General features: G+C 37.8%; 4 protein-coding genes and 1 long non-coding RNA gene across 9 annotated transcripts; all 5 read right to left on the bottom strand.

Annotated features, from left to right (window-relative positions):
- Nucleotides 1-18,097: 18,097 nt before the first annotated feature.
- LOC141617507 (uncharacterized) lies at nucleotides 18,098-19,590 on the bottom strand. The gene is made up of 2 exons (XR_012531130.1): nucleotides 18,509-19,590; nucleotides 18,098-18,430 (listed from the first exon to the last, which is right to left on the bottom strand). It is a non-coding gene; the product is annotated as an uncharacterized LOC141617507 (long non-coding RNA).
- A 2,232-nt stretch (nucleotides 19,591-21,822) lies between these two features.
- On the bottom strand, nucleotides 21,823-26,085 carry LOC141614028 (fructan 6-exohydrolase-like). Of its 4 annotated transcripts, XM_074432786.1 has the most exons (7): nucleotides 25,737-26,084; nucleotides 25,480-25,638; nucleotides 23,628-24,490; nucleotides 23,387-23,545; nucleotides 23,062-23,300; nucleotides 22,272-22,362; nucleotides 21,823-22,187 (listed from the first exon to the last, which is right to left on the bottom strand). In XM_074432786.1, the coding sequence occupies exons 3-7, from the start codon at nucleotides 24,483-24,485 to the stop codon at nucleotides 21,951-21,953; spliced, it is 1,584 nt and encodes a 527-aa protein (XP_074288887.1). In that variant the 5' UTR covers nucleotides 24,486-24,490; nucleotides 25,480-25,638; nucleotides 25,737-26,084; the 3' UTR covers nucleotides 21,823-21,950. The 4 variants fall into 4 exon arrangements, with proteins under 4 accessions (XP_074288887.1, XP_074288883.1, XP_074288891.1 ...); XM_074432782.1 differs by lacking the exon at nucleotides 25,480-25,638 and having other exon boundaries at nucleotides 25,837-26,085; XM_074432790.1 differs by lacking the exon at nucleotides 25,480-25,638 and having other exon boundaries at nucleotides 25,833-26,084.
- A 4,599-nt stretch (nucleotides 26,086-30,684) lies between these two features.
- On the bottom strand, nucleotides 30,685-34,022 carry LOC141614044 (fructan 6-exohydrolase-like). The gene is made up of 7 exons (XM_074432801.1): nucleotides 33,780-34,022; nucleotides 33,606-33,614; nucleotides 32,627-33,495; nucleotides 32,216-32,374; nucleotides 31,576-31,814; nucleotides 31,178-31,268; nucleotides 30,685-31,026 (listed from the first exon to the last, which is right to left on the bottom strand). Exons 1-7 carry the CDS (start codon nucleotides 33,964-33,966, stop codon nucleotides 30,847-30,849), a joined length of 1,734 nt encoding a protein of 577 aa, XP_074288902.1. The 5' UTR covers nucleotides 33,967-34,022; the 3' UTR covers nucleotides 30,685-30,846.
- Nucleotides 34,023-46,959: 12,937 nt separating this feature from the next.
- LOC141614051 (beta-fructofuranosidase, cell wall isozyme-like) lies at nucleotides 46,960-51,935 on the bottom strand. 2 transcript variants are annotated; one of them, XM_074432810.1, is made up of 7 exons: nucleotides 51,588-51,853; nucleotides 51,283-51,291; nucleotides 48,990-49,864; nucleotides 48,647-48,805; nucleotides 48,253-48,491; nucleotides 47,470-47,560; nucleotides 46,960-47,348 (listed from the first exon to the last, which is right to left on the bottom strand). In XM_074432810.1, the coding sequence occupies exons 1-7, from the start codon at nucleotides 51,766-51,768 to the stop codon at nucleotides 47,169-47,171; spliced, it is 1,734 nt and encodes a 577-aa protein (XP_074288911.1). In that variant the 5' UTR covers nucleotides 51,769-51,853; the 3' UTR covers nucleotides 46,960-47,168. The 2 variants fall into 2 exon arrangements, with proteins under 2 accessions (XP_074288911.1, XP_074288909.1); XM_074432808.1 differs by lacking the exon at nucleotides 51,283-51,291 and having other exon boundaries at nucleotides 51,584-51,935.
- Nucleotides 51,936-58,826: 6,891 nt separating this feature from the next.
- Nucleotides 58,827-59,619, bottom strand: LOC141589863 (uncharacterized). The gene is made up of 2 exons (XM_074410487.1): nucleotides 59,388-59,619; nucleotides 58,827-59,344 (listed from the first exon to the last, which is right to left on the bottom strand). Exons 1-2 carry the CDS (start codon nucleotides 59,617-59,619, stop codon nucleotides 58,827-58,829), a joined length of 750 nt encoding a protein of 249 aa, XP_074266588.1.
- Between the last annotated feature and the right edge of the window lie 2,448 nt (nucleotides 59,620-62,067).

Raw genomic sequence — 62,067 nt, forward strand, 5'->3', positions numbered from 1 at the left:
TGCCTTGTATTGTGGATGTATTGGGATACTTTTTCATATTAATGAGAATTACTTACATTTTTCCAAAAAAAAAAAAATATTAGAGTTTATTGTTATTGGGTTGGTATAATATACTCCCTCCTATTCTCAATAACTCTCCTTATTTTCTTTTTCGTCCATTCACAATACTCTCCTCATTTCCTTATTTGGCAAACTTTTATACTTATTTTAATCATCTCACCCAATAACAATACCTCACAATACCCATACTTTATCTTATTTTAATTACTTTACCCCACAACAATACTTATTTTAATCATCTTACCCCACAATAATACCTATTTTAATCACACAATACCTTCCCTCTCTCCAATCTCCTACCCCTACTACAATAATTTACCATATAATACTCCCTCCTTTAATTCTCACGCCCTCCATAAATAGAGAGAGTTATTGAGAATAGGAGGGAGTATAACACAAAACAATGTGTTATTGATTCAAAACTTGACAAAATGCACATTCCCGATAAGGGGAAATCTGGAATTGAATAATCCAAATGTAAAATTCAAATTGACTTGATCCATATTCCAAAATGACCAGAAACAATAAGTTTTAAATGAACAAGTAATTTTGTCGAACATATAGGTAATTATACAAATACTTTTTTCTAGCCAAGTTTACTAATAAAATACATCCTAATTACTATCCTAAAAATCAACCAAATCTAAGTGATTTATTTTCAAAATGATGCAATTCAATAGCACGCGCATCCAAAATGATTAAATAATAACACACCTGAAATCCAAAATTACTCGAGCCAAATCAAAATGTTCAAATAACGCACCTTAAACTCAAAATGACCCAATTAAGCTTAAAATTGTAACACCCTCATATATCCAGGAGGCTTTAGCTAGACCTTCCTAGATAAATAAGAGCGTTACCATCTCGGTTGCCCGAGGTAGTGAATAACAAAAGTAAACAATACAAAGGTACTTTACAAATAAATTGAACTAAACTTAAAACTACTTTAAAACTATTGAGTATTTACATAAGTTACTGCGTAAGTCATAAAACTATTTAAGTAAATGAACTTATATCTATGTGACGTCTAGACTCAGTCAGCTACTCAGTCTGCACTCTTGTATGCCACGCCCCAAGTTCCGCAATGCAACAACATCAAACTCAAACTTTAAACCTGTTATTCAAACTGCTCCCCATTCGATCGAAAATATCAAATGGTTCATAACAGGTCAGGCCACCTCGGAAATAAGTGACGATTTAACACGCACATACATACACAAGTCAACCAACGGTTGAGTAGGGATAAACAGTACAGATGAAATAAACACAACATTAATATTATAAACAATATCACGGACCGACTAACAACATTAGTATCACAGACAGATTCCACGGCACGGCATTAGTATACGGACCACATTGAAGGCATTCTATCACAGACCGATTCCACGGCATTTATCATTCCTAGTCCCAAATATGCACATCCCTCAAAGGGTGGGTCCCTAAGAGGAGAACTATGAAGCAACCTCCATGATCAACTGGAGCCAGGATCGACCTCCCCAGGTGATCCCAAAATAATCACAGAGCCTAAAGGCCAGTTTCAAAAATCAACATTACATTACTACGGAGCCTGAAGGCGATCATTATATCAACCTAACTCCACAGCAAAACCATACAAATCATATCATTCATTATTTAACATTCACAAGGACTAGTACAGAAATGGCTTTTGGCTACGGTTAAAAATGACCTTTGGCTACGGTTCCTCAACCGTAGTAAATCGGGGCGTTGCCTTAGATGAAGTACTTATGGCTACGGTCAGGAACCGTAGCCTAAAGTGACTTATGGCTACGGTTATTAAGATTAAACTGTAGCCATAAGCTGATAAAAGGCTACGGTTATTTTCTACGACCGTAGCCTTTTCTACTTGCCTAATGTCATTTTTCTACTAGTGAAGAATACGATATAATCATAAAACAATGTGCAATATCAAACTCAACAACAACAACAGTTCGTGACTTAAAGCCAGGCTGTCGATAGACCAGTATACAGCAAGTCGATCGACATTGGTACATGCTGTCGATAGACAATCTCGTTAGACAGTCAACAAATCTCATCATACGATCATCCAATTACGATATTCATCCATCTCAAATTACGATATGAATTCTATATAAAAATAAGGCTGAGTAGGTTATCCCTACCTTTTAGCAATTTCCTCCGCGCACACAATCTATACAACAATATAGGATTATCCCTCTACGAATTGATCATCTAAATAACATGTAATAATATACAATTAACCACAAATCAATTACAATAGTCATGATAAAATCCCCAAATCCCGTCCTAGGTCCTTGGTCACGGCCAGTCAACAAGTAGTCACGGTGGTCAAGGTTAGTCTAGGAAAGCGAGAGAGCGTGAATAACTACTTATAGTCATAGATCGATATGTACTGTTTTAGCAGGATTTTCCCTGAAATGATCCGGCTTTATTATTGAGTAATTAGGGTATCTAGTTCAATAAGTTTAGAATAATAATATGAGTAGATAACGAGGAAGAACTAAGTATAAAGAATATCGTTTGTATTATTTTGATAAGTTGAGTACAAACTCGTGTATGTAACTGAGTATTCAGGAAAGAGTGAAAGATAAATTGTAATTAACTGATGAATAATGAATCTCTTTACAATTTTTAGATTATGCTATTTATAGTTCTACAGATGCTAACGTTACATTCAACCTCAACGTTCCCCTTGATTGTTGGAGTTGTTAGCTGGAAAATAGGGCACATTCCCTATTAACACGGTTGACTTATTCTTCTTTAACAAACCGTCCTTCTTTTCCTCTTGCACGTTCAGATTTTCTAAGATTATAAGCTCCTTGTAGTTGGACTTGGTCTTCCATGAGAGTAGGACGTGGTTATTTGTTCATATAACTGTATTTCTTGTTTATCTACTTAATCCAGCCTGCTTGAGTGTCCTGCCAGGCTATTCCGCACTTACCATCAGGCTTTTCTTCTAGGATTTAGTAGCTTGCTTATCTTGTGGTACTCTTCATCTGCCAAATAGTAGTTAGATTTGTCCGGTCCCGGTTGCCTCAATCAGCCTAGTAAGATCAGGCCAAGTTAGAGTCAGACCAGGCTAAATTGGGCCTAACAATTGCCCCTTGACATTTTACCCGTGCTGGATCAGGCCAGGGGTGAGATGTCAATTTTACCGGGTTAAACAATAAAAGAATTATATTTACTCAATGACTCTTAGACTCCTAGTGACCGTTAATCACTGCAACGGCTAACTACATGATGTCATGCTGACAGTTTTGTGTTTTCTAGGGTTTTTGCACCGTTACTCTTCTTCTATAAATACGGTAATTGTGATGAGTTTATTTTTCACCAAAATTCTTCCACTTTCCTTGCTAAATCTTCTCTAAAATTCTTCCCTATTTCCCAGGATTTTCAGTTTGCTAACTATAATTTCTCATTAAGTAAAATTTACCACGATAAATAAAACAATAAAGGATATGGGAGCCAAGAAGCGTCCTGCTTCCCAGAAAGCTGCAGCTGAACCTGAGCCTACAGTCGTCCATGAGGAGGAGGTGGTTGAAATTGATCCTCCTGCTCGTGCTATAGCGTTTAAATATCAAGATTCCATTTTTTCTGCTCTTCAATCTCTGGATCCTTATTTCCCTGAAGAAAACTTATTGAAAACGAACTATGATAGGGTTTTAAGGGAGAAAAAATTAATTCTGATTCAACCGAGGTTTGGATTCCGAGTCTTGTCCATCGAGCTAATTGGGTGTCACCCGGTTGGTTCTGTATTTATGAATGGGCGTTCAAAGCAGGTTGTAAGTTACCTTTTACTCCTTTAATGATTGATACTATTCGTGCTATGGAAGTATCACCTTTCCAAATCATGCCAATGGTTTGGAAACTTGTCCACTCTATTGAGAATTTATGTGCTAAACATAAACTTGTAATTACTATTAATGATATCAAGGCAGTATATCATATGAAAAATCCTTCTACCGGTCGTTTCAATTTGAGAATTAAGTCGAAAATGTCTCCATTAATTACTAACCTGGACTCTGGAGATGATAAAAGCTGGGCAAAGACTTTCCTGTTTGTCCGGACTGAAAGTCTGGGGTCAGGCTTTGATTATTTGAGATATCCTCCTTTGGAGAGTGGTAGGTTTCCTGTACTCTTAATTTGCAATTTATATTATACGAAATTAGGATATTTAAGTTTTACCTGTGCATTTTTGGTGATATTTGTAGCTCCTGATTGGAACTTCTACCCTCTTGACGAGGAGGCTGTTTCAAGGATAGAGGCTTTTCTTTCTATTCCTGAGGAAGAGAGGGCTTGGCCTGCTAGTCTGGGCAGGGATTTATTGCCCCGGTATATGAAGACTAAGCTGAGTGTGGTTAAAGTACCCAAAGGCAAGTGTGGCTCCACTGCTCTTTCCTATATGTCTTCTATATATCTCTGTGTTGATTGTTGTCTTCTTATCGCTTCTCTTCTGATGTTTATGTGTATTTTTTATACATTCAGTATTCAGGTCTTCTGCTAGGTTGGCCAGCTTTACTGCAAAAGACTTAAAAGCTGGGGTTGCCAGGATTGCTGAACAGTCCAAGAGCCAAGAGGCTAGTGGGAGTGACAAGACGCTTGACGTTTTGGTTTCTGATGTCCAGCCTCCTCAGGAACCGCCCAGGCTAGTATCGCCAGAGGTCGTTCAGGCTCCCAAAAGGAGGAGGGAAGCTGTTATTCCTGAAGAAGAAGGGAGAGAGAAAGAGCCTATTCAGGCTCAGCCAATCAGAAGTGTGTCTGCTCGGATTGACGATATGGATGCTGCCCGGGCGCAGATAAATGATTTCTCTGCTAGTATGAGCGGCCAGCTTTTATCTGACAATACCTTTGAGTCTTCTACTAAAGTGGTTTCTATCTTGTCTTCTCTTGTGACAAAGGCTGCTGCCCTTACTTCCCAAGCTAAGGAGGTTAGTTGCAAAGGGACTTTTCAATTATTATGTGTTCTTCGTGTTGCTTTGTGTTTGGCTGATTGACTTTCTTTTGTTTTTCTGTAGGGATTGGATGCTGGGTTGGTTACTGCTTGTCAGCTCAGGGATGCCCAGGCTAGGATTTCTGGCTTGGAAGAGAAATTAGATCATGTTAATCGTGAACTGCACACATCCAGGGGTAATGAGGTAGTACTTCAATCTCAGCTGGGGTCAGCTAGAGAGGTATCCAGGGCTGCTTTGGTTTGTGAGGTGGCTGCAAAAAACGCTGAGAAAGTTGTCAGGCAAGAGTTGGAGGCTGCAAGGGAAGAGCTGAAGACTGTCAAGGAAGAGTTGGCTGCCGAGAAGCAGGCAATGCAGGATCAGTTGAGGAAAAATGAAGAGCTTGGTGCTGAAAAGGAGCTAGTGGAGGCGCGGCTTCCGTCTTTGCTCAGTACTTCTTTGGGAAAGGCCGGGTTGATGCTATGAGGGATCCGGAATCTGACCGGGCTAATTGGGATCCGGATCGGGATGAGACAACTCTGGACACCCAGTATCCTGATTTGGCCAATATGGGTCAAGAAGAAGAAGTGTATTCTCCTCCCTCCAAGGATAAATCTGGTGATCAGGAAATGGTGGATGGTTGTGAGTCGGTTACTGGTTCGAAGCCTGTTTAGATTTATGTTTTTCCTTTTCGTTTTGGCCCATCCAGGGGGGATGTTCCTGGAATGAATATTTATTAGGTACGTGGTAAGGCTAGCTTTTTTGGATGAATATTTTGTTTCGGTTTTGAATAAATATTTTGTCTTTGTTGGTTTCTTTTTGTGTTTTGATAAGGTACATTTGTAGTGTTGGATGTGTCTTGGATCGGCGATTATTCGACCGCTCGGGCATTTTTTTGCGCTGGATCTCGCCGTTCTTTGTGTTATGGGTGGGGTTATGCACATGCCTGGAGGGCTTATGTCCCCTGCCTGTCTGGAGGGCTTATGACCCATCTATGTTATGCAAGCCAGGAAAAGGTTTTCCAGGTTTGTATATTAAATTGAGCTCAATATTTTAAGGCCTGTTTTTGCAACTGAAAGTTGGATATCAGTTGGGTATCAGTGGAGTGGCCCCCAATCTTTAAAATTTGTTTTAAGTAAAGTACAGTATGTAAAACAAATATTGAAGATTCTACTCGGTAAAGGGAAATGCGAGAATATTGACAAGTACTTGGGCACATAATGGAAGAAATTATATAAGGCATTTATTCATATAATGGCAAATATCATACATTTAGTTTCATATCGGTCGGGCAGAAATGGTAAGATGAAGATTATACCTGGATGGGAGATATATTTTATATGTGAAATAGTTTTAAGTGTGCAATATTCCAAGCTCTTGGGATCATTTCGCCGTCCAGGGTTTGTAGTCTATAAGCTCCCTGGCCGACTATTGAGTCAATCGGTAGGGACCTTCCAGGTTGGGGCCAATTTGCCAAAGCATTCTTCTCTTTTGTGTTTTGAAAAACTTTTCGAGAACAAGGTCTCCTACCCTGAATACTCTAGCTTTGTGAGTCTTGTTGTAGCTTTTTGCAACTCTTTTTGATATATTTGCCATTCTAATCTTTGGCTGCATCTCTTAGCTCTTCCGTCAAGTCCAGGTTGTCCTCCATTAGAGGTATATTGCTCGTTATTGTATTCAGGCTGCATCTGGCTGATGGAATGTCGACCTCAGCTGGGATTACTGCTTCACATCCATAGACCAAGGAGTAGGGGGTTTGGCCTGTGGATGTTTTAGGCGTGGTTCTGTCAGCCCAGAGGACCAAGGGGAGCTCTTCAGCCCATCTACCTTTCCTTCTTTCTAGCTTCTTCTTTATGCAACTGATTATTACTTTGTTACTAGATTCTGCCTGGCCGTTAGCTTTTGGATATCCTGGCGTGGAGGTTACCAGGTTGATGTTCCATTGAGCACAGAAGGCTGCTGTTCTTTTTCCCACGAATTGCGTGCCATTGTCGCATACTATTTCAGAGGGGATGCCATATCTACATATGATGTTGTGTTTGATGAATGCTATGACATCCTTTTCTTTGACTTGCCTGTATGAATCAGCTTCTATCCACTTGGAGAAGTAGTCAGTCATTGCTAGCATAAAAACTTTTTGCCCGGGTGCTTGAGGTAGTTTCCCTACTATATCCATGCCCCACTTCATAAATGGCCAAGGTGCGGATATGGAATGTAGTTCTTCAGATGGCTGGTGGATATATGGTCCATGAATCTGGCAAGCTTCGCATTTAGAGCCGAATTCCAGGCAATCGGCCCTCAAAGTGGGCCAATAATAACCTGTTCTGAGTACCTTGCTTGCCAGGCTCCTTCCGCCTTTATGATTTCCACAGTATCCTCCATGGATTTCTGATAGTATCTGTTCAGCTTCTTGTGGTTCCAGGCATCTGAGGTATGGTCCTGACTGCGATTTCTTAAAAAGCACGTTGTTAATAATAGTATATGAAGCAGCTTTGATTTTGAGTGCTCTAGCATCTTGCTTATTCAGGGGGAGGATTCCTTGTTGTAGCCAATCATAGTAAGGTTTCGTCCATGAATTGGCAATATATATTGGGAAACTTTCATCTTGTTTGTTTATTGCAGGTTCTAATAAATGTACGATGGGTATTTTATCAAAGTCAAGGGGACTGAAGTTGGATCCTAGGCCGGCTAGGGCATCGGCCTGGGCATTCAAGTCCCTAGGAATTTGATCAATATTAAAATTGCGGAATTTTGATTTTAAATTTTGGACAACTTCCAAATAAAGCATCATTTTTGAGTCTTTTGCAGTATATACTCCATTTACTTGGTTTGAAATAAGAAGGGAATCAGTACGTACCTTTAGGTTTTGTACACCAAGGTCAATACATACCTTTAATCCAGCTATTAGGGCTTCATATTCTGCCTCATTGTTGGTAGCTTCGAATGCACAGCTTATAGCTTGTACTATCTTATCCCCCTGTGGCGATTTTAGTACTACCCCTAGGCCTGTGCCCCTCATGTTGGCTGCACCATCGACAAATAGAGTCCATTCTAGGTCTGTTTGGTCGTTGGTCAGTCTATTTACTTCTTTTATTAGGTCGGGTTCTAGGGCTGGACTAAAATCAGCCACAAAGTCTGCTAGTGCTTGTGACTTAATTGTTGTCCTTGGTTCAAATGTTATGTTGTATGTGCTTAGCTGGACTGACCATTTGCACATTCGTCCGGACAATTCTGGTTTCCTAAGTACAGACTTGATAGGGAGATTGGTTCTGACTATTATAGGGTGGCTTTCAAAGTATGGTCTTAATTTTGTGCAACTCATAATTAAAGCTAAAACGTATTTTTCAAGTAGGTCATACCGATCTCGCATCGATGACTGTTACTTACGTAATAGACAGGGTGTTGTTGTCCGTCCGCTTCTTTGACCAGGACTGCACTGACAGCAGTTTCCGTGACTGACAGGTATACTGTCAGGGGTTCGTCTTTGACTGGTTTTGCCAACAAGGGAGGAGAGGATAGATATGTTTTCAGATCTTCAAAGGCAGCCTGATGATCAGGGGTCCATTGAAAGTTTTTGTTTTTCCTTAGCAGATTATAGAATGATTTGCACCTCTCTGACGATCTTGAAATGAACTGTTGTTTGCTATTCTTCTGTCGGCTTTTGTATGTCTTTGACTGTCTTTGGTGGTTCTAGCTCCAGGATGGCTTTGATCTGTTCAGGGCTGGCTTCTATTCCTCTTTTTGTCACCATATAGCCCAAGAATTTGCCTGCTGAGACTCCAAAATGGCATTTCTGTGGATTGAGCTTCATATTGAATTTCTCCAGTATTTGGAAGGCTACTTCCAGGTCTTTGACGTGGTCTTCTGCCTTTTTTTACTTGACTACCATATCGTCTATGTAGACTTCCATGGTATCTCCTATTTGATCTTTGAACATCATGTTGACTAACCTTTGATAGGTTGCACTGCATTTTTAATCCAAAGGGCATAGCAAAGATAACAAGATATATTCCTCTTTCAGTGATGAAGGCTGTACTTTCCTGATCTGCGGGGTGCATCTTTATTTGGTTGAATCCACAGGAGGCATCCATGAATGTTAACATCTCGTGGCCTGCAGTGGCATCCACCATTGCATCGATGTGTGGCAGGGGAAATGGATCTTTGGTGCAGGCCTTGTTTAGGTCGGTGTAGTCTACCCAGACTCTCCATTTGCCGTTTTTCTTTTGGACGACTACTACATTTGCAAGCCAGTCGGGGTACATTACTTCCCTGATCATTCCCATGTCCAATAGCTTGTCAACTTCTTGGTTGATGATTTCATGCCTTTCAGCAGCAAATTTTCTTCTTTTTTGCTGTACAGGCTTAAAGGATTTGTCAATATTTAACTCATGAGTTATAATATCAGCATCTATACCAGTCATATCAAAATGTGACCAAGCAAAACAAGACATTTTAGTTTTGAGAAAGCTGACCAGATTGGGTCTGACTGAGTCAGGTGCATCTGGCCCTGCAAGTACCTTCCTGTCAGAGAATTCTGGGTCTAGAATGACCTCTCCTGTTTCCATCTGTGACTGCGCAATATATTCTTTCCTGACAGGTGACTTTAATTGCTATGCGAGGGACTTACCTGACTTTGAAGGTTTCAAAGCCTGGGTGTAGCATTCCTGAGTTGTCCTTTGTTCTCCTCTGATGGTGGTTATCCCCCATTCGGTTGGTATTTTCACACATTGATGGTATGTTGAAGGGATTGCTTTGACGTTGTGGATCCATGGTCTGCCCAGGATTACGTTATACGAGGATAGGCAGTCCATTACCCCGAATCTTTCATAGAAAGCCACACCTTCCACATAGGTTTGCTGGCTAATTTCTCCCAGGGTGTTCTTTGTTTCTCCGCTGAATCCAACCAGGACACTGGATTTTTTGATGATTTTCTCTTCATCTATCCTCACAGCTTTGAGGACGTCAAGCATCACCAAGTTGATTGAACTGCCCCCATTGATGCGGTCGTTTCTACACCAAAAATAAATACCTAGATTACTGCTAACAGAAGTCAGCGGCAAGTAGGGTCGATCTCCACAGGGAGGCTAAGTTGCTAAATATCTGTCTAATTCGGTCTGTCAGGTGTCACAGTGTGGGGGTTTGAATTGATATTCTAAACTAAGACTAGAGCGAGGGAATAAATAAGAGAAATTAACAATAGGAGAAGGGTAGTATGCTAGGAATCGGTCCACCGTGGCAGCTATAAGATCTTATACTATCATGAATACTAAGGCGATTAAACTATTGATAAGAAGAGCTATGGTCGTCACCTTTCGGTCCTTAAACCGCCCTAGAGCGTAAACAGCTTAACTTTCGCCCTCACTGCAATACCCTATTGTAACTAAGCAAGCCTTCCCTTCCAATCTTTCGATCCAGGTCGGGGTTAACTAGAATTATGGGTCTCCTGCATGCATACATTCGACCAGATAACAATTAAATTGCCTAATACAATTCTTATCGCAGGGCTAATCTATTTAGTACAATTAAAACATTGCTACCACGGCTTCCCTAATCCTAACATACTACGGGGAATTAGCTATGCATAATTAAATGAGAACAAGAAATAAATAAAGAACGAATAATAAACATTAAGTAATTAAAGAGAAGAAGGGAAAGAAATTACTGTAAATAAATGATTCGGGAATTAAGAGCAAAGTAACAGTGTATCATTCCAAGAGAAAAGAGAGAGTCAGAGTGTCTCCGGATAAAAGGAGATGATCACAAATGACGTCCCTAACTCCTATTTATAAGAAATTAGAAGTAGGGTTAAACCTAATTAACGAATTAAAGCTTAAAAGCCCAACCCGTCATCAAAATCCACTCGATCGAGTAGAGAAATCACTCGATCGAGCAAATTCAGCTAGGAAGCAGATCGATCGAGGAAGTACACTGTTCGATCGAGCAAGACTATAAAAGAAACTGGTCGATCGACTAGAATAGAGCTCGATCGACTGATTATTGACTCCTAAACCACTCGATCGACTAGAATAGCACTTGATCGAGTGGATCTTTGACTTCATGACTTAAAATTTGATTAGTTTGCCTTGACTCGTCCTTTTAGCTCCCGAAACACCTTCACGCATCCCAAGACAGCAATATCTCCCGCTCCAAATCTACTCTTCCTCCAAATGCATGCTAAACGGACGGTAAATAGCTTGATTCCACTACTTTCTGGTCTATACCTGCAAATAAGACATAATAACCCAAAGTAGCATATTCGGGGCATTTCGTAGCATAAAACCACGATGAAAGCATAGAAATACGTGCATAAAATAGGCTAAAAAGACTATATAAAATGCACGTATCAAATCTCCCCAAACCAAACCTTTACTCGTCCTCGAGTAAACTGAAAACTATACGCTAATGGAACGGAAAAAGATAACTCAGAGCCAGCTACAAATGCCCAGTTAAGCCAATTTAATGCAAGAAAACTAACACTTATAGCTAAACAGTCAAATGCAAACGAGTTATAAGATGTTTATAAATACAGCTGAACCGTCGACCTTGCAAGACCTTTAATAATGGACTCTCACGGGCCACTCTTTCTCTCATGAAGCAAGGGGTGAACATATATATGTAAGAGAGAAAGAAAAATAGTCGTTCACCTAAACTACGACCCACATAAACATGCATGCAACTAATATGATAGACAATTCTAGCTACCGTACATACATTCCAACCAAACAAGGTCCTGTCACAGCCGAGGGCTTACAAAGATATGGTAAAGTGAGGCAATGGGTAAGAAAAGGCAAAACATTTATGGGAATGTGGAGGTATAGGTGATCAAGCTAGTACCTAAACAGAACCATATATCAACATCCGATTCCAACTCAATTATGAATAAACACAATGCCCTTCTCTTGGCATAAAACTCACCAAACCAAACCAAACATACTCCTCAAATAATATAAATAAAGCATAGGAGTAGAAACCGTCAACTAACAACATCTTTTTTTCTTTTCGATTTTTTTTTTTTTTCTATTTTTTTTCTTTACTCACGGTTTCTTGTTTTCTTCTTTTTCGAATTCTTTTTTTTTTCTTTTTCACGTCATTTTTTTCCATCATCCTCCTTTTCTTCATAAAATACCGACTCCGATTCAATAGAATATGCGCCAATATTTGATACAATGAAATATATACCGCAAACAACAATCTAAACTAGCTTGACAAGGTAGGCTAAATTTGGATGTAGCTAAAGGGTCAACTGGCAAATTTGGCTAATGTGGAGTTAAATGGGTAAAAATGAAAGGAAGGGGAATTTGTAAGCACCTCCCTGCATGTGACACCAACCACTAACCCGAATGTATGACGGCAAAAAGCAATTGAATTTCATATACGTGCAAATTGATGATACATGTTATGCAAGGAGTAACTACTCACAATCCTACATGAAACTGGTCATAAATGACACCAGTTTATAAGGCTCTAATCCTTAGAAATTATAAGTAGGTTGCCAAAATTTCAGGTCAAGTCTATATGTTCAGCTAAATTAAACATTAACTCGTAGATTATGCAAAAGACAAAGCTAAAAGAATAACAGTTTATTGCAAGGCTTAAGCAGAAAGACAAATGTAGTGCAATATCATCATGGAAATCTACCGTTCCGACTCAACCTATATGCTAAATTAAACGTGAAATTTTTTGAATTTTTAACAATTTTTCAATTTTTTATGGAATTTTTGAATTTTAACAAAAATAAACAACAATGCAAACATAAAATTAAACGTGATTACTGAAATGCAATGAAAACAAAATGCAGACACAGATATGGATGCATAACCTCCCCAAACCAAACCGTACAATGCCCCCATTGTACCAAAACATGGAAAGGAAATGCAAACTGAGGGAGAAAGAAAGTAAGAGCGGAAAAACTCACAAAATGCGCGAATAAAGGGACCTCCCCAAACCGACCATGAAATGGGAGGTTGCTAAGGGCCCGGAAAACCGTCTCAGGAAGCTAATCCAAGTCAAATACACTCGATGTCCGTCCAACAGTGGTCGATCGAGTAGCATGGCCATCTAAACTGCTCGATCGACTGGAATATGGGTCGATCGAGTGGTTTCTCATTCTGCAGGGGGTCGATCGAGAGGAAGGTCTACTCGATCGAGTGAATACATCAGCTACAGTTCTCGATCGAGTAGAAAAACTACTCGATCGAGTGATCCTCAATGTAATTCCTGCAAGACGTAATGTAAACAGCCGCAAACTAACAAAAACAAGCTTACTGAGATAGCCTATGGTATAAAAACCATTTATTACAACTGAAAGTGAAATAAAAACAAAATAAAATCTCCGGGTTGCCTCCCGGGTAGCGCTAGCTTCAGTCAGGTCCCAGCTCGACCTTCTTTTCTTCGAGCCACTATAATTAATCATGATCAAAACAGCTCAAAGCGCGCAGCAACCTGTCAAATAGCTGCGCATGTGCTACACAAAACAGTAAGTAGCACCAGAGTGGAATAACAAAGTAGGAAATAAAAATGTTTAACTTTTTAAGCCGAACAAATTTCCTATGGGCGCTCCTAAATTTATCCACAAAATAAAGGAGCGCGGGAGCAATCGTCAATACGTTATGGTTTAAATTCAAATTAGCAATTTTGAGATGACATGTATGGTGAAAATCAGTTAAATTATATGTCCACATGGGAGGGGGTAAAGCATTAAAAGGACATGCATGAATCAGACGAGGTAATATACAAACAATAATCAAATTACCATTTACTACCTCAGGTTGGTTGCTCTCAACTACGGAATCATAAGTAAAAGAGTTTATTACCTCTTCCGTGCTAGGAGCAATTACCGTCTCAACTGCTTCTTCATCAACCTCCTCAGTGGAGTCCGCCCGTAGATCGCACTTCAAGTGTATCCGACTTACTGTGAATAAGGGAGGTTCACTGTAATCATCGTCAGAGTCGTCATCCATATCAAACCAAAATGACGAACCAAAGCTCCCAATGGCCATTTCAGTCGATCGAGCAGAGTAATCACTCGATCGACCACTTTCCTCCCGCATCTCACTCGATCGAGTGACAAAACCATTCGATCGAACATCATCCTCCTGCAATTCACTCGATCGAGTAAGAAGACTACTCGATCGAGGACTGTCTTCTGGAAAACCACTCGATCGACCATTGTAAGTCACTCGATCGAGTGATTCTTCCTGTACATTTGGTATCCTTGCATGCATTCGGAAATACGATAGAAAGTCTTCATCTGAAATAGGGAAATCATTTTCAGCATCTGGCAACGCGGGTTCTTCATGGGAAGAACTGCTCTTGGTCAAGCACACCTCTTTTGGTTGTCGAGCAACCGACCCAGCTGTTAACTGAGCAATTTGAGATTGCAACTCAGCAATCTCAGTGACTTGAGCACTCATATGTCTACCAAATTCCAGAACGAAGGATCTCAGCTCCGCGATTTCTTTTTTCTCTACATCACGAGGATCCTGTTGCGGTGGCCATTGATGAGGTGGATGTGGCGGCACAACTACGGCTGCATTGTGCTCAGCAGGACCACATCCCCAAGACTTCTTCCTTTCCCAACTAGCAGGTGACTCGGCTTGGGCTTCAAAGGCGAGCGATTAGTCGGGAGACGGATGTCATCTTGGCAAGAGGGATCGAAGGTACTCAAGCCTTCCCTTCGATAATCTCCCTCGTGCTTTGTCTAATAAACCTGTAAGCCTATCAAAACAAAGCACTAAAAGAGAAAGATAAGAACAGCCTCAAGGTACTTAGTCTTCCCTTGAGGCGAAAAGACAAACAAAATTAAAACAGATAAAAAGCGTCGCCTCCCCGGCAACGGCGCCAAAATTTGATGCGGTCGTTTCTACACCAAAAATAAATACCTAGATTATCGCTAATGAAGTCAGCGGCAAGTAGGGTCGATCTCCACAGGGAGGCTAAGTTGCTAAATATCTGTCTAATTCGGTCTGTCAGGTGTCACAGTGTGGGGGTTTGAATTGATATTCTAAACTAAGACTAGAGCGAGGGAATAAATAAGAGAAATTAACAATAGGAGAAGGGTAGTATGCTAGGAATCGGTCCACCGTGGCAGCTATAAGATCTTATACTATCATGAATACTAAGGCGATTAAACTATTGATAAGAAGAGCTATGGTCGTCACCTTTCGGTCCTTAAACCGCCCTAGAGCGTAAACAGCTTAACTTTCGCCCTCACTGCAATACCCTATTGTAACTAAGCAAGCCTTCCCTTCCAATCTTTCGATCCAGGTCGGGGTTAACTAGAATTATGGGTCTCCTGCATGCATACATTCGACCAGATAACAATTAAATTGCCTAATACAATTCTTATCGCAGGGCTAATCTATTTAGTACAATTAAAACATTGCTACCACGGCTTCCCTAATCCTAACATACTACGGGGAATTAGCTATGCATAATTAAATGAGAACAAGAAATAAATAAAGAACGAATAATAAACATTAAGTAATTAAAGAGAAGAAGGGAAAGAAATTACTGTAAATAAATGATTCGGAAATTAAGAGCAAAGTAACAGTGTATCATTCCAAGAGAAAAGAGAGAGTCAGAGTGTCTCCGGATAAAAGGAGATGATCACAAATGACGTCCCTAACTCCTATTTATAAGAAATTAGAAGTAGGGTTAAACCTAATTAACGAATTAAAGCTTAAAAGCCCAACCCGTCATCAAAATCCACTCGATCGAGTAGAGAAATCACTCGATCGAGCAAATTCAGCTAGGAAGCAGATCGATCGAGGAAGTACACTGTTCGATCGAGCAAGACTATAAAAGAAACTGGTCGATCGACTAGAATAGAGCTCGATCGATCGATTATTGACTCCTAAACCACTCGATCGACTAGAATAGCACTTGATCGAGTGGATCTTTGACTTCAATGACTTAAAATTTGATTAGTTTGCCTTGACTCGTCCTTTTAGCTCCCGAAACACCTTCACGCATCCCAAGACAACAATATCTCCCGCTCCAAATCTACTCTTCCTCCAAATGCATGCTAAACGGACGGTAAATAGCTTGATTCCACTACTTTACGGTCTATACCGCAAATAAGACATAATAACCCAAAGTAGCATATTCGGGGCATTTCGTAGCATAAAACCACGATGAAAGCATAGAAATACGTGCATAAAATAGGCTAAAAAGACTATATAAAATGCACGTATCACCCATCTATCAGGATTCTTGATACCTTAGCTGTGCCAATTTGCATGGTTATTACCAAGCTGTCATGGTGTAGATCTGATATTCCCTGCAAGTCTGAGTCATCAAAAGTAATAGCGGGTAATGATTTAGATCTAAGAGGGGGTTGAAGTTTAGACTCCCTGGATATTCTTTTTGGCGTGAAATTTGGTTAAGCCATAAATTTCTGATCCTCCATTTATGAACTTGACTTCATAGATGGGGGGAGGAGGAGGAGGATCTCTGCTGTTCCCTGAATCTCTCTTGCTTTGTCCTTCATCTTTGTTCTTTGGCTTCTGGATTAAGTCTTTCAGATAGCCTTTCTTTAGGAGGTATGCCACTTGTTTCCTGAGTTGGATGGATTCTTGTGTGGTGTGCCCGATGTCCTGGTGGAAGTCATACCATCTCGTTGGATCTTTCCTGGGGTTGTCGGATTTTTTGGGCCATCTGGCCGTGTCTCCCAAGCTTTCCAGGCGTTTGATTAACCCTGCAGTATTTATAGAGAAATTATATTCAGGAATAGTTGGTAGGTTAGAAAGGTTACTTTTGTGTTCTTGTGCCATGTTGACTTGGATCGTTCGGTCCGGAATAGGGTCTTGATCCGGGATTGCCTCCTTTCGGTATGAGCTTTTCTGTTAGTGTGTCCATAGCCTTGCTTTCCTCCGGACGAGTTTGTTCTGAAGTTGAGATCTTCTTCCAATCTGACATGTTCTAAGGCGATGGATTGAACAGTGGCAAAGGTTGGGCGAGGCTTTTTGGTTAAGTCCGCATAGATGTCACTATCAAGCGGGACTCCTTGCTCGAAGGCTTCTACCGTTGTCTCTTCGTCGCACCTAGGAATGGCTACCTTCTCTTTGACAAATCTTGCCAGGAATTCTTTGAGAGGTTCTTCAGGGAGTTGCTTTACCGAACTGAGCAGTTCGGGTCTCTTGGCCATGTCTCTGCGCTTGCGAATTGTTGATTGAAGGCATTGACCGATTCGCAAAATTCTTGATACTTCCATTTGGGAGATTGATGAACCATTGCAATCTTTGCTCGATCGGGGGGGTTGTACCAAAGCCTTTACACATGCGGACTGCTGAGTTTTATCGGGTATTGAGGCGACCAACATCTTTTGTTTGAATATGGCAACGTGATTTTGTGAATCGGAGGTTCCATCATAAGTTCTCATGGATGGGACGGTGAATTTCTTGGGAGGTCAATCTTTGCAATTTCATCTGCAAAGGGTGAATCGAAGTCATCAACTTCTACTTGACCCACGGTCCGGCACTCCGGTATATTTTCTATTTTGTTGTAGAGTTTTTGAATTTCTGAAGCATGACCATCATTATTCACGCTTGATTTTGTTTGTTTCATCGTTGGGAATGATTTGGGTGCGGATGGGGTATCCTTCTCCGGAGTTCCAAAATTGGAAAAGTCAATGTTTTTGATAATGGATGAGAATGGGGTTCTGGTTCGAATCGGTCTTGGAGCCTGAAGCCTTTGATTTTCCAATTTTTTCCTCGAGTTAGACTCGATTCCTTTAGTCTCGATTTGAAACTCGCTTGGGTGCCTTTTCTTGAATTGTCTCCAATTTTTTGATCTTAGCCAAGGTAGCCGCCAATTGTTGTTCTGGGGTGAGTTCCACCATTTTTGTATGTGAATATTATGTAGGGATATTTATAACACAATCATCGCTTTCACAGAGCGGTTCTTCAGGTTGTCATCAATCTGTAAACCAGGTGGATATGGCTAAGCAAGAAAGCAGGCAAGACTCTAATCATCAATCAGATTTTGAGGTCTCTAATATTTTTAGAAGCAAGAGTGGAAAAGTTAAGCCCTTTATGTATTCTCCCATCGCACCGGAATCTGCAGACACTCGGGCCTCGGTTATTTTATTATACAAACCACGGATGGTTTAGTGAGTTATTTTGCTTTATTCCATCAATCCATCGTAGACCAAAAGCTAAGAATAGTGAGTCCTCGGCCCCATCGAAATTTAAAAAATGCATGCACAACTTGAGGAAACAAGACATGCATACAACTACAAAGATAAAAATATTACCATCTGGTAAATCACAACTAAAGGTCATTGTTTCAGTGAGTGACAAAACAGTTCCGCTAGGCTTAGCTGTTGATGCGAATGCTTCCGCACGAGGAAACTTGACAGTTTGCGGTCTAAATCCAGCCATACAAAATGTCACGGATAAATCATGATAAGAATCAACATGGAAAAAGGAAACCTCTTCCTGCGAGAAGAAGCATACATTAAGTTAGGACTCATAAGAGACTAACAGATGGAAAATCAATATGGAACTCTTAGTAACCTCAGTGAGGAATGCATTGTGAGTTACTCCGCCACCTTCTATAGCCACAGACACTGCTTCTGGAAGATAGTTTTTCACGGTAAATGGTGTAGTCAGTGCGACGCGATGAATGAACCTGGTTTTCAACTTGTTATTACATAGCTGACGACCAGCTTCAACTGTTTGTGTTAACGCATCATTTATATGGGACCATCTCCGTTTCAGTCTACCAGATAAAGGCAAGATTGTATCCTGAACTGACAAACAACAGCGAAAGACATAACTGTCCTTTGGATTTGACGGATAACAAACAAGTGATCTTAAAAACCCACTCCGGCTTTCAGATGAGAGGATCTTCGAAAGGTTATGTACTTCACTCCATAAATAATTGTTACCAAGAGGACGCCATCTCACGTGACCTGCTTCAGCCAGATGTAGAGGCAGAGGAAACTCCTTGCCGGGTAAAATTGGATCTTCAATCTAATTTTTAACAAAGATTTATGATCGATCATCTATAGTTTTCAATCATTAAATTTTCGATCATCTCTAGTATTCAATTGTTACGGTGTCTTTTTTTTGGTATTCATTAGTTAGGGTTTTTGTTGAGTTTTTTTCCTTTCAATTTGTTTGTCTATTTGCTATTTCAATTGATTGTTGTTGTTAATACTTGTTGAATGTTTTTATTTTAGGTTAAACTTTTTGAAGATTGAAGACTGTTATTTGTCATATTTGACTGACTGTGTTTCGAAATTAAAATTGTTGAAATCTTATTTGCGGTCTACAATGTCACAAGAAAGGCTCAATGGTTTGGCGTTGATAGCAATCGAGAATGAGATTTTGGAGCAAATTGAATACAAAGATATGATTAATGAGTTTGCTTCTCAAAATGCAAGACGGTCAAATATATTCAAGAAAGATAAATAATATCGTTGGAGAATATTTAACTGTCTGTTTTTGTAGTTTATGAACAAAAAAATTATTTTCTATATTGTATTTTTTATAAGACAACAATTTTAGATTGGTTTTGCGTGAAATTGAAATTTATTTATTCATTGAGGCCACATTTTTCGATATTGAACAGGGCCACGGAAACTCATTGGCCGCCCCTGATAAACAATACAAAACAATTGTAATCAATTGATAAGATATAAGCATCAAAGATCAAAGATAAGGACTAAAAAACTCACTAGGGAGAATCCCGTGCTTCGCACTGTAAGTTTGTCAATGTTATTTGTAAACCCAACTTCATTTTTTAATTTCTCTAATTAACTAAAGATAAAACAGATATGGATACTATATAATAGTTGAAACATTTAGTTCAACTTATTCTCAAATACTTAAAATACTTTTTTGTTTTTAACACACTCACATTTTCCTAATATTTAATAAGATATTGTTTTAGCAGATCAAAATTTGAGTGATTGAAAAAATAGAGGTAGTCGATGAATTGATTTGTTTTAATGTGGAAGAGAAAAGAGTAAAATGTGGTTGTGTTTCCTGTGTTTGTCGTAGAAAAGTAGGGAGTTTTTTTTTTTTTTTTTTTTTTTTAAATTAGAAAATCAGGTAGGTTTGGGCCCTTTATTCAGTTGGGCCCCGGTGCAATGAGCTGAATTGCTCTATAGTTGGGCCGCCCATGTTGTTTATGCATAAGTATATATATAATAGACTTCTATGGGCTTTGACTTGCTTTTTAAAGACGAAGATGGCCGTGACTTTAGGAAAAACAAGTCTAACAAGTCTTTAAATTAGCGCTTCTTGGGAAGCAACCCAAACTTTTATTTGTTTTTGTTTTTAATTTTCCGCAAATTTAATGTTTTCGTGGATTTAAAAATAAAATTACTAGACTTGACAGTTTTTTGTTTTGTGATTTATAGGTGAATGAAGAAGAAAAGAAAGCTCAAGAAAGGTATTCACGCTTCGCCATGCAAGAAACCCCGTTCGGGGAACGAAATTAAGAAATACGGAGGAAAAGTCAAAATCAGGCTAAAGTTGGTCAACCCCGATCGGGGTGGGCTGGCCCCTATTAAGGACGCAATTTTCTGAAAAACAAAAGGAAAATAATAATAAAAAAAATCGTAGAAAATTGATAAATCACTTGCAAACATCATTACTTCATCAAACTTTCAAGATTTGGAAGGAAAGGCTTCAACTTTTGACCATTTTCTTGAATCCCCCTTAAACTAAAAGAATAAGAGATCTCTAAGTTTTCCCGCCTAAATGAATTAGGCTATAAATGGGCTTCATAACATCATACTATATACAACTGGGCCATCCTGATTAATTTTGACTTATGCTATAAATGGGTTTCATAATATCATATCTACAAGTGCACCATACTGATTAATTTCATACATAAATAATTCTATACCATTTAAAAAAGGGGATAATATTTTTTTTTTAATTTGTATATATATATTAATATGATATTCTTATTTTATTACATACATGAAATTGCACTAATTATATGTACAATGTGGTAGAAATATTTGTACTATTATTAGTTTTAAAACTAAACATTACGGCCAAGAACATGTTTTTAGGAAACATTTTTTAATTAATTCTATTTTTCTATCTTTTGATACAAACGTACAGGTTGAGAGTATTCATAAATTGTTATTCCTTCTAAAAAGAATAACTTATGACATATTTTTTCTTACCCTTTAACTTAATATATATCTTTGCTCCCTACAATATGAAAACTTAAATTTTGGTTAGTTTTTTTTAATTGTTTATATAACGGCTTTAGTAGATATAATGATATAATTAAAAACATTATTTTTTTTTTAAAACAAAGTCAATAAAATAATTTCTGTTTCGACAATCTTATACGGAGTAAAAGTGTTGAACAATTTTTTTTCTAGCTCTTAATACAAAATATTATTAATAGTAAATTTTATAATTACATTTCAAATTCAGTTAAATACCAATAGTATAATTGTTAAATTCTCTAATATTCCAATCTAAAAAACCACGCATTTGCGCGGGATCTCTACTAGTTATAGATTGAAGGGCTAAAAATGGAATTTAAACCAGGATTGAAATCTCAAATGTTATCATGGGTAGCATTTCATTTCAGGTAACTTATTTGTGCCAAACACTTCCAAAAAAAATTAACTACCTGAAATTTTTGTCAAAAAAGCTACTTCAGCCAAAAAAGATACTGAAGTGTCTTGCCAAACAGAGCTTTGTGCTCGTTTGTCGGCCAGCACTTCCTCATTTTTATAATCTTTTTCTGGCTCCCCGTGACTCGAAACGTGATAACGAAACTCAATATTACAACAAAATAGCGCCTCTTCGTAGGAGTTTCCGAGTATATAATCATATAAGCAAAGATCACCAAGAAGTTTGTCATGTTAAACTCTTTATTAAACGAAAAGATACGGAGCATATAGCAATATATGACCCGAAATTTCAATAGCATTTTCAAGCCCGATAAGAATGAGATTATGCATAGAATCAGTGACTAAAAATCTTGTTCATGCTCTAATCTGTTGTTAAATTCTGTACCATTATCGCCTGTAGGGTTAATTCTCGCCTTCTTCATGCTCCAAGCATTCAGTTTCGTAATCTTAACATCTTCTGTTCCGTAGTTGAAGGCATATAAGTTAGCTTTATCACCTATTGCTAATGTTGGATAAACTCTAGCAGTAATGCAGCTTTTCCCTTCAGCCCCAAAGCTTTCGACTATTGAGTGATCGATCTGTCAAAAAAACAAAGATGTCAATGATATATTTATGAATCTATTTTGTCTGTAATTCTTAAATCTTAGGAGTTTTCGACTTACCAAAATCCTGAGAGAGATCTCATCCTTTACAGGATCCACATCCACAAATGTCCCGAAAGACAGCTTATCCGTTGTTGGGTTTAGCGATGATCTGCATAAAGTACCAACAGTTAGCACAGAAAGACTGGTCGAAAGGCCAAAGATATTGTAGAAAGTTTTATGTAAGACCGTCCCATGGTAGAACACGGTGGAATTCTAAGGCCGTGAAGAAAGTTTTACAAGTTAAAACGGAAAACTTAAATGTTCACCCCGTCTAACTGGAAAACAGCTTAAGAAAGTCGATATATGTAGAGGGTAGACATTTATGACAGCTAGACCTGGCAAAATCAACCCGACCCGATTGACCCGACCCGAAAAGGATGACCCGAGACCCGAAATCGACCCGAATTGCTGAACCCGAATGACACCCGAAGCCCGAAGTGACCTGACCCGACCCGAAAATGACCCGAGCTTTCATAGACCCGTAACAGACCCAACCCGAAATGACCAATCCGAAACCACTCAACCCGAAAATGACCCGACAAAATATAACTTTAATTGACCCTAATAGACTTGAAATGCCTCTCTTCTCTTAATCTTTGACCCGAAAATGGCCTGACCCGAACTAACCCGATCCGCTTGACCCGAAACACACCCGACCAACAAACCCGAAATAGACCCGTAACCCGAAATAAACTGACCCGATCCGAACTAACCCGAAAAGTTGAGAAACCCGAAATGACCCGACCCAAACTGGCCCGACCCGAACCCGACCCGGTTGACCCGTTTGCCAGGTCTAATGACAGCTGACCTGCTTTGATCACTGCACATTAACACGACATATTTGTCGGTGGCCTTGAAAATCCTGAAGAACACAGCTGTATACTCTTCTAAGTCATCTGAAGCAAGAGTTAGCAGTCCGAATGGTCCAAGGCCACCTTTGACATTTGCACCCTTCTGACTGCACAAAATCTGTGGGTTAGTCCATGTTGGGTCCAACTCCTCTGCCTTCTTGTACTCGGTTACCTTGAATGATACTTCGACATCCGCCTACAAAGTAAACGGAAATGTCAGGCATTAAGTCATTAACCTAATATGGTACTAAAAGAAGGGAATACAATGGTTTGATCGTTTACCTGAGTGGCTAAAACCTGGGGAACTTTAACCTTCGATTCGCTTCCAAGTAGTTGCGGAGGAAAGTGTACTTGATTTTCTCGTAGTGTTTCCATTTCCTTGATTGGCCATAGTACTAATTGCTTTCCCGATTTGTCAAGCACAATTGTTCTTGGAATAGCCTAAACCGCAAGTCCATAATAATTAGAATAATACAAATCATGTGCAAAGGAATTACTCCATATCCATATATATGTCATTTACCTGAACTCCGGACCATCCCTTTTTCTTGTCATCAGCTGCAGTCGAGGATTCATTGACCCAACCCCATGTAATTCTTCTGTCAGTGTTACTATCAAAAAAAGACTTTGACGCGTAAAATTTACCATAATCATATCTCAACCCTAAATCACTCTCAATAGACCCCTCATCAGGCCTATAAATGTCCTTCTCTGTATCATAAGTACCGATTGTGTAGTACTCGTATTCAGTGTCAAACAAACTCACTTTAAGAGCATGCTTAACATCCGAGCCAGTAACTGATGCATCAGCACCAACTGATTTTTCAACATAAACCGGGTAAAAATCTGGACATTCCCATACACCAGTACCTTCAGCTGAATGAAACGGGTGTTTAGCTTCAGTCCAAGTCATAAAATCCTCACTAGTGAACAAAACCGCTAATCCCCGTTTGTTATCTTTGGTTCCGACAATGGCCCTCCATTTACCATCAGGCAATATCCATGCAGTAGTTGGATCCCGGAATTCGGAGGCATTGATGATGCTACCAGGTGTTCCCACCATAACCGGGTTTTGTACAACCTTAACCCATTCTTTAAGGTACGGATCAGATGGGTCCTTAGGGAAGGCCATGTTTTGGACCTGGTAGAAGTCTGTGTTGATTCCTGTGTACAGAATTGCCGGTTTGTCACCTGGGAGTATAGTGGCGGATCCTGACCAACATCCATTGATGTCGTATGGTGTTGACGGGGTTAGTGCAGTAGGTTGTGGTATCCAATTGACGAGATCAGTTGACGTCGAATGTCCCCATATTATTTTGGTGTTCCAATATGGCTTTGGGTAGTGCTGGTAGAAGAGGTGATATACTCCTTTGTACACCATCGGTCCTATAAACAGATTGAATTTACGCTATCATCAGTTTCCTCGCAAATTTAACATTAATAGCTTAATAGCTATTGTCTGCGACCGTTTATTCAGAATATAGGTAGTGAACAGACTGAACACAGACCCTGAAATCGGGCTGGATCGAGCACAAGTGCACAAACCTTATCCTACAAATTTTCACCAGGCCAACTCAATTTCGCATTCCGACTCATGTTACTAAATGTTAATTTTTACCAAAATATTCATTGACAGGAAACAATCAACAACCAGTCCGTCTTGCTTCAGACTGCCTTATTTCAGACCGTAATAAGACCTCTCACAAGTGAGAAGCACATGGGTGGTGGGACACCCCCATGTGCTTTCCCACTCACACCCTAAATGGGTTTTTTGTGAGAGGAAATGGTATCCGTCTGACCATTTCAGACGGATATGACGGTTTGAAATAAGAATTTGTGATCAACAAAAGCCTAATACTTTTCCCTAAAAAAGGAACTCCACCTGTCTAGACAACCACCCGAAAAAAAAAAGGTGACAGACTATTAACTACCACTATATGATGGTTGCCAAATTTTATTTTATTTTTCTGACAAGGATAGATGCCAAATTGCCAATGATATTTGGTACAAACAAAGACAAAAATGCGAATAAAAAACCGTCTCAACCAAAACCTTAACCTGATCGGTGTGATCACCGCGACCCAATTAATAAATGGTTTAATAGGAGTACTTTGTATCTCAAGGAACTATATACAGCAAATTTACAAACAAAAAAAAAATGCAAAAATCATCATGAATTTTTATGTGCACTCTACTGCTAAGACAACTTTCTACAACAGCAACATTAACCTCAAGGGCTCCTACAAAGTGCGGGGTGAACTGACCAACATTCTATATCACCCTAAATGCGTATGATTTAGTAAAATGCGTGTAGGAAATAGCAATTACATATACTAACTGTAAATATATGGATAGACGATAACTGGGATACTTACCATTAGGATCTGCAGACACAAATTGTCAAAACCAAATTAATTTCAAACCCAGTTCCAGTTTCCAGCATCAGAGCAACATACACAATTAAAACACAGTAATTTAGTTCATACTTCGTAATGCGTAAAATTATACTATCTCCGTCTCATTTATTTATTTACCTTTCTAATTTTTTATGGGGTATTTTAATTAAAGATAAACAAATAATTGAAATGGGAGTACTTTATTAAACTGCTTTTTCTCGCAGTTATTTGTTTACCTCTTTAAAATACTTCTCATAAAGAATATAAAAGATAAATAAATACAGGAAGCTAAATGTTGAAAAATAAAATGAAATGTATAAATGAAAGTAGACATACCATTCATCCAATTTTTGGGTGGTTGAAAATGGTAAGCAGTTCTATAAGGATCATCATTATTATTTTTATTTTGATCATCATTAACACCCAAGAGTTGTTCTTCTGAAGAAATGACACTTGTTATACTAATTGTGATTATTAGTGTAATACAGATGATTAACTTCAAAGAAATTGACATAACTAATGACTTAAGTTTAAAGAATAAAGAATAGGAAAGTAGTTTAAAGTGTTAGATTCAACGTTTGAGTGAAGGGTTGGCACTTGACATGTTATATATTGAGTGCATTTTTTTGTTCACAAATTCTCATTATAGACGGACACTATCCGTCTATACGTATAGACGGATACCATTTTTCCTCACAAAATACCCATTTGCCATAAAGTGGAAAGCACATGGAGGGTGCCCCACCTTGTCCCCCCTACCCATTTTATTAGAGGTCTTTACCCGTCTGTTCGCCCCATTCGTCTATACCAAGACCTATTGTTTTTTGTTTTGGTTACGAGAGAATTCGCAGCCGCTATTTTCGAAGCGCACTAGGTAAATTCTCGGATATATGTGATAGTTTGTAAATCTCTCATATAACAGATAAGTCATCATTGCTCTTGAGAATGCTTGAATCTAGATCAAGTGAGATTTACCCAAGTTTTAACCACTATACTCCACCCTTCTGAGTAAGTGTAATTTTTTTTTTTAATTCTTCGTACAATTGAGTAATTTACTACTTCTAGACCTGGCAAAACGGGTCAAGGGGTCGGGCCAATTCGGGTAGGGATAGTACGGGTCTCTCATTGATTTCGGGTTAATTCGGGTTGGGACGGGTCATTTCGGGTGTCGGGTCAAGCGGGCCGGGTTGTTTTGGGTCGAGTCATTTTCTGGCCAATGAATAATAGAGAAATAGTCATTTCAAGTCTTTTCGGTTCAATTAGAGTTACATTTTGTCGGGTCATTTTCTGGTTTGGTGGTTTCGGATCGGGTCATTTTCTGGTCGGGTCAAGAAAGCTCTGGTCGTGTTCGGGTCGGGTCTGGTCAATTCGGGTTTTCGGGTGATGTAGTTCGGGTCTCGGGCCAGTCTTTTCGAGTCGAGTCAATCGGATCGGGTTGCTTTTGTCAGGTCTAACTACTTCCTCCATTCAACTTCACTCTACCACATTCAATTTCAATTTTCTCTGAATACATAAAGTGAAAATATATTCATGTGTGATCTTGTTTGATTCGTCTTTACGAGTACATTAAAAATATGTAACTTTTATAATTTTTGCAAATACGTAGCTAACAATATTCACCACGTAAAACATGCGTTGGCAAACGTGAAAAAGTAAAGTGGTAGTGTGGAGTTGAACGGGGAAGTACAAAGTCAATGATTCGAGTCCTTTTTTTATTTTGACTCCGCAAATACCAATGACTGAGTTAGGATTTGACGTTAGGTGAGAAATCTCATCCAAACCGAAGGTAACATATACCTATTTTTCCTCTCACAAAAAGTGGATTCATGTTACCTTTCGATTGAATGAGAAAGGGTATATTTTATTGGAGTTAATCATTTGTTGATAAACAAATAATTGAAAATGACGGAGCATTAAATTAGAAATTCGGTACTCAGTAACGTCAACTCAATTTTCTTAAATATTGATTAAATTACGGATTATATATAGATATATAAAGTAGTTAAACACTACTCGTTGTTACCATTTTGTTTTGTTTTGTCTAGAGAACGTGGATTGTAGATCTTACTTGACAAGATTACATGAGGTTAGTTCATCTTATTTATATTAGTTGATTCAGTTAGTCTTGTTTGTGATCTCTCACAAAAAGGGAGAGGGGATAAGGTGAGGTACCCTCATGTGCTTCCCACTCACCTTTTAATGGGCATTTTGTGAGAGGAAACGGTATCCGTCACAAGCTTGTGACGGATATCGTCCGTCTTCAATGAGATTTTGTTTAGTTGATTCCAGGTAAAAATGATGTTTGGTTTATTATGATGAAACACTTGTATTTTTGTTTAGTTGTGACGGATATCGCCCGTCTTCAATGAGATTTTGTTTAGTTGATTCCAGGTAAAAATGATGTTTGGTTTATTATGATGAAACACTTGTATTTTATTAGGTTATACTTGAATTTCCTATAGTAATAATGTCTGCAAATGAAATAATTGGATTTTTCAGCTTTTTTTTAATATTTCTGTGTAAAGTTATCAGTTGGTCTCCTTTGTCTAATTGATTGACTATTAAATAGTCATTCACAAAGTTAACCGGTTAGACCTCAATCTCTTTTATTGTTTGCTCCAAGATCTGGACTCACATAATTGTTATAGTCGAGAATTTATGTAGTTATGTATCTAACATGGGACATTGTTTTCGTTGTTAGTTAACTACATCTTGTACGAAGTTGTATTTTGACACATATCCCTAAACACAATAATTAACGTTATGAATCCGATTTTCCAAAAAGAATAATGGTGAAATATACAAAAGCCTACCACATTATAGTTTTAATCAATTCAAATTGAGAGTAAATTAAATTAAATTGATGGACTATACAACCGCTGATGTAGAATCTGAGCTATATAATAAAATATACAAATTTTGTCTTAAAGATTATGAGCTTTTATTGTAAAGTTCTTGAGCTCATCTATTTAAACATACAAAAAATAAAATGTAGAATAGCTCAAAAAAAATGCATATAAGTTCAGTTAGTTATAGGTTGGTTGTACCAATGTTATTGTACATATGGAGATAGGATCTTATTTACCAAAATTAAATAGTTCAAACAAAAACATTTCATCAGCAAAGTGATTGAATCTAGAGATCAAATATGAATGACTAATATGATTTCGGTGGTATATTGAAAGTCTTCCGCTTTCTTTTACAGCTCAAATTCGCGAGGATATTATACGTTATTTCGATTAACCAAGTTTCTTTATCTTATCCAAAAAAAAAAAAAAAAAAAAAAAAAAAAAACTTCTTAACTTAGTTATAGAAGACTTATAGTGGACTGCTCTTTTTCGGGTCATTTTCTTATCGTTTGCATCTGGTCCAGACGGCCCAAGCCCACTTTCAACGAAAGTTCCTTTCTTGTTTCATACCGAGTACGATTACTATCTTTGGGTTATTGGGAATTATGTCATCTATCCAACTTTCCCAATTAAAACACAATTGTTTTGTCAAATGTCAAGTGAATCATAAGAGGGGTGAATACACGGAGACGGAGATTCGAATATGAGATCTATTATTCACATATCTTCATTTTAATCATGAGGAAAAAATAATATTAGTAAAACATGATATGTTTTTGGTTGATTCAAAAAGGTAAAAGTTAGTAATTTAAGATAAAAATAACAGTTTGATTATAAAAACTAGGGATGATGAAGTTTAGGTTTGGACTGGACAGGACCAGATCATCGACGATCCTCATTTTTTGAAGTTTTAGTCTTATATGATCCAGTCCAAATTTGGTTAATTTAAGTCCGGTCCAAATAAACCAAATTTATCATTTTTCAAGGCTAATCATTACTCTGTATATATTTATAAGAGAAACTAGTTTTCAACCCGTGCAATTTGCCCGGGTATGTGTTTAGAGTCATTGATATCACTATTAATATTTTAAAAATTGTTAAAGTAATATACGTGAATATACATACTCTATTTCTTTTATATTGATAATAGATTAAAACACGTGCCAAATTTGTAAGGGATTGAAACTTGCACATGTTTTAAATATGTGATAGTAACGCACAAATTCGGTGTTGTAACATGAAACATAGTATATAGTATATAGTATATAATAAATGCAATGTATGTGAAATAATAAAAAGCAAACACTATAAATATCGCTATAAAATGGAAATAATTGTCAAATTTGAAAAGGATTTACAATCAAATTGAAGAAACATAATTGTAGACTTAATGAAAATAGTCTAATATCATTCCAAATATTGAAAAATTTCATGGTAGACTACATTAGTTGTTGTATTTGATGTAACCTTATTACTATCACAAATCAAAAGTTTCAAACCTTCTTTTCTTGTAACTCTGGAAATCACGCTACGTAAAGCCGTCCATGACTAAAAACTGGTCTTGGAAGGTAGATGCTATATTATCTATATTATTTAAAAATGCATTTTTTTAATTTGAATTTGTTACTATTGGGATATTGATATTTTAATTTGAATTTGTTAATATTGGGAAAACTGTAGTAAAAACTTGTTTTCGTTTTGTAAATATTAGTAAGTTGTAATTGTAATTTGTTGTTATTTATTGTAATGTAAATTGATGTAATTGATTATTATTTATCGTAAATTATTTTTTTAATTGTAATATACGGGGTATTCAATTTAATTACATATTTTCGTGTTAATCATTAAATCAGTACGTCCCGAACAATTTCGCAAAAAAATCAACCAGAACGTTATTTTTTAATTAATTCCGTAATTTTTTCTGTGGGACCCGCATTTCACGAATTAAAAAAAATCTTGTTGTGGTGACGTGGACGCACAGAAATCGTCTAAATGTTCTTGTATTTATTAAGATAAGATGAACATTTTATTTTCAAATACGATAAATTCAATATTAATGATTATTCGAATTTAATATTAATTTTATTATTATTATTATATAAATTTACGGAACTTTATATTAAATATTGTACATGTAATAGTGGAAAATCATAATTTTTGGTCCATTTCTGTCAAAGACCTGAAAAAACATAATATTTCTATTGTTCCGTTCGGTTTAAGATCGAGACTTTAGGTTCAATCTTATCCACCAAATTTTCATTTTCGGTTTTCATCCTGGTCCGATTTGGTTCGGTCCTGTCAAATTTTGGACCTATGTTCAACCCTACTAAAAAGTAAAAACCACAACATAGAAGGGTAATTCTTTTCTCATTTCATATGAGTAGAATTTTAAACATGAGTTGAATCGCTCCATAATAATATTTTGTACCATTTAAACGTAGAATAATCTATATATGGGTTTCAATACAATTAAATTTGAGAAACATATATAGCTAATTTAAGCAATGTTAGCTTTCTTCATACTCCATGCAATCGAACTTGTGATCACAACACTTGTAGTTCCATTATTGAAAGCGTATAAATGAGCTTTATCGTCTAATGCCAATGTTGGATATACTCTTGCTGTTATCACACTCTTTCCTTTTGCACCAAAGCTCTCTATTACCGAGTGATCAATCTACATACCATGCAATACAAGATTACAAGTTGAAATAGTTAACAATCGAATTTACATAGTACTCGTATTTGTAATACTGCGCCACCTCATGGTACTCAATTAATTGTATATGTGATGCTAGGACGAATTTCATGATAATTATATAGCTTACCAAAATTCTCAAGAACAATCCATCACGAATTGGATCCACATTTACGAAAGTCCCATATGTCGTTTTATCAGTTGTTGGATTGAGAGACGACCTGTAAAAAAAAAACATCCACGTACGACATCACAATCTTAGAATTCCCCTTTATGGTGGGATTATTCATATAATTTCATTAGTTTTTAAAGTTTCACGGGAGGTGCTAGAAATAACATCTTGGGGTGGCGAATTTTTTTCTGATAGTTTAATATCTTTACTAAGGCCTCATGTTCAGATATTTCCAGGTAGAAGTTTTCGACAACTAACTCTAATTGGGATTCATGAACACATAAAACGAAGAATGAAGATACACTAAGGTACTATGATACTTCCTCCGATTCTTAGGAATTGCTCCATTTACCCACCTAGTTTGGTCGCTGCACATAAGGACGACGAGGTTGTTAGAATCTTTGAAAACTCTAAAGAAGACGGCCGTGTACTCATCCAAGCCCATGGAAGCCAAAGTTAGCAGCCCAAAAGGCCCAATTCCACCATTAACCGAAGCCCCCTTTCGGCTACAGAGCAACTGTGGATCGCTCCAACTTCTATCAAAGTTTTCAATGGAATTATAATTGTCTATTCTGAATGATATTTGTACGTCTGCCTGAATATACACGTAAACAAATGATCAATTACGAGTACGAAAGATATCAGTTAGTTTAGACGATATCACGATAAGTTGGTAAGGTTACGAGGAGTGGTACTTTTGACATGAGTTCAAACGTCAATAGACGCAAATTTGTCCTTATAAGTTTTGATTCGCTTCATGCTAACAAAGTTATTACAAAACCGTCCTGTATAAGAATCTATGATTACGATAAGTTACCAATTGAGGACATATATAACCAATGAAATTATTACCTGCAGACTACTGTAGTTAGTCTTGCTTAAGATCGTTTTAATTTAAAACCTCTCACAACCTCCTTTTTATTTCCAACTCTAATTTAATCGAGTGTGACAACTTTTTTAAGTTAAGACGATCTTAAATAAGAATTAGTGCATTACCTGTGCTGCAGTAACCCCGTAAATTTCAATAAGGGAGCCTCCTTTAAGCGTTTGAGTAGGTAACATAACAGAGTTTTGTCTCAAACTTTCAATTTCCATTATTGGCCATTGTATCAACTGCTTGCCTGAGATGTCAAGCCAAACAGTCCTTGGAACTGCCTGCAATTGGGATTTAATTAATAAAGTGTGGGATCGTAATTCTACTTTGAATTGATGAAGGATCAAATTGATTGAATTAGATTGTAGTGTCGTAAGATTTCACAAATAAATTAAAATAAAATTTGTTATATAGTGTTAATACTACATATATATATATATACGGAGTATATACATATATTTCACATATATTGTCACGAATTTAATAGCACTTATCCATGAATGTTAAAAAGAAATACTCCGTAGTAATCTTACATGTATACCAGCCCATCCCTTTTTCATATCATCGTCAAGGCTCGATGATTCATTTATCCAAGCGAGCAGTATCCTTCTTTTAGTACGATCATCAAAAAATGTCTTTGACGCATAATACTTCCCATAATCATATCTCAGACTCGAAACATTCTCAAAACCCGAATCAGGAGTATAAGCATCAGAAATTACATCATAAGTTCCAATTGTATAAATGTCGCGTTTATTATCGTCCAAACTCACCTTAAGGACATGCTTAACAATCGGACCAAATGTACTAGTATCCGCACCCATTGGACTACCATTTACATAAACCGGAAAAAAATCAGGGCATTCCCACATTCCGGTATTCGGGTAAGAGTACAGGGGGTGATCTGCAAATTCCCAATTTATAAAGTCCTTACTTCTAAATAATAAAGCTAGACCAAGCCGGTCTCTTTTGCTTCCTACAATCACTCTCCATTTGCCATCTGGCATAAACCACGCGGTCGAGGGGTCACGGAATGACGTGGCATTTATTTGATTTTGAGGGGTAGAGTACATTAAAGGATTTTGGGGTACTAAGACAAAATCTTTAAGGTAAGGGTCTAATAAGTTTTTTGGGAAGGCTAAATCTTGGACTTGTTCGTTTTGAGGGGTAATTCCGGTAAATAGAATTGCAGGTGTGTACGATTGAGGTAATAGTATTGTGGTAGAACCGGTAAAACTTCCGTTCGCGTTGGAAATCATTTGCGGTTGGATTGCTATCGGTTGTGGAGTCCAATTTATAAGATCGGTTGATGTTGAGTGACCCCAAACTGGTATACCAAATGTTACACCATTCGGATTGTATTGGTAAAATAAATGGTAAATTCCTTTGTATATCATCGGTCCTGTATGATAAATTGTAACAAAGAATCAATCGGCTATGTTAATGATAACGTTTACAACTACAATAATAATATATAACCAGTGACAGAACGAGAGGAGGCGGAGAACTTACCAGAAGGATCTAGGTAAATTGAATCGAATTTGGATTAATTCAACATCACATTGCCATGGGAAAAAAAAAGATTAAAATTAGATTATGGCAAAATAATAAAAAGTTTAAACAACATTATTTAGTAAAAAATAATTGTTATTGTAGATAGTAACGTGCATGGTGTGGTGTACGTACCATTCATGAAATTTCCAACGGGTTGAAAATGGTAGCTTGTTCGGTAAGTTTGATAATAAGGATTCGATGGAGACGCCGGTGACGGAGTACCTTGAATGTTGTAGATAATATGGGAGGCTTGGAGCTCAAAGACGCCATAGCTAAGGAAGATAAAGAAAAACAACAATGTTATTACTCTTTTATACATTATTACTTGTATTAGTTTGAAAGAAATTAAACAAGATGTATAGTGTATATATGAAATTAAATGTACATATTTTGCATGGGTATTTATACTGAAAAATAAATTAAAGTTGAATACGTGTTTGGAATTATACCAACATGGCGGGATGGAGATTCGGAGATGGGTATGACGTATGAATGTAAAATTGTTAGTGAATGATGATAAGCAGACCAAAATACAAGCGAATGATTAATTTATCCATAAAACGTATTTTGAAATAGAAAAATGTAAAGAATTGATTGGGATTATTTGAAAATCGAGTCAATAAACAATGAGACGAAAAGAATATTACTATAATTATAATAATGATTAGTTGAATTAATGGATTAACAAGTTGAGTCATAAAATTATGGGACCTTGGCCTAGTCCATACCCCCTATAACAGAAGGTCAAAGCTAAATATAGTAGAGACACCCTACGGTTTAAGGGGAGCATAGGAGAACCATATGTTAAGACTTGTAAGATAAGGACTATAGATTGGAGATGATTTGAGATAATATATCAATGGCGTACGTAAATGGAAAATATCTAGGATTCTTCATATTAATGGTTAAGTTAGTTACAATGTTTGTTATTGGATTGGACTAGTTAAAGTCCGACTTTCTCAATTCTAAGTGCCACCACAATTTTTTTTTTTAGGATTGTGTAGATAGACCTACAAAATGGGTTAATTGGGTCAGGTGTTGTTCGGTTATTTTGGGATGGGTCGTTTCTGTATCGAGTCAGGTTGAATTGTTGTTCAAGTGAGTTGTTATCAAGTTATTAAGTGATAATGGTCTGTATGTGAGAATAAGCGTTCAGATTGGGTCAGATGAGATCAAGCCAGTTCAAGTCCTTTGTTCGAATGTGGACTAAGGTATAGGTCGAGTTATTTAGATTGATCAATTATGCTTGGTTTGATTGTAGGCATGGCGGGTTACATATGATTGGCATGTCATGTCTAAAACCAGACCGATATTTTTCGGTGAGTTAAGGCCATATAAATACCTTTTATTTACATTACTCATTTAGGTCGAATTCACATTAAACATATTTTTAGATGAAACAAAGTACACATTATCGAATTCCCTCGAAACCAAACTTATGAAACACTAGTCAATCGAATTATTATGAGTAATACATACCCCATACCGTATAAGGATTAATTAGTGGTCGTTATGTGTAGAATTTAGAAGGTAGGCCTAAGCATATATAACTAATTGTATTGAATAATTTGTACACGAATATAATTATTAAGTATGACAATTTCATTTCACCAATTTGTTTTGACAAAGTTTGAGTTGTTGTAACTTGTAGGTGTAGCCAACTAACCAAATCACGGGCCATTAACTACTTGACATAATAATTGAGCATACAAATAACATTATTTTTGAACTCGAAAAGCCTTCATGAGGCTTATCCTGCTTTGCCACTTAAGGATGACTCTAATCTCTCCAAGACATGGAAAATACTCCTTCTCTAACAAGAAGCATCTAATAATAATTTGCGTTTGTCATCCCAAGATTATGAGAATTTGTTCACAAATTCTTGTTTGTGACGGCACATATCCGTCATTCTTGAGTGACGGATACCATTTTACTTCACAAAGTACCCACTTTTTCTCTCTCTACAACACTATTCATGTGATCCCCTTTCTCCACTAATCCATTTTGTTACCATTTTAACTCACAAAATATCCGCCACAAATGGTAACCCGTCACAAGGGAGACCAATTGGAATTTGTTACTTGAGAGGGATCTCCTTTTTTTCCATCAACGATCTTTTTCATCCTTGAAGGTTCGTCCCCTTATCTCCACAAATTTTATTTCGACGGGCACTCCCCATGAAGAAATTTCAAGGGAAGCAGCAGTTTCCATTCCCCCCGTTTTTTTTTATAAGGTAAGAAAACTAGATTGATCCTCTAAAATAGGACCAACCTATCTCATCCTTTCGAATGAGAGAGGTAAGATACAATAAAGAAACATTTATTATAAATGATAAGTTTAGTGATTACAAACCATTAACTAATGAATAAAATACAACTCATGGCACGTGATTAAATGCGGGATTTGAAACTAAAAGAATAAGAGTGAAAAAAAGGTCATAGTTTCTCCTAGGGTTCCGTCTCTTTCTTCTTTGTTTCTCCTTTAACTCGTGGCTTCTCTCGATTTCGATCGCAAGATTTGTTTTTTGCTTTGTTTTTTTCGTTTTGTTTTTCCTTTGCTATGCAGGACCAGGGAACGAGTTCGACACGAGGCCTATCGCGGGATGGGAAAGAGGCGATGAATGAAGCAGGGGGTTCCGCCGCCACGGCGGTGGAATGGGATGATGGCGGTGAGGAGGATGAGGGAAAGAATAGTCTCATGCTGGTTGGGAAGATATGGACCTCGAGGGCGATTAATGTTAAGGCGGCCATTGATACTATGCAAAAACTCTGGAACCCTACTAAACCAATGCTGGGTAATGTGATCGACGCGAAGGAGAAAGTCTTCCTCTTGCGATTTGGGTTTGAGCGTGATAAAGCTAAGGTTCTCGAAGGACAATCGTGGCACTTTGACAAATATGCGTGGTGCTTCAACGAACCGAGTAATTCGGGTAAGCCAACGGATGTTCCTCTTTTTCATATCCCTATTTGGACCCGTGTGTATGATTTACCTGTGCTGGGACGTTCGAGTATGGCCAATGCTCGGAATATTGGGACCTCTTTGGGATCGTTCATTGATGTCGAATTGGGACAGAATAGTGACCTTGATAGAGCCATCAGATTCAAATTATGTATGACATTCGTCAACCCCTGAAGACCTCAGTGCCGATTAAAATGAAAGGAGTACGGGTACTTTTCTTTGACTTAAAATATGAGAGGCTACCAATCTTTTGCTATGGATGCGGGAAAATTGGACACGGAGAGAAAGACTGTGAGGAAGGGCCGTATGATGATGATGAGCTGAAGTTCGGGGAGTGGTTGCGAGCGTCGCCTTGGAAAATCACGAAAACTGCACACGAAATTACGGGGAAGGCTAGGAGGGATCTCAATGCCCAATTCGATGCGGAGAAATCTACAATGGAGAAGAATGAAGCTGATATTGCTAAAATGATCGAGAAACTTCAATCCATTGCTCTTAACTTGAGAGTGAGGAAGGAGGAAAAGAATGGGGTAGTAACATGGGTTGGGCATGGGAGTAAAGGGGAGGGACAAGGAGGGGAGGAGGCTGGACGAACTGTGGTTGTTACTAGAGGAAGTGACGAGAGGGAAGTGGGTAACCATGAGCAAGATATACCGAGCCCAGTGATGATAGAGGAGGGCGAACTATCACCAATACGGAGGGAGGGGGAAGGGGAGGAAAACAGACTTGGATATGAGGGGGGAGGAGGGAGTTGGAGACGCTTTCCAAGGGATAGCAGTGGGGTGGGTGGAGGAGCGAGCAGTTGTGAGCTCGGGAAAAGAAACAGGGGGGACGAGGAGGAGGGAGGAGATGGGGCGAAGAGAATGCGAGCTAGTTCAGACGGGGGCGTCTTAATACCTGAGGCGGAGGTTGGGAGTGCTCAACCCCGCTGGGCCCAATGAGTCTCCTAAGTATTAACTGTCGGGGATTGGACAACCCCGACACGGTGAGTGCCCTTCGTGCGCTAGTACGAAGGGAAGCCCCGACCATGCTGTTTTTATGCGAGACGAAACTGTGTGGTCGTGAAATGAGGAGGGTGAGGGAGAAGCTTGAAGGGTATTATGGTATGGAAGTTGACAGTGTGGGAAGATCGAGGGGTCTTGCTTTTTTGTGGAAGAAAGAGGTTGACTGCACTTTTGTGTCTGCCTCAGTGCATCATATGGACTATATTATACGGTAAGATGGGAAAGAGTGGCGTGTCACGGGATTCTATGGCTGGCCAGCGGTGGCAGATAGGCATATTTCCTGGGAGTTACTCCGTATCCTTGGAGGGCAGTCGAATCTTCCATGGCTCTGTATTGGTGATTATAATGAAGTGCTTTTCTCAACGGAGATGAAGGGTGGGAGTCGGGCACAATGGCAGATGAACAATTTCCGAGCTGCAGTGGATGGGTGTGGGCTTAGGGACGTTCAATGGGAAGGTTACCAGTTTACGTGGGATAACGGGCAAGCGGGGGAGGCGAATCGACAAAGCAGAATCGATAGAGCTATGGTTTCAAATGCTTGGTTGGATTTATTTCCTTATGCGAGGTTGGTGCATCTTGTTCGAGAATGGTCAAACCACTCACCAATTAAACTGATATTTGATCATAGGGAAAGATTGGAGGTACCAGCTAGGGCCTTTAAATTCGAACAGATGTGGGTCGGGGAGGAGGGATGCGAGGCAGCCGTGATGCGTGGGGTGGAGAAGGGTGGAGGGGAGCTGGGGGAGGCGTTGAAGGAGTGCTCATGGGAATTGCAAAAATGGAAGAAGAATGATATTCGCAAGCTTGGTCACGATATGGCGAGGAAACGTAAACAATTGGAGAGGCTTGATGTGGGCAGCAGGTCGGAAGAGGAGGTTCGGAGGCGGAAAAAACTTGTGGCTGAGATTGCGACGTTACAAAAACAGGAAGAGCAGTACTGGCGTCAACGATCGAGGGATTTGTGGCTTCGTGAAGGGGATCGTAACACTAAGTTTTTTCATCTGCGAGCTGGAGAAAGGAAGCGTAAGAATTATATTGCGAAGTTGGTTAATGATGACGGCATAGTTTGTGCAGGAAACGAGGAAGTGGCTGGAGTGGCGATTAATTATTTCCGTGATATTTTCACTTCATCAAGACCAACGAATTTCGATGGCTTGCTGGCGGGGCTAGAAAATCGGGTGTCTGACCGGATGAACCAGGGCCTTAGGGCCGAATATAGGGAGGAGGAAATTGTTGAGGCGTTGAGCCAAATGCACCCATTAAAGGCTCCGGGTCCGGATGGTATGAATGCACTTTTCTTCCAATCTTATTGGCATATTATTGGCCCAGATGTGCTCCGTGCTGTGTCGAGAATTTTGCGAGGTGAGATGGCCCCTCATGAGTTTAACAAGACTAATATTGTGTTAATTCCCAAGCAAAAAGCGCCGGATAAAATACGAGACTTTAGACCTATTAGCTTATGCAATGTGGTGTATAATATAGTGTCGAAGGTCTTAGCTAATCGTTTGAAGTTGTTTCTTGGGGAGATTGTCTCGGAAAACCAGAGTGCGTTTACTCCGGGTCGCGCAATTACAGAGAATATTCTTATAGCATTTGAGATGTTTCACCACATGAAAAATTCGAGACAAGCAGATGGGTATATGGCTCTTAAATTGGACATGGCAAAGGCATATGACCGGATAGAGTGGGGTTTTTTGAAACGGGTCTTAATGGTCATGGGTTTCGACCGTGGGTGGACTGATAGAGTAATGGCGTGCGTTACTTCTGTTACTTTCGTTGTGCTTATCAACGGAGTGCCGTCTGAGGAGTTTACACCTGAGCGTGGGTTACGCCAAGGAGATCCGCTATCACCTTATTTATTCATTTTGTGTGCGGAAGCGCTTTCTAATCTACTTAGAAGAGCTGTAGAGCGGGAGGCGATACACGGGTTGCAGGTTTCGAGTATTGCTCCTCCTATTTCTCACCTTCTTTTCGCAGATGATAGCATTTTCTTCATCCGGGCGAATTTAGTGGAAGTTGATGCGGTCAATGACATCCTGCGAAATTATGAGGCTGCATCTGGACAGCTGGTAAACTTGGATAAGACGACGGTATCATTTAGCAAGAGGGCGCCGAGGGCCCGGCGGGATAGTGTGGTGGAACGGCTAGGTGTGACGAAGGTGGAGGTTCAGGAGCGTTATTTGGGATTACCAACGGTCGTGGGAAGGTCTAAGAAGGTTATTACTGATTTACTAAGGGACAAGCTGAGCAAAAGGTTACAAGAATGGCGCGGGAAAATTTTGTCGAGGGCTTGTAGGGAGGTTCTTATAAAGGTTGTGGCCAATTCACTCCCTACTTATGTGATGAGTGTCTTTAAAATCCCGGCTAATTTTTGCGATGAGCTTCGTTCCATGGTGTCTCGGTTTTGGTGGGGTCATGGGGATGGGCGCCGTGGTATCTCCTGGGTTACGTGTAGGAAGTTGTGTCGACCCAAATGCGAAGGTGGGCTGGGTTTCAGAGATTTTAGTAATTTTAACCTCGCTTTATTAGGCAAGCAGGCGTAGAGGTTGGCTACGGATACGGATTGCCTATGGGCACGGGTGGTCAAAGCCAAGTATTACCCACATGGTGATTTTATGACGGCGGTCTTGGGTAGCAATCCTAGCTATACTTGGCGGGGGATTTTGGAAGCTAGAGGGGGGCTAGAAAAGGGCATTCGACGGAGGATAGGAGACGGTGGGAGCACGAGAGTGTGGGGGCATGCTTGGATCCCCGGGACACAATCTGGGAGGGTCATTTCTCCACGGGGGGAAGCAGCGGCTGGCATGCTTGTGTCGGACCTTATGGAACCAGGGGCGAGGAGTTGGGATGTGGGGAAGCTGACTACCTTTCTTATGCCTTTTGAGAAGTCAAGGGTGATGAGCATTCGGCTGAGTCCAAACGGGGGCGCTGATTCGTGGTACTGAGGTTTGGAGAAGGATGGGGAGTACTCGGTTAAGTCGGCCTATGCGATGTTGGAGGGGCTGAGGGAAACTGAGGGGGGTACTTCGGTGTGGGAGAGGGAGCGGTGGCTTTGGAATCGTCTCTGGAAAATCCCGGTATGGCCTCGTGTTAAGCTCTTTTTCTGGCAGCTGTGTAGTGGAGCATTGGCAACAACGGACATTGCTTCCCGAGTTAGAGGTGAGTCTTCTTTATGCTATTTTTGTTCTTCTAATTCTGAATCTTGTCTCCATCTGTTTAGAGATTGTGGGGTTGCTAGATGGGTTTGGGAAAGTCTGGGTTTGGAGGGAGATGATGAGGAGGTACAATGCGGGATACGGGAGTGGATCGAACATAAATGGCGGGAGATGGATGCTAAGGACTATGGGAAATTCATGGTGGGGTGTTGGGCTATCTGGGAACATCGCAACAAAGTGCTCTTTGAAGGTGTGAAGGTGGATCCAGCTCGGGTGGTGAGAAGGACTGATGACGTGCTACAGGAAGGGGTTGGGGAGCTGGTTGGTGAGGGCGGAGGGAGAAGGGTATGGGGTAGAGACGAGGAGAATGAGGGATGGAGTCCAGCGCCAGAGGGACAAGTCAATATCAATGTCGATGCCGATGTGAAAGAGGGGGAAGGAGTGGGGACGGGGGCCGTGTGCCGTGGCAGTAGGGGGGGAGGTCCTATGGGGCGTTTCAGTTGCTCGAGAAGTGGAGTGGGAACCGACCTTTGCTGAAGCAGATGCAGTGCTAGACGGCTTGCAGGAAGCGGCGAGTCGAGGAGTGCGAAGAGTGGTGGTGGAAAGCGATTGCCTGCCGGTCATTGATGCTCTGAAGGAGAAGCGATCTGGGAGAAGTTGTTTTGCACAAGTTTTAGATGACATTTTTCTTATTTGTAATGCTTTTGAGTTGGTCGCTTGGTCGTACACTAATCGTGTGAACAATTGTGTTGCTCATGCCTTAGCTCACGCGATACCTAGGCTTGATGGTAGGGTCTTGTGGTCGAATGTGCTTCCGCCTTCGGCGAACTCGGCTGTGTTATTTGATTTATCTTTAATGCATTAATCCCCTTCGGGGGTTTTCCCTTCAAAAAAAAATACAACTCATGGCTACTATACTCATCTAACTAGCTACACTCGTCTCGTGACTCATCAAGTTCGTCCCGTCTCCCGCGTACTATCCAAACAATCTGTATCTAACCTGCTCCCCATATGACCAAAGGATATCATATGGATCAACACAGGCCACCCCAAAAGAGACAGGTGATAATTATACAGAAACACAAACGTTAGTTTCAATGAACGAATAAAAGATGACATGACTCAAGTGTGAACATGCAACATGACTACTAATGTGAATGAGATAACACCAAATGACCACCACGGTACCGGGACACGCCCAGGCATACTGACAACCACACTGGTACCGGAACATGCCCAGACATACCGATAACCACAAACAGGTACCGGGACACGCCCAGACATACCGGGTCCGGAAGACAACCGGATCCCCTGCCAGACGTCGTGTCTCAACCACACGAGTCACTCCGTAACTCAAGCCCTTAATGTGCACATCCCTCTTGGAGTGGGAAAATCCAAGAGGCGATTTAAGCGTAAGACGGTCTCCCAACTGTCTTACTTCTCCAAAACAACAACAACAACAACAACAACAACAACAACAACAACAACAACAACAACAACAACAACAACAACAACAACAACAACAACAACAACAACAACAACAACAACAACAACAACTACAACATATATGATAATGACCAATGCATGAACCACAACCAACATTGTAACACCTCCATACTCCAAGTGTCTTACCAGGACCACCTAAAGTATGGGAACGCTACCATCTCGGTTACCCGAGGTAATGTATATCAAATAGACCATAATAAAGAAGCGTACTTTAAAACGGATAATTTTAGAAAAGAAAAGGAAAATAAATAAGGATTAGAAAACGGACAGACTAACAGTGATATTACGATTAATAGTCGATTAATACATAAACTAACAAACCAGGTCAAAGCAAGAACGGAAGTTCAGAGGCAGAAGTCACCCTGGAACAGGCGCATCAATGCTGCGTCCCTTGGAAGATGCGCAGTGGTCACTGCATCTGTTCCTGAGGTGAGTTCTGGCTGTGAAGCCGAAACTGCATATTGTTAATGTTCGTTGGCGAGCTAATGATCGATTATTAATGTTCGACTCAAGTAGAAGTGATTTAACAGATTATTTACATGTGGATCGGTCATAAAAGCGATAAAAACGAACTTAAGTTTATTAGAACGAATTAAAGTGAATTGTAGACTAATTACAAATTAGGTTTATTAATAAAAATTAATTAGGTTTGCTATAATGATAAACAGATGGAAAAAATATACAAAAGGCGAATTCTAGACACTACTACAGATTCAGGCTATAACAACGGTCAAAAACCGTTGTTATATAAAAAAGCGGACGTTGTTAAAGCGTCCGTTTTAGAAGGTTTTAACAACGGTTGGTTTTCTTAAGGAAACCGTTGTTAAAACTATTAACAACGGTTTTATGTATAAAAACCCGTTGTGAAAAGTGTGACTCAATTTTGGGGGGAAAGTTATAACAACGGGTTTTAATATACAAAACCGTTGTTATAACTAAAGACAACGGGTTGTTTGTAAATAACCGTTGTTGTTTGTTCTTAAAAAATAAAAAAAAAATTAAATTAAATATTACTAGATGCATGCATAATTACGGCCCGTTAGAATTCCGATGCATGCATTATTACTGACATCACTGTACATATGAACGGATAATATGGAATGAGAAGGGTTAGTAATAAGATTTGAAGCAGCATTATTGAGAGATATGATGATGATTATTATGGCACAACTTCCTAACATATATATTAATTAAAAAGCAACTCAACTCACACATTGCTTAGTATAAATACATTGCATTATCTCAACTAACATTTCCATTATCTCAATATATTCATCTCCAAACCCTAACTGCTAAAACAAACTCTACTTAATCTTTCAAAACAAACTCAAAAAACTCCAACAAAATGAATGATTTCATCCTTAAGACTCTTACCATGATCGAAAACAACAACAACTTCATCCGCCGGTTCCTCCATATTGAGGAAAGTTTCAGGAGCTACCTTGCGGATGCTCGATCCGCACTGAAGCACGCCAAAGAAGATGGCTTGACGGGCAGAAGCGATTTGCGATTATATGACGATATAGCAAGCTGCTGAACGGAACCTCCAAATAGCCAAGGAGGAGAGGACGGATACGATAGAGCAGAATAAGATCCTCTATGAAAATATAAGAATTGCATTTTTATATATGTAATTTTTTTTTTAATTTATGTATTTATAAATATATATATATATATTAATTATGTTTATCTTACTTCTTCATCTTGCTTCTTCATTGTTTTACTAACTAATTATGCGAACAATACTTAAACAAATAACATAATGGTCGATAAAAACACATACATGCAAAAGAAATAAATAGAAAAGGAAAATAATGACGATGAAACTAACAGTGACGGCGAGATTTACCTGATAAATACAGAACGTAATAGACGATGAAATCAACAGTGACGGCGAGAAGATAAAGCGACGATGAGAAAGAGACAAAGAGAGAAAGAGAGAAAGAGAGTGTGTGTTTTGTGTTTGTTTGTCTCCTGTGTTTGTGTTTGTGTATTAAGGGTTGTGTTTTGTGGCTGCAGCAGACTTCTGTTTGTGTGATTTATAGTATGGAAGGTATTGACAACGGTTATTAAACAACAACCGTTGTGAAATATGTTTTAACAACGGTTGTAAAAAAACACCCGTTGTTAAATAAGTTTTAACAACGGGTTTCAAAAATAACCGTTGTGATTACTTTTCACTAACTTTGCGCCAATTTTGCGCCAAATTATTAACAACGGTTGTGCATGTGTGACCCGTTGTTAAAACTAATAACAACGGTTTTTATAACCATACCCGTTGTAATTTATTTTAGTAAAATTCGCGCCATACATTCTACAACGTCTATTGTGATTTTCGTGAATAATCGTTGTTAAAGGGGCGTTGTAGTTGCCTGGATTTGTAGTAGTGAGAGACTTGATATGAACGAATCGAATCTCTAAAATCCGGGTTTGATTTTAATGATGAAAACCCGTAAATATTGATTACTTTGGATTTAAGTCGGATATAAAGGTGGTAAATTATGTGTTACTGTTATGGGAGTAGAAATATAAAGAAAACAAGAAAAACGGAACAAAAGAGACGAACCAACGAAGAACAAAGGAAGAAGAAGAAAGGCAAAAACTGCGGCATCAGGAAGAGGCGCAGCAGATGCTGCGACTCTAAAGGGGCGCAACAGTTGCTGCGTTTCTTCTCGACGTCTGTCTTCTGTTAATCCGTGAAAATAGGTTTGATAAAAGGTTTTATAAATCGGTTTTAAACATGTCTTCGACGTATATCTTACATTAATTTATACAAAAAGGAAATACAATAATGAAAAATGGGATTTACCCCCTCAGACTTACATGTGTGACGAAACGAGATTAACTAAGTTAACGATTAGTGATTGCTCGACTCGAATGTATGATGAAAATGCCCTCGTAAGAGGAATTAAATTAAATTGATTTGATTAATTGAGTGGAGTTGGTCAAATTGGTCGGTCTTGCAAAACGAGACTGGTACTCAGAAGGATCCGAGCTTACGTGGTCGAAAGTTCAAGCACGTAGACATCAATAAGCAAAGAGCGTGGTCTTAGAATGCAAAGGGAGAAGAGAAGGGCGGACACTCAAGTGAGAAATACGAGGAACGAATGTCCCTATTTATACTAATCACACGGAGGAGTTAGGGTTACGGTAAAACTTTGGAAACAAATCTCGAAAAGATCTTAAAATACGCAGAAAAGAGTTGGGGAAGAGGCGCAACAACCACTGCGGCTCTTGGAAGAGGCGCAACAGCTGCTCATCCTTTCCCCAGAAGTTTCCTCCTGCAGAAAAAAGATTTTCCGTGTTTCTGTTATGGAATTGCGGTAGATCTCAACTTCCTTATTGTTTAAAATATGGTCGGGATATATTTTGCCAAAAGATGAAAAGATTAAATTATGGAATAGAAATATCCGGAATATTCCAGAACATTCCGACTCGACATTTTAAACGGTTTATTAGAAAATAAAGACAGTTTTTGACCCGGACTCCAAATGAACTCTAATTACTGTCAAAACAACCGTAATGGCGCGTAGATGACGACCAAGAGGTAGACACAAGTATTTGAGCTATCACTTGATGATAAACTTACGAAATGTCATAAATCGTTCTGTGTACCAAACATGCGGCCCAATCATCACCGGGTGGCTTGCGGGAGGTGCAGAAATGAGGTATCTACAAGATTGTTTAATCCCCTCTTTATAGTTTTATAAAATAGTACATATTTGTCTAAAAATAATAATGGGATATTCTCTCGTGTACCCCTCAACTTTTTCATTTTCTATGATATACCCCTCTTTTCATGCAAAAAAACTTTGACCGTCAATAACTCTTGGCTACAAGTTCAGAATACGATAAACGTTTTTTTCAAATTGACCGCCTTTAAGAGGTCTTCCGTGTGAAAAAAAATTCACCGACGTTTCAACTCATAGTCGGGAATTATGGTCGGTCAAAGTTTATTCGTTAAAAAATATTTGACCAACCATAACTACCGGCTACGAGTACAAAAAGCGATGAATTTTTTTTTCAAATTGAAGGCGTTGATGAGATAATTGGTTTGAAAAAAAAAATTACCATTTCCTGAACTCATAACAGAGAATTATTGTCGGTCAAAGATTTTTTTTATGAAAAAAGCGAAGTGTGATAAAAACGAAAAAATTCGAGAGATTAGAGAAATATCCCAATAATAATCAATGGATTGTTACCGTAAGGCCTTTAGGCCCAAAAGGCCAGCCCCATTAATGGGCCAGTTCTAAGCAAGCCTTTGGACAAAATTTGATCAGGCCTGTTCCATTACTGTACACTTGGATATTTTTTTTAAAAAAAAATTAAATAAAAAATTCACATGCATGGGGTAAAATCATTACAAATTTCACTATAGATCACTCCTGGGTAATTCGGTCGGATCATTTTTGGGTCGGGTCTTTTGGGTCTGGTCGTTTGGGTCATTTCGGGTTATGATTTTGCTAATTAATTATTTCGAGTCATTCCGGGTCACACAATCCGGGTCACTTCGAGTCTATCAGGTCATATTTCAGGTCTTGGGTCAGCATTATCGGGTTGGGTCAATTTTGCTAGGCCTACTGTTAATTCTTTTCTGGACCCGATTAACATAATATTTCGATAGCTATCCACTGAATCGTTTTACCTCTAGCCTCCGTTATAATATAACATGAAATAATAATGGGACTATTTACAACAAAATTCTTCTCATTCATTCATCAATCAATCATCATTGTACAAAACACAATTAAGACACATTTATCTTTTCTAGAACTAAATCATATAACTTGGCAAAATACATCTATTATTATTCTAGCAATGATGTACAATGTAGAAGAATATGGTGTAAGAGTATGTAAGACAAATAAAAGATTTAACAATTTTTTCTAAGAACTTAATTATGCTATCTTTGCTTTCTTCATGCTCCAAGCAGTTAACTCTGTAATTTCAACACTCGACGAGCCATAGTTGAAGGCGAACACATGAGCGTTCTTGAATGTCGCTAATGTTGGATACGCTCTCGCTGTTATCACGCTTTTTCCTTTTCCTCCGAAACTCTCTACCACCGAGTGATCAATCTATCATAACACCAAAATTTACGATTAGTATTTATATTCAATTATATATATTAATCTCAATGTCGAGTTTAGTAATTGATTTGTTCTACATTGTTAACAAGTTCAACATATGATCACTTACCAAAGCTCTCAAGGACAATCCCTCAGCAATAGGATCTACATCGACGAATGTTCCGTAAGTTGTTTTGTCAGTAGTCGGGTTTTGAGAAGACCTTCATATGCAAACATTAACAAACACAGTCAATCAATAATTTTATTGACGAAGGCTTTAGTATTCAGTATGTAGCCTTAAAAAACTCGAGCTGATCCGATTCAAAACTCGCTTCTTTCCAAGTAAATTACAAGTAGACCTTTCACATGGGTCGGGGTTGGGTCACGGGTCGGGTCATACGGATCGGGTCAGAATACGGGTCAGGTCGAATATGGATCAGTTCAGATACGGGTCACGGGGCGGGTTAGAATACGGGTCGTGTTAAATTAATATTTTAATCATATTCAACGTTTACATTAATTATATTTACATAATTATTAAAATAAAGTTTTTTTAATAATTATTTTATTATTAAATATTATAAAAGTTATATAAAATTGACTTTTTAGTTGTGTTTGTAATTTTAAGTAACTAAAAAAATAATTTTTTAACTATTTTTTCAAATATAATATATAAATATAAATATTTTAATAAAATTTATGATTTACCTTTGATTCAACGGGTCGACCCGTTCGGGTCGGATCTCAACCCTAAAATAACGGGTCATTTTGGGTTCGGTTAAACGGGTTGCGGGTGGAAAAAAATCGGGTTTATAACCCTAAAACGGGTCAGTCGGGTTTTCGGGTCGGGTCGGGTCGAATTTTGACCGGTCTAATTACAAGTGGTTTATAATTGCATAGGGGTGAATTTTACCTGCTCTGGTCACTGCACATAAGAACAACAAATTTTTTATGGGCTTTGAAAACTCTGAAGAAAACCGCGGTGTACTCTTCTAGGCCCTTTGATGCCAAAGTTAGTAGCCCAAACGGTCCAAGCCCACCTTTAACCGTTGTACCCTTTACGCTACACAACAATTGTGGGTCGGTCCATTTTTCATCAAATTTCTCGACCTTCGTCAAATCCTTGATCTTAAATGATATCGATACATCTGCCTGCAAATTACCAAAAAAACGAACATTTTTGAATATATCGAATTAAATGACACAAATTCTCATATGAGACAGTCTCATGATAAACCGTTATTTTGTCTAATTGGGTTGATCCCACATTATTGTTAAAAAAGGTAAATGTGAAGTCGAAAATTCACCTGAACAGCAGTAATGCCGGTAACTTCAACAGTTGATCTTCCTTTGATTTCTCTTCTTGGTACCTTAACTGGTTTACCTCTCAACGACTCAATTTCAGAAATAGGCCATTGTATCAATTGCTTGTTATGTTCGTCAAGCCAAATGGTTCTTGGAGTATTCTGCATTTCATATGAAAAATCCGTCAAGCTAACAATATTCATCATAATCACGTCTTAAACCTTAAACCTTTAGCGTGACACAAGCTAACAACTTTGACTTCTAATTCATGCAGATGAAAAAGTCAAACTTAGAACGTGTTTACTAATAAACTTTACGTTAAAGAAAAAAGATTGATGATCTTACATGAATGCCGGACCACCCCTTGATAACATCATCAGCCGCGGTGGAAGATTCATTAGCCCAACCAAGCAAAATCCTTCTATTCTTTGAATAATCGAAGAACGTCTTGGAAGCATAGAATTTACCATAATCGTACCTCAAACTAGAAGCGTTCATAAACCCGACATCAGGAGTATAAGCATCCCTCTTAGTATCATAACTTCCAATTGTATAAATATCATGTTTAGTATCATCCAAACTAGCTTTCAACACATGTTTAACTAGTGATCCAATTGCAGAAGTCTCGGCGCCCATAATTTTACCGTTTTTATAAACCGGGTAAAAATCAGGACATTCCCACATTCCACTTTTTGGGTAAGAATACAAAGGATGTTTAGCTTGTACCCAATTCACAAAATCCTTACTTCTAAACATTAGGGCCATGCCACGTGTCGCGCGCTTATTCCCGACAAGCACTCTCCATTTGCCATCTGGCAACATCCAAGCCGTGGTCGGGTCGCGAAATGAGCTGGAATTGATCTGATTCTGTGGGGTAGGGAACATGACAGGGTTGTTTTTTGTAGGTAAGTACCATTCCTTAAGGTAAGGGTCATTTAAGTCTTTTGGTAAGGCTAAGTCTTGGACTTGACTATTTTGTGGTTGTGGGATAATTATGCCTGTAAATAGGATTGCTGGTTTGTTTCCTGGGAGAATTGTGGCTGAACCTGACCAACTACCATAGCGGTTGGCCAGGATCTCGGGTTGCATGGTTAAGGGTTGAGGTGACCAATTTACCATGTCGGTTGATGTTGAGTGACCCCATACTGGTGGACCCCAGGCTGTTCCATTTGGGTTGTATTGGTAAAATAGATGGTATATTCCTTTGTATAACATCGGTCCTGTAAAATATAAGTGAAACGGATTAATTTGAGGTAATTAATCGGCAAAAAAAAAAACTTTCGGTAATTGTTCTCAAACTTTACATATCCTTAACTTTCAATTTTTTTTTTTTGACCAAATTAAAGAAAACAAATCAAATTAAAATACTTCCTCCGCAATAATTTAATTGTCTAATTTTTTTTCTTTGTTTAGGATATTTAAATTAATGGTAAATAGACGTTTGAGACGAGTGTTGATACTGAAACCCTTGAGCACTTAGATCAACTGCTAAATGGTTGTTCTAGCTTAACGAGCCGTTTTACGTTCAACAATATTTAAACTTACGAGGTAGCGGTTTAAACCCTAATGATCCTACCTGACTTAAATCCGAATTAAACCGAATTTTGCCACCCAAAAAAAAAAGTCAATGTTTTCAAAGACGCAACAAGTGACGTTAATAGAAGCACAGAAAGTCCGAAAGTGGTCCACACAATCAGGGAAAAGGTCATATAAAGACAGCTTGTGATTGTAAAGCAATTAGTCGGAAGCTTGTGAGTTGTAATTTTTAGGATAATACTTGTACAACTAGTCTTGCTATATCCGTTTATAGACGGGTATATCCGTTTATAGACGGGTATATCCGTCTATAGCTAAAGACGGGTCAAATAGCTTGAAAGTGATGATATTTTTGGCCCCCACCACCCCACTCATTGCTTGTCCTATTAGGAATGTGGTATTGTATTTGGCCCGTCTTCAGTTAAAGACGAATATATACCGTCTATAATGAGATTTGTGTGACACTTGTACCATAATTTCGCATTTAGCAACTATTACTACAATATAATAATAGTCAAGCCATGCTATATATTCATGAATGTCATGTTCTCATTATAATAAATTATCTACGATCTCTAAGTTACATACCAAGAAGAACGTTCTTTATATAGAGGAGTACCATAATAACAATGACTAATCTTTACCAAACTAAGTATTGTAATACATTAATGTGCATATAAAATCGTTTAATATAGCAGATGTCAATTAGCTTAGTTGGTAACATCATGAAAGGTTATGATGGTATTCATGAATTAGGTTCAAATCACGTTAGCATTAAAATCGTCCTTATGATTCCCTTTACACACAAAAAAGACGGTCTAATATATATAAACTTTATATCCGGCATTAGTATGGCAACCTAGGCACCTAGCAGTCGATTTTATGCTAATCACTTGGCTAAGAGCTCATCGGTTAATGGTTACACTACTTTTAAACTTGTCCTTAGTCATGTGCACGTATGTGAGACTAGAATAAGAGAATTTAACAAAACAAGACAAAATATTGAGCTCAGCTAAGATAATCTTTAGCTCATTATCATTAACAAACCATAAATATGGGCAATAATTTGATAATGACATAATTAAGAATAAGAAGAACTAACCATTGGGATCTGCATTTGTATAACCATTGGTAGATTCCACCATACATAGCATAGAAACAAAAAGTCAACGTTAGATCAAGAACATGATTAACCGATGACAAATGAAATCTAAATAACACGGTTGTATACATATAACAGACTCATATAATATTACGCATCTCTTATTTATCTAAATGAGTTTACCCTAGTATACGTGATAGTCTGCTTTATGCAAATCACGTATAACAGGTCAGCCACTTAAAGGTGACAAACTCGAAATTTAAATTATTATTATGTCTATATAGATAAAAAAGATTAGTACGTACCATTAATCCAATTCTTGACGGGTTGAAAATGATAACCGGTTCGATAAGGTTCGTTAGCGGGAGGTGATATTTTTGAGGATATAGTGCTTTGAAGGTGGTTGTACACATGAGAGGCTTGAAGTTGAACAACACCATAGCAAAGAATGAGTGAAAGGAGCAAAAAACTTAAGGAAGAAGCCATGGTCAAAGCTTTTAAAGCTTAGACCTATAACATATACGTACGTGGAACCAAATCACAAAAATGAGACAATAGAAACAACTCTTTTGTTGCTTATGTTAATGAAGTATAAGAATGTATTGTTTTTGTGTATGAGAATGTGAAATGAGAAGAAATGAGTTTAATGAGATATGGTGGATTGTATGCTTCTGCATTTATAGGAGTAGGAAGGTGAGTAATTGCATGATTTACGTATTAAATTTGTGTAGTTTTTTGGGACCCATGTTTAGGGTGTTTAGTAGAATGGTCAAACATGTGATGAGAAGTAACTAGGCAAGTGGCGAATTGGCGATATAAGGGGAAATATTGTTTTTTTTTTTTTTTTTTTTTTTGGTGCAATAAGGGGAAGGAAAATAAAAGGGCGTTATCGGGTGGCACTCAATTTAGATGTTACCCTCTCATATGGGGTGAGTGAGGACCCCTCCAATTAAGAATGTATGTGAGAAGATGGTATCCAATTTGGATTACGAGAAGTGGGACCCATGTTTAGGGTGTTTAGTAGAATGGTCAAACATGTTATGAGAAGTAATTAACTAGGCAAGTGGCGAATTGGCGATATAAGGGGAACATAATGAAATACAAAAGCGTCTTTGCATTGCGAAATTTAATCCCGTCATAGTTTAAAAGCACTCTCAAAAAGGGAGAGGGGATAAGGTGGGGCACCCCACGTGCTCCCACTTACCTCTCATGGGTATTTTGTTGGAATGAGGAAAGTATCCAGATTCTGAAACATGACGGATATCGCCGTCTTCAATGAGATTTTGTGTAATGAAATATTGTAGTGTAGGTAAAATGTGGTTTTGAATAGGATATGAGTCGGGTTTATGTGAACTATTTGGATAGAATATGAGTCAGGTTTATGTGAACTATTTCGATAGAATATGAATCGGGTTTATGTGAATTAACTATTGTATTTGTTATGGAAATAGGTTAGTGAGTTTGGACCAGATTTATCTTAATTGCATGTACAGTCGGTACAAATAATGTTATACGGATTATATAAAAACAAACCATGGTTAAGTAGAGTAACTTATTATAACTAGGAATAGTTTATGAAGTACTCCGTACATGTTATGTAGTATGTACTGATGTACTGAAGAATCAAGATTGAGTTAGCTCTATTTAAACAAGTCGCAAAATTAAGATATACTCCTAGTTGTTACATATTATTAAATAATCAATATTAAAAGAGGTGGTTTTAACTTTGAAATGGAAAATGCGTTTTTGAAATGTTTTTTTTTTTTTTTTGGTTAAAAGTGAAACACTATCGATCAAAAGTGATGTTATAAATATAACTTTTAAGTATACATAATTTATTGTATATTTGAGCTTATTACTCCATATAAAATAGTGTGAATGCCTGATAGTATTAGTCCGTATATCTTTCAGATTATTTTTCATTTTGCATGGTAAAATATGCATGGCTAATGGCTTATATATTTCTCAACGATTTTTGGTAAAATAAGGTGGCCTAGTACACTCTGTGTACGTAAGAGTTTTCTTTCTTACAATCGTCGTGGATACAATAATACATTAATACAGCTCGTATGTCAAAATGTCAAATACGGAGTAACATAAGTCAAAGGTCAAAGTTTTATCAATCCGTTCCTTCTCACGTTAGTTTTAATTTCTGAGTTTCAGTGTGGAATGTTTATTTTATTACGACTTCAGACTTCCGTAATCAAATCGTGAGCTTACAATTTCATTTAGAAAAATCATGACCTTAGTTTAAACGGTTTATTAACATATATCATAGTAGCACACATTAATAAGTTCAGTCCGTTTTTCTTAAGACCATTGCTTTTGGTCTGAAATAAGACGGGTAACATGTCATCATTTTACAATAAAATGTTGTTATTTTTTGATAACATGTTACCATTATTGTTCATATCATTTTCAGGGTAAAAAATGACACCTCTAGTCATAACATTTTGTGAATTAATTGGTTACATTTTCTTAAAAAATGACAACATTTTATCCGTCTGACAAATAAGACCAAAAATGTCGGTCTGAAACAAGAATTTGTGTAATAAGTTTAATATGAACAAATATTATACTCCCTCCTATTTTAGATACACCTTTCTATTCATGTGGGCACTAGAATTAAGGAGAGAGATTAAAATAAGGTAAAGTATATTGTAGTGGGGTTTGGTAATTGGAGAGAGGAAAGGTATTATGGGGTATTATTGTGGGTGTGGTGATTAAAATAAGTATTGTTGTGGGGTAAGTTGATTAAAATAAGTATTGTTGTGGGGTGAGGTGGGGTATTGTTGTGGGGTAAGGTGATTAAAATAAGTATAAAACTTTACTAAATAAGGAAATAGGGAAGGTATTGTGAATATATGAAAAAGGAAATAGGGAAGTTTATGTAGAATAGGAGGGAGTATTAAATATTTTGATTAATTATGTTAAAAGTAAGTTTATACTTGCATTTCTGAAGAGAATCCCCCCCCCCTACTAAGAGAATAAACATTCTCTTAGTTTTCCCTCTAAAAAGCATCTATCTAAATAAGGTAATAAATAAAATTTTCTTTCATTACATTATTATCTTTTCAATGAATATATTCTTATAAATAAACTCTAATTTTGTTTAAATAAATTCATAATTATGATTTTATTATTAAAATAAAATAAAATTGATATTAAATTATAAAGTATAAGTTGCTAAATTTTTCAGTAATGCAATAATTATTACTGTAGAGAATAACTTGACACATGCTTACTATTAGCTTCGTGACAAAAAATATTCATTAAAAAAAAATTTACAACTTAAATAAATTTTTTTATTAGTTTTCCATTTCAATTTTTCAGTTTCATATCAAAATACAATGGAGTGAGTTAGTTAACTGATAAATATTAATGAGGTTTAAAAGTATAAATCATCCTATATATTAAGAGAATATAACTTCTCTATAGTTTTCCCTCCAAAGTGCTCAAACTTATATATGAAAACAAATTAGATTTTCATTTATTAAACTAATTTTCCATTTAAAATAATCTATACATAAAAACTGTATCTCCTATTATTAACTTCGTGACGAATTTTTTTTTTTAAAAAAAATTGACGTAGTTAAAATATTTTCATAAAAAACACAATTTATGGAATTATTCAATTCTTTTGATTAATTTTAATATTAGTTATTTTTTTATAAAAATTTGCGAGATATAAATCTAAAATTTATAACTAATACACTAAAAATTAAAAGGCCTATATTTACCGCGCATTTGCGCGGGATCTACACTAATATCTTATAAATCCTTCTATATTAATACTATTAATTTGTGCTTTTAGTGCACATGTTAGAAAAATCGTTATTTGTATATTGAAGTTGTTAATCTTGTACTGTATATGAGAGTGTTAATTTCTAATCACATTTTATCACATTTTTATGATCGTTTGTTCATTTCTGCATGTTGACTTTTGTCGATTTGTGCACGATCGAACTAGCACAGTCAAAAATCCTTAATCTACTAATAACTCTACCTAGCTTACAAACTGTAATGGCCATTTTATATCGATGGGTTACGTGTTTTTAATTTAGCGAGCATATGTTAGAAAAACGGTTTTTAAAAAAAAATTAATAATAAAATACCATTGGTTATTTTGGCATTTTATGGAGCATTAAGTCAATGGTGTGAAAATGCAAGTTGACCTTCTAAAAATATTACTCCCTCCGTCCCGGTCAATTGTTGTCCTTTCGTTTTGGCACAAAGACCAAGGAATGAGGAAAAGTCCAATAATAAAATGACAAGTGGAACAAATTGAATGAGAATGATCAAATTACTCATCAAGTTCATTCTTAAAATAGAAAGGACAACAAATGACTGAGATACCCTAAAATAGAAAAGGACAACAAATGACCGGGACAGAGGGAGTAATAAAATAGGGGAGCCATGTTATTTCCCTTGAGATCAGATGCATGATGCTTCCGCAATGCAATTTCAACGCCATGTTACAATTTACATCGTCTCCTTGAAACATTTGGGGTCACACTGATGAGCAAGCATAGGCGGATCTACGTGCATGGCGCCATGTTATTTCCTTTGAGAGATTATTAATGATAATGTCCTTGAAATCTACATTTTAGAAGCTTATTATTATTATTGCTTTGTCAACACGAAATAAAACAATTATCTTGAAAAGTTAGATACTTTCATTTTTATATACTTCGCAGTATCTTAAATTAATCGACTAAAACAAAATTTAAACACTCGGTAAACAAAATGAAACTTTCTTTTAGAATTGTATAAACTTTGCATGTGTAAAGTATTTCTACTCTGAATATGCATGATATAAATAAACCACTTTCTTTATCAGATTCAACAATTAAGATTGTAGAAAAAACTTGTGTTATTTCATTTAATTTTATAAATTTTACGAAAGTGCGAGGAGAATTTTGAACAATGTAAATAACCAAATGAAACAGAATTAATTTTAGATATATATGTGATGCTATGTCTAGCTAATGAAGGGGAAGAAACAGTAGCGTAGACACATACTCCCTCCTATTCTTAATAACCCTCCCCTTTTATGGAGGGCACGAGAATTAAGGGAGGGGAGTATTATATGGTAAAGTATTATAATGGGGTAGGAGATTGGAGAGATGAAATGTATTGTGTGATTAAAATAAGTATTGTTGTGGGGTAAGGTGATTAAAATAAGTATTGTTGTGGGGTAAGGTGATTAAAATAAGATAAAGTATGAGTATTGTGGGGGTATTGTTGTGGAGTGGGATGATTAAAATAAGTATAAAAGTTTGCCAAATAAGAAAATAGGGAGAGTATTGTGAATAGACGGAAAACGAAATAGGGAGAGTTATTTAGAATAGGAGGGAGTATAAGGTAGTGAGGTCTTGATATCATAACTTTTCGACAATTGACTTTTTTTTATCATCAAAATTTGTCTAATTTAAAAATTTTATTTCCTCTGTCCCGGTCATTTGTTGTCCTTTTTCATTTTTGGGTGTCTCAGTCATTTGTTATCCTTTCTATTTTAAGAATAAATTTGATCAGTAATTTGATCATTCTCATTCAATTTGTTCCACTTGTCATTTAGTTATTGACCCTCTCCTCTTTCCTTAGTCTTTGTGTCAAAACCAAATGACAACAATTGACCGAGACGAAGGGAGTATATCTTTAAAATTCCGTAATTAAAAAAACAAATAATAATTACATTAAAATTAAACGGAAATTTCCCATGGTACCCTCGAACTTTGGCAGATTACACATGGTACCCCTCAAATTAACTTTGTACATAAGGTACCCATTAGTTTGACTTTTTCTTTCCCAAAATGGCCATTGACAAACGGCTGTTAAGTTTTCTTAACGTCAGTTACAATTTCACTTTTTGGTGGGAAAGTTAGTTTGAACTATACACTTTTTGCCCATGGTACCCCTGTGTTTCAAACTTTTGCCCAATGTACCCAATTTCTAGAACAGAACAAAAATAACGGCTATATTGATGTAGCCGTTGGAATCTGTTGCTTTAAAAGCCAAATCTCCCTCATTTACAATTAAAACAAGTATCAATACATAAGGAAACTCAATAATGTCTTATACATCTAATGCAAGTTCTTATTCAAGAGGAATTGAAGTAGAAAACAAACAATGCCCAAGATGCAAAAAAAGATCAAACATAAGGTCCTCGGGGCCTCTGCAAAGCAAATCAATGAAGCTATATTACAAGTGTGATGATTGTGGTTGGTTTCAATGGTGCCAAGCTAAAATAGTAGAAGACAATCAACATGAAGAAGAAGAAATACAACAAATGCATAATCTACATGAAGTGACGAAGAAACTGAAGGAACAAGCTGAGATGCTTAATCTGTTGAAGGCAAAAATGGATGATATGTCAAAGCTACTACAACTTAGCATAAAAATAGCCATTTTTATGTACATGTTCTTGTTATATGTCATGATGAACCAAAGAAGTGGATAAGAAACTATGTAATATGCAACAACTGTAATAGAATCAAATGCAATTAGTAATATTAAAACTTGCAATGCTAGCATTGATCATTGTTGTTAATTATACAAAGGTTGTTCCTGTGATTTATAAATCACCAAAATGTTCTTGATTGTGTGATATATAAATCACCAAAAGTTGCAAACACGATTAATAAAGCGCACAAAATATACCCATGTGATTTACCAAATAAGCAAAAAATGGCAATCGACTTAGTTAACAACCTAACTTAGCCAAAAAATGAGTGTCTTTTCAGAAACATACTTAACCCTTGCTTGTTGAAGCTCCATATTTCCTGGCCCTCTTCTTTCGACGCCACCACCCCCACTAGCCTTCCTCTGTTTTTCTTTGTTGGACCTCCTTTACAAGACCTTGCATTGTGTCCAACAGTTTTGCATATTGAGCATGTGATTGTTGTTGATCTTTTACCTTTCTTCTTGGGCTCGTCTGGTTTCCTCTTTCTTTGCCTTGCAGGTCTTCCTATGCTCCTCTCTGGAATAGGGGGTAAAACTTGAGGGAATTGGAAGGTTGGCCATGCATCCTTATCAGGTAAAGGATGCATATGTTCTCCATAGGTGAGCTTGTAACATTGACCCCTATAGAATCCATGCACATAGTCCTTTGGTTGCTCCCTATTGTCAAAAATAGCTCTACATGCATGCTTACATGGGATTCCAGTTATCCGCCACCCCCACATAAGCATGTCCCCTTAAGAATGTCCACTGGATGAGGTTTAGTACCCTCAAGCACCTTAAACTCCCCACCACCTGCTTTAATAACCATACACTGGTTACTCCCATGGATATTGTACTCTCATATCTCCTTAGCATAAGGTGTAGGTTCATGCATTTGCAAGCCATCTGCCACTTCCATCCTTTCAGCCATCTTTGCCATGAAATCAGTTCTGATTCCTTCCATAAGGGTCATCACAGGCTTCTCCCTTAAATCATTTATTAATGCATTGAATGACTCCACAAAATTAGAGGTGTTATGGTCACAAGCAATGTTTGGGTCAAACTGTGATTTTGACCATTGTTCCTCAACACTTAACAAATAATCAAGCATTTGCACCTTTGGACAACTTATTTATCTCCTCAATTGCTTTGTGAAATGCATGAGTTGAGGTTGCATTGGCTGCCCTCCAAAACAGGTCATGGAATGCAGGCCCTCCCCATTTGAGCTTGAAGTTGGAATATAAATGTTGTGCACAAATCCTCTTGGTGGACTGAGGAAACTCTTTTTCAAGTGCCCTCTCAACTCCCTTCATCCTGTCACTGATAAATGTCCAATCCCATTTGGAACATCCAACACTCTGAAATGCCAACCTTAGATTTCTGAAAAAATAAGTCCAAGACTCAGTGTTCTCCTTCCCCACAATTGCATATGCAATACAATACAGATTATTGTTGGCATCTACACTTATAGCAAATAACAACATCCCCTTATACCTCCCCTTCAGATGACACCCATCAACACCAATGATGGGCCTACAACCTCTCAAAAACCCAAGTATCCATGAATGAAAACTCACAAACATAGCTTTGAAGTGGACTGGACCACCGGTTTGACCACAGTCTGTCAGTTTGAGGGTTATGCCAGGTAATTAAAGCCCAAGAACCTGGATTAGTCTGTTTTATCACCTCTCCATAAGCTGCCAAGCTATTGTAACTCTCCTCAAATCCCCCATACACCATTTCAGCTACAGCAATTCTGACCTTATACATTGTCCTTAGGCATACATCAATGCCATAACCCTTCATTAACAAATCTGCCATTGACTTAACTGGCATCTCAGGATGAGCTCTTAATTCAGTTTCTAGCTTTTTAGCCATCCAAGGAACAGTGGCCATAGGATTCCTTTTCAAGTTAAAGCACTCCTTATGGTTCCCTGTTAGAGTCTTAATAGCCCATGTTAGAGAGTCAGGCAAACATGAGCTATGAAGCTTCCAAGTACACAACTTCCCACCGCATTGTTTGTATATCTTCTTTTATCAGATTTTAACACTATCACACTGAAGCCCTCTTGTACACAGTAATCAGAGAGCACTGAAAGAAACTCCCCCTTAGACATGAACATTAGCCATGGCTTTAACACAATCTGACCCCATCTAGCTGGTGTATACATCCTTCCATTCTTGTACATTTTCAAACTCTGCTCATTATCTTCTTCATCCTCTTCATTAACTCCAACAGTGAGCCCAACATCAAATGGATGAACAGCCTCATTATCATCCAACTCCTCAATGTCTTGCTCTTCAACCATTGCACTGTCATCACTGTCACTACTATCCTCACCATCACTGCAATAATAGTCCTCATCACTCTCATCACTGTCATCATTGTCATCCTCCACCCCCATAAAAGAATGGTTCCCTCTATTCCTTCTAGGCCTGTCTTCAACAACATCAACTTCAGTAGGGATCCTCTGCTTAGTCTTTGGCACATATACCCCTTTCCTCTTGGCAGAAGTTTTAGGTATCTTTTTATTTGATGTTGGTGACTCCTTCTTGGGACCGACTTAGAAACAGGTTGTGATGGTTGTGAATGGAATCTATCAGAAGTGGGACATTGTGATGATTGAGTTGTTTGTGTTACAGGTTCAGGAGAGTTGGGTGTAGGTTGTGGAGGAGATTTACTTGTAGGTTGTTGAGGAGATTTAGTTGTAGGTTGTGGAGGAGATTTAGTTGTAGGTTGTGGAGGAGATTTGGGTATATGTTGTGGAGGAGATCTAGGTGTAGGTTGTGGAGGAGATTGTTGATCAGCAATTTCTTGGGAGGTGTAAATTCTTACATACTCAGTGTCATTAGTATCAACATCCACCACAGGCACTTCAATGCTCAAAGGTTCCACTTCTATTGCCTCCCTCTGCCTTCTAGCTCTCTCTTCTTCTTCCCTCTGTTTTTTCTCTTCTACCTCTCTTTGTACCTTTTTCAGTCCCTCAGCCAACCTAAACAAACTAATAGGATGCTCAGTGTGCTCCAAACAAACCTTAATAACATTTCTCCCTTCAAAATGAGCAAACATGCTCAACAAATCATTATCATTTCTTATATATATTTTCCGACCCCCACCATTTTTATAAAACAAGTCGTAAAGCGATGGTATGAGTACATTCTCGCTTCAAACTCACATCCCCAAGCTCACCAATCACATCCGTAATTGCATTAAATCAACATCATATCTTTGGATAATCAAAGCACTTACCGTCATAGTTAAATTCCAACCATATTGCAGGATCCATCCTATAATTACACACAATGATGAAAGTAAGAAAAAATATAACTCAAACCCTAATTTCGTGATTTTTTTTTACAAATACTAACATGCAACACATATTATCGCTTCCTATAACTTAATGAATCTAAATAAATAATTTCTATGAAGTTAATTGAAATTTAAAGATAGTTGTTAAAGATCTTACCTTTGCACTTTGAAAGAACGAAAATCACCAGATGAAGCTTGAAAGAGGAGATTACTTTCGGATATTGGGGTAAAATTAGGGATTTTCTTTTGGGGTTAGGGTTCTGTCAAATTTTCTGGGAAAATTTGGGGGAAAATTAGGGATTTTCTTTGGGAATATTAAGAGGTTTTATTTAGGTTGATGATAGATGAATATAGGTTAGAATAAAGACAAATAAGGGTGTGGGTTGGTTATGTTTTTGCCGCCAAAAAGAACTACATTAACGGCGTTATGACGGCAACCATAGTAAGGGCATTTGGGGAAGGAGAAAGTCAAACTGATGGGCACCATATGTAGAAAGCTAAAAGAAGGGGTACCATGTGTAATCCGCCAAAGTTCGAGGGTACCATGAGAAAAAACCGAAAATTAAATCCACCCTTGGCACTTGAACATCCTAAATCCGCCACATCCTATAAAAGTGGAAAATAAGATAAAGATGAAACTAACGCCGACCATCTTTAGACACAAGATCCATGATCCATGTATCATGTGATTCTACAACACGGTAAGAGTAACAACTTGTTGACAAAAAAATACAAACAACTACTTTATTATCTATAGTTTATCCATTTAGCCATTAATACCTTCAAGTGTTCAACAGTAACAAAGTGGAATTACATCAACATGTCAACGTACGCGGTATGCATATATGACGCAACCAGAGAATTAATACAATGGACACATTTAACAGATTTCAGGACTTCTCTTACATTTTTTGTATCTTTAGAGTGTATTGACTTATTAGGTGAGCCATGAGCATACATGATATAGCTTGTAAATTCCTTATATCAGGTCAACCACGTATATCAGGTCAACCACGAGTATACAGACTAGAAAT

The sequence above is a fragment of the Silene latifolia genome, chromosome 1 (genome assembly GCF_048544455.1).
Source record: "Silene latifolia isolate original U9 population chromosome 1, ASM4854445v1, whole genome shotgun sequence".
NCBI classification, from domain to species: Eukaryota; Viridiplantae; Streptophyta; class Magnoliopsida; order Caryophyllales; family Caryophyllaceae; genus Silene; species Silene latifolia.

What these genes read in the sequence shown, in the direction of transcription:
- LOC141614051 (XM_074432810.1), bottom strand. Translation starts at nt 51,768, where the DNA reads ATGGCTTCTTCCTTAAGTTTTTTGCTCCTTTCACTCATTCTTTGCTAT. An exon ending in AGGGGTGGTCCGGCATTCAT is followed by an intron (nt 48,806 to 48,989) that starts GTAAGATCATCA and finishes TATGAAATGCAG; the next exon opens with AATACTCCAAGAACCATTTG. An exon ending in GATTGTCCTTGAGAGCTTTG is followed by an intron (nt 47,349 to 47,469) that starts GTAAGTGATCAT and finishes GTGTTATGATAG; the next exon opens with ATTGATCACTCGGTGGTAGA.
- LOC141614028 (XM_074432782.1), bottom strand. Translation starts at nt 26,014, where the DNA reads ATGTCAATTTCTTTGAAGTTAATCATCTGTATTACACTAATAATCACA. An exon ending in ATGTGCAGTGATCAAAGCAG is followed by an intron (nt 22,363 to 23,061) that starts GTCAGCTGTCAT and finishes TACTTTATGCAG; the next exon opens with ATCATCGCTAAACCCAACAA. An exon ending in AGATCTCTCTCAGGATTTTG is followed by an intron (nt 22,188 to 22,271) that starts GTAAGTCGAAAA and finishes TTTTTTTGACAG; the next exon opens with ATCGATCACTCAATAGTCGA.
- LOC141614044 (XM_074432801.1), bottom strand. Translation starts at nt 33,966, where the DNA reads ATGTATAAAAGAGTAATAACATTGTTGTTTTTCTTTATCTTCCTTAGC. An exon ending in AGGGATGGGCTGGTATACAT is followed by an intron (nt 32,375 to 32,626) that starts GTAAGATTACTA and finishes TCCCAATTGCAG; the next exon opens with GCAGTTCCAAGGACTGTTTG. An exon ending in ATGTGCAGCGACCAAACTAG is followed by an intron (nt 31,269 to 31,575) that starts GTGGGTAAATGG and finishes TTTTTTTTACAG; the next exon opens with GTCGTCTCTCAATCCAACAA.
- LOC141589863 (XM_074410487.1), bottom strand. Translation starts at nt 59,619, where the DNA reads ATGGCCACTGTTCCTTGGATGGCTAAAAAGCTAGAAACTGAATTAAGA. An exon ending in GATAAAACAGACTAATCCAG is followed by an intron (nt 59,345 to 59,387) that starts GTTCTTGGGCTT and finishes TCAAACTGACAG; the next exon opens with ACTGTGGTCAAACCGGTGGT.